This window comes from Hevea brasiliensis, unplaced genomic scaffold (genome assembly GCF_030052815.1).
Source record: "Hevea brasiliensis isolate MT/VB/25A 57/8 unplaced genomic scaffold, ASM3005281v1 Scaf1, whole genome shotgun sequence".
Lineage (NCBI taxonomy): Eukaryota > Viridiplantae > Streptophyta > Magnoliopsida > Malpighiales > Euphorbiaceae > Hevea > Hevea brasiliensis.
Genome location: NW_026614585.1, coordinates 8630625 through 8702167, shown reverse-complemented (window position 1 = coordinate 8702167; position 71543 = coordinate 8630625). Strand labels below are relative to the sequence as shown.

Sequence of the window (71543 nt, the reverse complement as noted above, 5' to 3'; positions counted from 1 at the left end):
CCGTAGTAAGCCTTAACTATTCATTAACCCAACTCTAAGGCCCATTTGGGCCCAATATCAAGAAAACAAACGGACAGAGTCCGGCCATAAAATGGACTTTCCAACGGGGAGTTTTCGACTCACCCGACCTGTAAACACAATAAACAATCCATTGGGGAGCTCAGCTCACCCTCCACATACTCATCAACACAATAATAAATGGGAGCTCAGCTTCCTCATCCAATCCATCAAACAGACTTAAAATATTAAGTTTACAGGTCCAACATGAATATAATATTACAGACCAATTTCAAATAATTACTGCTAACACATGCGGAAATTCTAGGAGTAATTAAAATTACACAATATTGATAAACAACCTGCGAGGTAAAAAGGCAGGTTAACCCAGAACAACATATCCTACTGTGGCCTGTAAAAATTTTTGAACAGGAGTGAGCGTTCGACTCAGAGAGTAAAATATCAATCTTAACTATAATCTCTATAACTATCTCAAACTAATGCAACTTTGTAGAGTGAAATGCAACATACACAACATTTTCACATCATAACATCAAAAGGTAATTTGGAGCACTCACACACCTGTAGTATCAATCATAACATATGGGAGCCGATCCCTATACACTCTCTTAAATCCAACACGTGCCCGAATTACTCAAGCTCGGACTTCCACTTAATAACCAAATCGAGGGTCCCAATTACTCAAGCCGTGACTACCCCTCGAAGGAACGTCCCAATGAATTACTCAAGCCGTGACTACCGTCCTATCCATAGTCCACACCACATCACACGCACGCCAACGCACGCACACCGCTGCTCCAAATTACCACAACAACATCCATGGTACATCAACGATTATGAATGCAACATAAATCGTGCCTAGAGTTTAACTACATAAATATATGCATATAAGTGATGCATGGGCATCTTGAACATATAATAATATCGAAATTATAATTAAAATTAATATTTTACTCACGGACTTGACGACAAATTACCGTGGGTGGCGGAGGAAGAAAGGCATCGCTCACCCGACAATCATATTACTTTTATTTAATACAATCGACTCAATACAAATAAAGAAAAGACCAATTACGTCCTAAGTCGTCAGAAAATCGTGAGTCTCCCCTATACCTATGACCTACCCAACCTGCAAAAGGGCTAAAAACGCACTTCTATGCTCACAATCCATACATCAACAGTTCAATCATATCACACAGCCCCTCCTGGGCCCATCAAATCAATCATCCATCACAATACGCAAAATTTCAATTTAGTCCTTATTATTGATCATTTTTGCAAAAACGCCCAAACAAGCTCTAAAAATTATAAAACTTTGCCGCGGTCCTTAGCAATATTACTAAGCTATTGCAAAAGAATCGTAATTTTCTAAGCTACCACGAATATTTTATGGATTTTTAATCCTATTTAAGCACTAGAAAATTACGTAAAAACTAGGTTGGGTTTACCTTTGCGATTCCGACTTGGGGCGCTCGGGGCGTCGACAATGGGGCTAGCCAAAACCTCGGCCCAATTCGGAGACTTTTCCGGTCACGCAGTGCATGCGGCGAAATTTGCGGACGGTCAATCGTCGAATTTCGCGAATCGATGATACCTACACGAAGCCCATAACACGGGGGTTAGCACATAAATTTTTCAGAATTTTCTAAGCTCATTTAATGCTCGAAATTACACTGCGAAGTTCCGTGGGACCCACCGAAAAACGGTGTCGGAAAAATTCGAAATTTATGTCGTTGCGAAGCTCTCGACGAATGGAGCGTCTTTGGTGGCCTCGGTTTCCTCGTGGGATTCACGGTTTTGAGAAATCTATCCCAAAAGTCGAAATGGGCTAAAATCTTCCCGAGCAAAAATCGGACAAACCGCTCGATGGTTTTCGGCTTTGTTGGTGTCTATGGAAAGCTCTCGAGTAGATGATTTTAGACACAAGAACCGGTCCTATCGTTGGCCGGATCGGCGGTTGGCGGAGAAACTGGAGCGGCAGCGCAGGGAGGAGGAGAGAAAAGAAAGAGAAAAGAGAGGGACGACGCGCGGGAGAAGAAAAAGGAAAGGGAGCCGGTTCGATTCGACCGGTCCGATCCGGTCCGGTTCGATTCGAAATACAAAATTTTGAATTTTTACTCTGCCTCGGGACCGAAAACGAGGTCCAAAAATTCCGAAAAAATTCCGTAAAACTCAGAAAAATACGTAGACTCCAAATATATTTTTAGTTTTGCCACGTGGTCTTTAAATTAATTTTTAAAAATCATCAAAGTTTATATTTTCAGAAAATCGAACCCGATTTTTAAAATCCGAAAAATCTCAAAAAAATTCCTAAAATTTAAATAAAATTAAAATATCAAAAATACTCATAAATAATAAAATTTGGGGTGTTACATTCTTCCCCCTTTACAGAAAATTCGTCCTCGAATTTTTACACAAGGCAGAATAAAACACATGATTATGCATTGAACAAGTAAGGGTACTTGCTACGCATGTCCCACTTTGACTCCCAGGTGCACTCTTCCACTGACTGACTCCTCCACAAAACCTTAACCATAGGGATCTGTTTGGATCTCAGCTGTCTCACTTGGTAGTCCACTATGGCTACAGGCTGCTCCTCAAATGTCAAGTTCTCTTTTAGCTCTATCACATCCGGCTGCAGTACATGAGAAGGATCAGGAATGTATTTCCTGAGCATGGAGATGTGAAACACGGGATGAACGTGAGAAAGGTTGGGTGGTAGCTCCAACCGTAGGCAATCGCTCCACTCTATCAAGAACCTCAAAAGGTCCGATATACCGAGGTGCCAACTTGCCCTTCTTTCCAAATCTCATGACTCCCTTCATTGGAGAAACCTTCAGAATACATAGTCGCCATCGCAAACTCCACATCCCTCCGTCTGGGTCCGCATAACTCTTACGCCTCTTGAAAGCCGCCTCGTCGTTCCACGATTAAAGGAACTACCTCAAGTGTCTTGCACTAGGTCTACATCATGCACTTTCGCTTCCCCATTTCTGTCCAACACAGAGGAGACCTACACTTTCTTCCATATAATGCCTTATAGGGTGCCATCCCTATCTTTGGAGTGGTAATCGTTGTTGTAGGCAAACTCCACCAAAGCTAGCCGCTCATCCCATTGACCTCCAAAATCCAAGACACTCATGCGAAGCATGTCTTCGATGTTTGGATTGTCCTTTCGACTGTCCCGTCTGCGAGGGTGGAAAGCCGTCAAGTTCAACTGTGTGCCAAGTGCCTCCGCAACTTTCTCCAAAATCGAGAAGTGAACTGGGGCCCTCTGTCCAATATTATGGAAGCCGGAACTCCATGCAATCTGACTATTTCTCGAATGTAGAGCCGGGCATACTGTGCCACAGAGTATGTAGTCTTCTGTAAGAAGTGAGCTGATTTGGTCAAGCGGTCTACAATTACCCATATCGAGTCATATCCTCGCGTGGTACGAGGCAACCCAAATCCACAAAATCCATAGTAATCATTTCCCACTTCCATTCTCGGGATAGGAGCTCTTGCAGCTTCCGACGGTCTCTAGTGTTCAAACTTCACCTTCTGACAAGTCAAGCACTTGGACACAAAGTCTGCTATGTCTCTCTTCATGCCATTCCACCAGTAGCTATCTTTCACATCATGGTACATCTTGGTGGAACCTGGGTGGATACTGTACAGTGTATAGTGTGCCTCTTGCATGATTTCATTCCTGAGGTTGTCCACATCGGGCACACATATCCTAGAACCTTGCACTAGGGCGCCATCATTGGCAAATCCAAACTCACCACCTTCACCTTGCTGTACTCTTTCTATAATCTTCATCAGTTGTTGGTCTCTATGCTGGGAAACTCTAACTCTGTCCCTCAAGTCTGGCCTCACTGAAAAATGAGCCAACAATACCCCCTCATCTGAAAGATCTAGGATTAAACCTTGATCCATCAACTCATGTACCTCTGAATCAACGCTCTTCTCTGCTGAAATGTGCGCCAAAGCGCGGAAGATTTTTCGCAAAGCATCTGCTACTACATTGGCCTTCCCAGGGTGGTACTGGATGGGGCAATCATAGTCTTCCAGAAGCTCCATCCATCTCCTCTGTCTCAAGTTTAAATCCCTCTGTTGGAAGATGTACTTCAAACTCTTATGGTCGGTGTATATCTCGCACACTTCACCATACAGGTAGTGTCTCCAGATTTTTAGTGCAAAGACTACAGCCGCCATTTCCAAATCATGGGTGGGATAGTTCGCTCATGCCTCTTGGTGCCTTGAAGCATAAGCCACTACTTTTCCATTCCGCATCAAAACACACCCTAGGCCAACTCTGAGGCGTCACCTGACGGTGTATCCTTCACCGCTCATAGGTCGTGTTAACACAAAGGGCGGTGGTTAGACACTCCTTATCCTCATCATTATAACCGACTCTATCGAGCTCTCTTCCTGTCCTTTGCATCTTATCCACTTCCCTTTTCCTATTTTTGGTATTGTTGGTATCATTTCAACTCTTTGTACTTATTACTTAATTTTAGTCCTATCTCATCCTTACACCTTTTCCTTCAAATATGTCTATCCCATCATCAACTTTAACTTTCTTTTTATTTCTTAGTATTATCTTGAATACTAGTTTCATTACTTCAAGAATTCTAACCCTATGATTTACTCCTACCACAACTTTCTTCACCTTATTTAACACTTATAATTACCCATAGAAAATTTTTTTTTCTTGTATCCCCTTTTTCCAACTTAACTATCGAACATTATCATTCCCTATCAGCCTTAGTAGGAAATTGCTTATCCCGGATGAATATGAGCCCCATAAACTATAAGTTCCATCCGAACTAACACATTGTAGGAAATATGTGTCATGCCTTAATTCCAAACAAGATACTTCACGTGTTCATTCTCCTTAATATAATCATATATCTGCTCATAGCTTTCTAAACTTCAACCTCAAATTACCCATCAAAGAACAATTTCATCTATTGAATCTCAACCATAAATAGTACTTCCTCCACTCATAGTTTAAAACAGGTTGCAAGCCTTAGTAGCTAACTCAATTTAACTCTGTCATTACTCTGCTTGTCCTTTCATACTTAATACTAGGTATGCACTTACTGTCATTCTCATATCAGAAATTATGTATGAATTTGTGCCTACTAAACTCTCAATAACTAGGTCTCCTTGACTCGGTTCTGTTCCTTATATAACCTTCTAGAACAAAAAGCACAAGCTAAACTTGAAAAGAAAGAAAGTATCCTCTTATATTCAACTATACCCGATTGTCATATTATAACGTTTCACCTAAGTTTCTTGGTCTTTCTCTCCAAATTTCATCATCTCCTAGCACAATTATGCTCTACCTATAAGGTATCATCTGCATGAACCCTTTACCGTACCATTTTCCTTCTTGACATAATATTTTATAATTTATTAACTTTACTTATACTCGACCTATGATTCATATCTATCATCGTTTTTATTGTGCCCTTAACTTTTGTTGATTCTGAAAGATTTCTCTCACTAATAAATTCTTCCAACACTAATTCCACCCTTATCTAGGGTCATTAATTTGATCCTTGAACTTTCTAGTGATTTATAACCATCCAGACTTGTCACTTTTCGTTCTACCCCTACTATTGTCCTGTCGTTATTGCTTCACTACAAAGTGATTCTGTTGATCACACTAAAAATGTTTGTCTGACATTCATAACGAACCTCTAACTACCTCGAGAACTGATTCTGCAGTAATTTTATTTATTATTATTTTTATTATTATTATTATTTTCCATGTTTACTCAATTCCAAAACTTAAGATTTCGAGCACCCAAACCCGTCATCCAATTCAAAGGATTTACATCCATCGTGATCGATTATATATGATTCCTATAATGGAACTTGTATCCTCTACAGTATACCCGAGACAACTACTCTCTACCACACTCTACAGTCCCATCTGGGACACTATTCCATAAGTCATTATTATCAGTAATAACCTTCGATCCATTCTGAAAAGATAGGACTATATCCTAACTTGCTGCAACAAAGGTACTACATCTACCACCTTGCCAGAACCATGTCAAGTTAATGACTCTTTTATCATATCATAGCTCTATAAATCATCAATTCATAGTTTCGACCTTCTCTAGGTAGTAGAGTTATACTTTATTCCATACTGATACACACAAGATATACTATTCTCACTCTATAAGTGTCACCTTTACTTTGCAACTAGTCCAAACCTGCAGTCCGATGGCAACTCTTGATGTAACTCTAGCTCATGTGGGTAATCGAGTCACCGACTCTAGTTATCACCCAACCGTGACCTTTCAATATTCTAACTCTAGACTCTTAGCCAGAGTTCCCAACTCCTCTGCAAATATAGAACTCGCTCGCATAAGCTGTACCAAAGCGAAGCCATCTCAAACACCCTCATTATGGAGCACCACGGGATGCACGCAGCTCTACACAATAATCTCATGTCGATGCATGTCTGCGACTTACAGAGCGGACATCGAGAACATTGTATAGTTACTACGATACGTCTGACGGACTAGGTCTCCTAATTTCTTATCTCTCTGAATATTCTATTATCACAAACTTATTACATTGGGTCATCTACCGATGTTGCCGGTGATGGTATCCTCATCCTTATCTAGGGCAACTGTACTTTTAAGACTCACTTTTATGTACTCGTGTCTTACGAAATGGGCATACCATTTAAACCCATCGACAAAAATATAACATTTCTTGGAGTACGTATCCTCATGATAGATCTCACATGTCTACTAACTCTATTTCACATTTCTGTGTACTCCACGAAAATCAAGACACTAACTGAGGTAATCTTATATTTCCCGAGGTATAACGTAGAATCTAGAAACAAAGAATTACAGGAAAAGACGAAACAGAATCCTATACTCCGCATGTGACTCCTAGTAGACTCTTCCCAACACTTAGATAATTTTTCCCTATGAATCTGGAGCCTAAGCTCTGATACCACATTTGTCACGACCCAACCTATGGGCCGGACCGGCACTAGGACCTGGGCCAGCCTAAAGCCCCCGAGGCCCGTAGTAAGCCTTAACTATTCATTAACCCAACTCTAAGGCCCATTTGGGCCCAATATCAAGAAAACAAACGGACAGAGTCCGGCCATAAAATGGACTTTCCAACGGGGAGTTTTCGACTCACCCGACCTGTAAACACAATAAACAATCCATTGGGGAGCTCAGCTCACCCTCCACATACTCATCAACATAATAATAAATGGGAGCTCAGCTCCCTCATCCAATCCATCAAACAGACTTAAAATATTAAGTTTACAGGTCCAACATGAATATAATATTACAGACCAATTTCAAATAATTACTGCTAACACATGCGGAAATTCTAGGAGTAATTAAAATTACACAATATTGATAAACAACCTGCGAGGTAAAAAGGCAGGTTAACCCAGAACAAAATATCCTCCTGTGGCCTGTAAAAATTTTTGAACAGGAGTGAGCGTTCGACTCAGAGAGTAAAATATCAATCTTAACTATAATCTCTATAACTATCTGAAACTAATGCAACTTTGTAGAGTGAAATGCAACATACACAACATTTTCACATCATAACATCAAAAGGTAATTTGGAGCACTCACACACCTGTAGTATCAATCATAACATATGGGGTGATCCCTATCTGACTCTCTTAAATCCAACACAGTGCGGTGAATTACTCAAGCTCGGACTTCCACTTAATAACCAAATCGAGGTCGGTGAATTACTCAAGCCGTGACTACCCCTCGAAGGAACGGGTCCCAGCGAATTACTCAAGCCGTGACTACCCCGTCCTATCCATAGTCCACACCACATCACACGCACGCCAACGCACGCACACTGCTCCAAATTACCACAACAACATCCATGGTACATCAACAATTATGAATGCAACATAAATCGTGCCTAGAGTTTAACTACATAAATATATGCATATAAGTGATTCATGGGCATCTTGAACATATAATAATATCGAAATTATAATTAAAATTAATATTTTACTCATGCACTTGACGACAAATTACTTGTGGCGGTGGGCGGAGGAAGAAGGCATCCGCTCACACGACAATCATATTACTTTTATTTAATACAATCGACTCAATACAAATAAAGAAAAGACCAATTACGTCCTAAGTCGTGCAGAAAATCGTGAGTCTCCCTATACCTAGGACCTACCCAACTCGCAAAGGGCTAAAACGCACTTCTATGCTCACAATCCATACATCAACAGTTCAATCATATCACACGACCCCTCCCGGGCCCATCAAATCAATCATCCATCACAATACGCAAAATTTCAATTTAGTCCTTATTATTGATCATTTTTGCAAAAGCGCCCAAACAAGCTCTAAAAATTATAAAACTTTGCCTTGGTCCTTAGCAATATTACTAAGCTATTGCAAAAAGAATCGTAATTTTTTAAGCTACCACGAATATTTTATGGATTTTTAATCCTATTTAAGCACTAGAAAATTACGTAAAAACTAGGTTCGGGTTTACCTTTGCCGATTCCGACTTGGGACGCTTCGACGTCGACAATGGGGGCTAGCCAAAACCTCGGCCCAATTCGAGACTTTTAGGTCACGCAGTGCGGCGAAATTTGCGGACCCGGTCAACTGTCGAATTTCCGCGAATCGATGATACCTACACGAAGCCCATAACACGGGGGTTAGCACATAAATTTTTCAGAATTTTCTAAGCTCATTTAATGCTCGAAATTACAACTGCGGTTCCGTGGGACCCACCGAAAAATGGTGTCGGAAAAATTCGAAATTTATGTCGTTGCGAAGCTCTCGACGAATGGAGCGTGCTGGTGGCCTCGGTTTCCTCGTGGGATTCACGGTTTTCGAGAAATCTAGCCCAAAAGTCGAAATGGGCTAAAATCTTCCCGAGTAAAAATCGGACAAACCGCTCGATGGATTTCGGCGTTCTTGGTGTCTATGGAAAGCTCTCGCCGAGTAGATGATTTTAGACACAAGACCCGGTCCAATCGGTGGCCGGATCGGCCGGATTTGGCGGAGCGAGCGGCAGCGCGGGGAGGAGGAGAGAGAAAAGAAAGAGAAAAGAGAGGGACGACGCGCGCGGGAGAAGAAAAAGGAAAGGGAGCCGGTTCGATTCGACCGGTCCGATCCGGTCCGGTTCGATTGGCCGGTTCGATTCGAAATACAAAATTTTGAATTTTTTACTCTGCCTCGGGACCGAAAACGAGGTCCAAAAATTTCGAAAAAAATTCCGTAAAACTCAGAAAAATACGTAGACTCCAAATATATTTTTAGTTTTGCCACGTGGTCTTTAAATTAATTTTTAAAAATCATCAAAGTTTATATTTTCAGAAAATCGAACCCGATTTTTAAAATCCGAAAAATCTCAAAAAAATTCCTAAAATTTAAATAAAATTAAAATATCAAAAATACTCATAAATAATAAAATTTGGGGTGTTACATTCTTCCCCCCTTACAGAAAATTCGTCCTCGAATTTTTACACAAGGCAGAATAAAACACATGATTATGCATTGAACAAGTAAGGGTACTTGCTACGCATGTCCCGCTCTGACTCCCAGGTGCACTCTTCCACTGACTGACTCCTCCACAAAACCTTAACCATAGGGATCTGTTTGGATCTCAGCTGTCTCACTTGGTAGTCCACTATGGCTACAGGCTGCTCCTCAAATGTCAAGTTCTCTTTTAGCTCTATCACATCCGGCTGCAGTACATGAGAAGGATCAGGAATGTATTTCCTGAGCATGGAGATGTGAAACACGGGATGAACGTGAGAAAGGTTGGGTGGTAGCTCCAACCGGTAGGCAACTGCTCCAGCTCTATCAGTAACCTCAAAAGGTCCGATATACCGAGGTGCCAACTTGCCCTTCTTTCCAAATCTCATGACTCCCTTCATTGGAGAAACCTTCAGGAATACATAGTCGCCCACTGCAAACTCCACATCCCTCCGTCTGGGGTCTGCATAACTCTTCTGCCTACTGAAAGCTGTCCTCAGTCGTTCCCTGATTAAAGGAACTACCTCTGAAGTGTACTGCACTAGGTCTACATCATGCACTTTCGCTTCCCCCATTTCTGTCCAACACAGAGGAGACCTACACTTTCTTCCATATAATGCCTCATAGGGTGCCATCCCTATGCTGGAGTGGTAACTGTTGTTGTAGGCAAACTCCACCAAAGCTAGCTGCTCATCCCATTGACCTCCAAAATCCAAGACACTCATGCGAAGCATGTCTTCCAGTGTTTGGATTGTCCTTTCAATTTGTCCGTCATGCGAGGTGGAAAGCCGTCTTGAAGTTCAACTGTGTGCCAAGTGCCTCCTGCAACTTTCTCCAAAATCGAGAAGTGAACTGGGGCCCTGTCAGATATTATGGTCGGAACTCCATGCAATCTGACTATTTCTCGAATGTAGAGCCGGGCATACTGTGCCACAGAGTATGTAGTCTTTACAGGTAAGAAGTGAGCTGATTTGGTCAAGCGGTCTACAATTACCCATATCGAGTCATATCCTCGCGTGGTACGAGGCAACCCAGTCACAAAATCCATAGTAATCATTTCCCACTTCCATTCTGGGATAGGGAGCTCTTGCAGCTTCACGACGGTCTCTAGTGTTCAAACTTCACCTTCGACAAGTCAAGCACTTGGACACAAAGTCTGCTATGTCTCTCTTCATGCCATTCCACGGTAGCTATCTTTCACATCATGGTACATCTTGGTGGAACACAGGTGGATCTTGTCTGATGTATAGTGTGCCTCTTGCATGATTTCATTCCTGAGGTTGTCCACATCGGGCACACATATCCTAGAACCTTGCACTAGGGCGCCATCATTGGCAAATCCAAACTCACCACCTTCACCTTGCTGTACTCTTTCTATAATCTTCATCAATTGTTGGTCTCTGTGCTGGGAAACTCTAACTCTGTCCCTCAAGTCTGGCCTCACTGAAAAGTGAGCCAACAATACCCCCTCATCTGAAAGATCTAGGATTAAACCTTGATCCATCAACTCATGTACCTCCTGAATCAACAGTCTCTTCTCTGCTGAAATGTGCGCCAAACTGCCAGAAGATTTTCTGCTTAAAGCATCTGCTACTACATTGGCCTTCCCAGGGTGGTACTGGATGGGGCAATCATAGTCTTCCAGAAGCTCCATCCATCTCCTCTGTCTCAAGTTTAAATCCCTCTGTTGGAAGATGTACTTCAAACTCTTATGGTCGGTGTATATCTCGCACACTTCACCATACAGGTAGTGTCTCCAGATTTTTAGTGCAAAGACTACAGCCGCCATTTCCAAATCATGGGTGGGATAGTTCTGCTCATGCCTCTTCAGCTGCCTTGAAGCATAAGCCACTACTTTTCCATTCCGCATCAAAACATACCCTAGGCCAACTCTGGAGGCGTCACAGTACACGGTGTATCCTTCACCGCTCATAGGTCGTGTTAACACAGGGGCAGTGGTTAGACACTCCTTATCCTCATCATTATAACTGACTCTATCGAGCTCTCTTCCTGTCCTTTGCATCTTATCCACTTCCCTTTTCCTATTTTTGGTATTGTTGGTATCATTTCAACTCTTTGTACTTATTCCTTAATTTTAGTCCTATCTCATCCTTACACCTTTTCCTTCAAAGATGTCTATCCCATCATCAACTTTAACTTTCTTTTTATTTCTTAGTCTTATCTTGAATACTAGTTTCATTACTTCAAGAATTCTAACCCTATGATTTACTCCTACCAGCACATTCTTCACCTTATGTAACACTTATAATTACCCATAGAAAAAAATTTTTTTTTTCTTGTATCCCCTTTTTTCCAACTTAACTATCAGAACATTATCATTCCCTATCAGCCTTAGTAGGAAATTGCTTATCCTGGATGAATATGAGCCCCATAAACTATAAGTTCCATCTGAACTAACACGATCAGAGGAAATATGTGTCATGCCTTAATTCCAAACAAGATACTTCACGTGTTCATTCTCCTTAATATAATCATATATACTGCTCATAGCTTTCTAAACTTCAACCTCAAATTACCCATCAGCAACAATTTCATCTATTGAATCTCAACCATAAATAGTACTTCCTCCAGCTCATAGTTTAAAACAGTTGCAAGCCTTAGTAGCTAACTCAATTTAACTCCTGTCATTCCTCTGTTTGTCCTTTCATACTTAATACTAGGTATGCACTTACTGTCATTCTCATATCAGGAAATTATGTATGAATTTGTGCCTACTAAAATCTCAATAACTATGTCTCCTTGACTCGGTTTACTCCTTATATAACCTTCTAGAACAAAAAGCACAAGCTAAACTTGAAAAGAAAGAAAGTATCCTCTTATATTCAACTATACCCGATTGTCATATTATAACGTTTCACCTAAGTTTCTTGGTCTTTCTCTCCAAATTTCATCATCTCCTAGCACAATTATGCTCTACCTATAAGGTATCATCTGCATGAACCCTTTCTAGTACCATTTTCCTTCTTGACATAATATTTTATAATTTATTAACTTTACTTATACTCGACCTATGATTCATATCTATCATCGTTTTTATTGTGCCCTTAACTTTTGTTGATTCCTGAAAGATTTCTCTCACTAATAAATTCTTCCAACACTAATTCCACCCTTATCTAGGGTCATTAATTTGATCCTTGAACTTTCTAGTGATTTATAACCATCGGACTTGTCACTTTTCGTTCTACCCCTAGTATTGTCCTGTCGTTATTGCTTCACTACAAAGTGATTCTGTTGATCACACTAAAAATGTTTGTCTGACATTCATAACGAACCTCTAACTACCTCGAGCTGATTCTCAAAGTAATTTTATTTATTATTATTTTTATTATTATTATTATTTTCCATGTTTACTCAATTCCAAAACTTAAGATTTGAGCACCCAAACCCGTCATCCAATTCAAAGGATTTACATCCATCGTGATCGATTATATATGATTCCTATAATGGAACTTGTATCCTCTCCGGATACCCGAGCCAACTACTCTCTACCACACTCTACGGTCCCATCCGGGACACTATTCCATAAGTCATTATTATCGGAATAACCTTGATCCATTCTCAAAAGATAGGACTATATCCTAACTTGCAACAAAGGTACTACATCTACCACCTTGCCGAACCATGTCAAGTTAATGACTCTTTTATCATATCATAGCTCTATAAATCATCAATTCATAGTTTCGACCTTCTCTAGGTAGTAGAGTTATACTTTATTCCATCTTGATACACACAAGATATACTATTCTCACTCTATAAGTGTCACCTTTACTTTGCAACTAGTCCAAACCTGCAGTCCGATGGCAACTCTTGATGTAACTCTAGCTCATCTTTGGGGTAATCTGAGTCACCGACTCTAGTTATCACCCAACCGTGACCTTTCAATATTCTAACTCTAGACTCTTAGCCAGAGTTCCCAACTCCTCTGCAAATATAGAACTCGTTGCGGCATAAGCTGTACCAAAGCGAAGCCATCTCAAACACCCTCATTATGGAGCACCACGGGGATGCACGCAGCTCTACACAATAATCTCATGTCGATCTTGTAATCTGCGACTACAGAGCGGACATCGAGAACATTGTATAGTTACTACGATACGTCCCGGACTAGGTCTCCTAATTTCTTATCTCTCCGAATCTTCTATTATCACAAACTTATTACATTGGGTCATCTACTGATGACTGCCAGTAGTGGTATCCTCATCCTTATCTAGGGCAACTGTACTTTTAAGACTCACTTTTATGTACTCGTGTCTTACACGAAATGGGCATACCATTTAAACCCATACTGACAAAAATATAACATTTCTTGGAGTACGTATCCTCATGATAGATCTCACATGTCTACTAACTCTATTTCACATTTACGTGTACTCACGAAAATCAAGACACTAATCGAGGTAATCTTATATTTCCAGGTATAACGTAGAATCTAGAAACAAAGAATTACAGGAAAAGACGAAACAGAATCCTATACTCCGCATGTGACTCCTAGTAGACTCTTCCCAACACTTAGATAATTTTTCCCTATGAATCTGGAGCCTAAGCTCTGATACCACATTTGTCACGACCCAACCTATGGGCCGGACCGGCACTAGGACCTGGGCCAGCCTAAAGCCCCCGAGGCCCGTAGTAAGCCTTAACTATTCATTAACCCAACTCTAAGGCCCATTTGGGCCCAATATCAAGAAAACAAACGGACAGAGTCCGGCCATAAATGAACTTTTCAACGGGGAGTTTTCGACTCACCCGACCTGTAAACACAATAAACAATCCATTGGGGAGCTCAGCTCACCCTCCACATACTCATCAACATAATAATAAATGGGAGCTCAGCTCCCTCATCCAATCCATCAAACAGACTTAAAATATTAAGTTTACAGGTCCAACATGAATATAATATTACAGACCAATTTCAAATAATTACTGCTAACACATGCGGAAATTCTAGGAGTAATTAAAATTACACAATATTGATAAACAACCTGCGAGGTAAAAAGGCAGGTTAACCCAGAACAAAATATCCTCCTGTGGCCTGTAAAAATTTTTGAACAGGAGTGAGCGTTCGACTCAGAGTAAAATATCAATCTTAACTATAATCTCTATAACTATCTGAAACTAATGCAACCTGTAGAGTGAAATGCAACATACACAACATTTTCACATCATAACATCAAAAAGGTAATTTGGAGCACTCACACACCCTGTAGTATCAATCATAACATATGGGGTGATCCCTATACGACTCTCTTAAATCCAACCGGTGCGGTGAATTACTCAAGCTCGGACTTCCACTTAATAACCAAATCGAGGGTCCCAGCAAATTACTCAAGCCGTGACTACCCCTCGAAGGAACGGGTCCCAGCGAATTACTCAAGCCGTGACTACCCCGTCCTATCCATAGTCCACACCACATCACACGCACGCCAACGCACGCACACTGCTCCAAATTACCACAACAACATCCATGGTACATCAACAGTTATGAATGCAACATAAATCGTGCCTAGAGTTTAACTACATAAATATATGCATATAAGTGATGCATGGGCATGCTGAACATATAATAATATCGAAATTATAATTAAAATTAATATTTTACTCACAGACTTGACGACAAATTACTGTGGCGGCTGGGCGGAGGAAGAAGGCTGTCCCGGCTCACCTGACAATCATATTACTTTTATTTAATACAATCTGACTCAATACAAATAAAGAAAAAGACCAATTACGTCCTAAGTCGTGCCGAAAATCCGGCAGAGTCTCCCCTATACCTAGGACCTACCCAACCTGCAAAAGGGCTAAAAACGCACTTCTATGCTCACAATCCATACATCAACAGTTCAATCATATCACACAGCCCCTCCTGGGCCCATCAAATCAATCATCCATCACAATACGCAAAATTTCAATTTAGTCCTTATTATTGATCATTTTTGCAAAAACTGCCCAAACAAGCTCTAAAAATTATAAAACTTTGCCCCGCGGTCCTTAGCAATATTACTAAGCTATTGCAAAAAGAATCGTAATTTTCTAAGCTACCACGAATATTTTATGGATTTTTAATCCTATTTAAGCACTAGAAAATTACGTAAAAACTAGGTTCGGGTTTACCTTTGCCGATTCCGACTTCGGGGACGTCTGACAATGGGGGGCTAGCCAAAACCTCGGCCCAATTCGGAGACTTTTCCGGTCCGAGTGCATCGGCGAAATTTGCAGACCCGGTCAACTGTCGAATTTCCGCTAATAGATTATAACTAAAAGAATACCATAACACGGGTGTTAGCACATAAATTTTTCATAATTTTGTAAGCTCATTTAATGCTCGAATTTACACTGCGAAGTTCGTGGGACCCACCAAAAACGTGTCGGAAAAATTCGAAATTTATGTCGTTGCGAAGCTCTCGACGAATGGAGCGTGCTGGTGGCCTCGGTTTCCTCGTGGGATTCACGGTTTTCGAGAAATCTAGCCCAAAAGTCGAAATGGGCTAAAATCTTCCCGAGCAAAAATCGGACAAACCGCTCGATGGATTTCGGCGTTCTTGGTGTCTATGGAAAGCTCTCGCCGAGTAGATGATTTTAGACACAAGACCCGGTCCAATCGGTGGCCGGATCGGCCGGATTTGGCCGGAGAAACTGGAGCGGCAGCGCACGCAGGAGGAGGAGGAGAGAGAAAAGAAAGAGAAAAGAGAGGGACGACGCGCGCGGGAGAATAAAAAGGAAAGGGAGCCGGTTCGATTCGACCGGTCAGATCCGGTCCGGTTCGATTCGGCCGGTTCGATTCGAAATACAAAATTTTGAATTTTTTACTCTGCCTCGGGACCGAAAACGAGGTCCAAAAATTCCGAAAAAAATTCCGTTAAACTCAGAAAAATACGTAGACTTCAAATATATTTTTAGTTTTGCCACGTGGTCTTTAAATTAATTTTTAAAAATCATCAAAGTTTATATTTTCGGAAAATCGAACCCGATTTTTAAAATCTGAAAAATCTCAAAAAAATTCCTAAAATTTAAATAAAATTAAAATATCAAAAATACTCATAAATAATAAAATTTGGGGTGTTACAGTGAGGGAGTATATTGTTTCACGTTAGTTTGGAATAAGGTAATTTGTACTATATGTAAGACTTGAGCATATCTCCTTCCATTGAATTAGCTTTTGGGATTGAAATATACTCGATTTATTTTTTGTACATATATCTATTGGAAAATATATTTTTCATAGTAGATTTTGAGTTATTTGTTTTCTTATTAGTAAGGAATTATTTTTATTTTGTCTTCATTTATAGAGTTGTTCATCTTAATTGGAGATTTTTTTGGTCTTATTTTACGTAGTGTTTAGATGTGCCATTTTGTTATCTAGATAGGAATGCCGGGAGCAATTTTTTTTTTTTAAGGCTCTCTTTGCTTTATGAAAATATTTTTTTAAAAAATATTTTTTGTATTTTCTAGTGTTTGGAGGTATTTAGAAAAATTGTTTAATGGAAAATGTTTTCCTAGTTAAAAGAAAACTAAGTTATTTTTAAGAAAAATAACTTTTATTTTCTAAAGAGAAAATTATTTTCTATTTTTATAATTTTAAAAATCTTATTTAAATGTGAATATACTTATAAATATATGAAATAAATAAATGTTATTAATTTTACATTACAACAAAACAATGAGAACATTTTTCATGAAAAATAAAAAATATTTTTTATAAAAAATATTTTTTATATATAAGTTATTTTTCGTTAAACAATCCGAGCCTTGGTATGAGATTAAAATTTGAAAAATTATTAGATTAGACTTGTAGAAAGATTATAGAATCAAATAGTGGCTATAAATTACTATCAAGTAGAGTGTGCTTTTGTCAACATGATCATATCTTTTAATTTAAGATAATAATAATTATTTTTTATATAAATTATTTATATTAAATTTTCTTATAAAAAAAATGTAGTGAGACAATGATTTTTTACTTAAATTTATATTTTATTTTTTTATTAATGAAATATATTTCTCTTAAAAAATTGAGTCTATAAATATTTTTGTCTATTATAATAAATTGATATGAATTTTGATATTACAATAAAATAATAATATGAGTTAACTTTTATGCATTATATTAGATTGATTAAAGTAGAGAATATATATTATGTATTAGCTATAATTTAGTATTATTATTATTATTATTATTATTTTTTTCAGTGGTTGTGAAATTTTAAATTAGAATCTAATTAAATTAAAATAAAAAATCATGTTATATTTATCTCATCTTATAAAAAATTATAAAAGCTAACAAGTAAAAACTTATATATTTTTTTTCTATTTAAAAGTTAATTATCACAAGTTCCTCTTAAGTCGAATAGGTTTGAAAATAATTTGAAAAATGTAAATTTATTTTAAAAAAGTTTTAAAGAAGAAATAAATTATTAAAGAAAAAGTTGAATGACCAATGAGTTTTAACTCAATGATACTGAGTTGTTTAGATTGTGAGGTTTAGAATTCAATTTTTAATAAAAATTAATTGTAAAAAAAAAGTTAAATGTTAATCATGTTGATCAATTATTAATTAAAGGTGTGTGATTTCAGTTCGGAGTTTAAGTAGGAATTAGAATTAAACTGAAATTTAAGTACGATTTCAATTCCTATTTGATTCTTTAATATTTTGGTTCTAGATCAGTTTGGTTATCAATTTTCGATTTTAGTTTAGGTTTGATTCGATTCTGCTCCAATTTGAATTTTGATTTTTGAAACATTTTTATATAATTTTTTTCATAAGAAATCATACTTGAATTAATATTTTAAAACTTTATAGTTGATTATTAACATACATTATGCCTTTTAGTTATTTTTAAATTATATAAATTTAATTATAAGGTTAATATATAATTTAGAATTAAACATATTATATATCATATTTAAAATTAAGCTTAATGGTTGTTGTATCAATATAGTAGTAATGTATATCATATAATATATCTTTTAACTATTTCTTAATTATATATGTATTTATATAATATTTAACTATAAAATACATATATAATGATGAATTAGCATATATATAATATAATATCTTTTATAATTAAGAATTATAAGATTATTTAATATACTTATTGCTAAAATTATTAAGAAAATGTTGAGAATATATATTACAATTTTAATTGTATATTTTATATAATACATCTAAAAAAATTAAAGAAAAATATATGTATAAAATTGATTATCGATTCAGATTCTCGATTCAGTTTCAATTTTGTATTGATTTCGATATGATTACAGTTTGATTCTTAGTGAAAAACTAAAATTAAACCAAATCATTAAAATAAGTTGAATTTGATTTAATTCTTATTAATTTAGTATAATTTTTCAATTTGATTTAAAACTCTAAGAACCGTACACAACCCTATACTAAATACTAAACAAACAATTCTTGTAATTGAGACAGAAACCCTACAAATAAATGATAAAAAAGGGACAAATTAAAGAACAAATGCAGTACAATGAAATTCCATTCCTGTAAAGAAGAAAAGAATAAAAAGAGAGTAATAGGAGACAACTAATCCGACAATACCCACTCGTAGTATCTCTTAGAATATATTTGGTGTCCAACATCTCACCCCCACACAAGTGGTTCTCCTTAATGCAAAAGCACATCACTTTCCATTCCTTATATTTTATCTTTAGACAACATTATAAACACACACAAAGAATTGAACACTATAGATGGTGGATTAATTGTTCCATAGATATGCATTGATTTCATGCATCAATCATCCATATTCGTGAATCTTGATCCATGCAATGCAAGACCTTGATTTTAATTTTCTTTAAAAGGAATCATTTTTCGAGTTTTCTTGTCGGCTATGTGTTGGATTGGCTAGCTTCCAACTATGGTTCTTAGTATTTATTCATATGTTATTAATACTCTCTCTCTCTCTCTCTATATATATATATATGATAAATTTCAATAACTGTCCCTGAACTTATATAATTATAACACTACAGTCCTTCAACTTTAAAATATAATATAAAACCCTTTAAACTTTTAAATTTTTCACAGTAAAATCCTTCTAACTTTCAATTACTGATTTTTCTGTTAGAAACTGATGTGAACAACTCCTGTATAGTGCTTAGTCAACATTTCTCTCTCATATCTTATGTAAGGTATAAAATTATTCTCTTTACATGTGAAAAGTTATTCTATCGACAGAGAGAAAAATAATTCAATTTACACATGGCTTAAGAGAGAAAAGAAAAATACTGACTAAACTCCATACTAGAACTGTTCAGGTTAGTGTCTAATTGAAAATCCGATAATTCGAGGTTAGAGGGATTTTATTGTGCAAAATTTAAAAGTTGATAGGGTTTTATATTATATTTTTAAGTTAAGGAACTGTAATGTAACAACTAGATAAGTTCAGGGACAGTTGTCAAAATTTATCTTATATATATATATATATATATATATATATATATATATATATATATATATATACTCTCTGTCTAATTTAGGATTATCATGTTCTTGTTCTTGTTCTTATATAGATTGAATGTTGCAATAGTTTGTATGTTAGGTGGAAAAGAAAGAGATCCCACATTGTTAACAAGAGGCAAGATTATTGATTAATAGCTATTCTATTTTGATTACTCAATCACTACCAATTTCATTATATATCCTATTATGTAAGGTTAAAATAGGCACATAAAACAATCATAGTAAAGAGAAAAGAAGAAAAATAAACACAAAATTTATATGATCCGACCATAATGTCTACATCTACAGCATGACATGAGAGGAAAAAAGTTTATTATGATGAAAAGAGTAAGATAACTCTTAAACCCTAATTATACTTTTGTAAGGTCTATTGGGATGTATCCATAATTGAAGCCATATAAATAACACATACATATTTGCTAGTTATTATAAGGAGGAATGCATTATAGAAAGGAAGAGATCAATTCACAAAGAATCTTTAATGCATGAACATGTTTGATATTTGATATGGAAGGTGAAATTAAATTTAGCAGACAAATTAAAGCCGGCTCCTTCCAAGAAAATTCACATTGAAACTGGGTGGGTGGGCCTTTGGCGACAAAATGCAGAAGCAAACATGTAGCCAACTTTGAACTTATTTTGGCATCCATTAGATTTAAAATTCTCCAACTCATCTTTTTTCTGAATTTGATGTGAAAGACAAGACATTTTCTCATTGTCCAAGCAGATGGTAGATATATACAAGTGAAATTTGTCCTCCATATTAATAACCCTTTGTTTCTTCAATTTAATTGATTTCTTATGTTTAATTTCCATTTCTTTATTTGGGTTGTTTACTATTGTATATATTCTTTTTGTTTTGTTGTGGAAGATTCTTGGAATGAAATTATACATAATAATTGAACACTTTTAAAAAGAATCCTTGTATATTTTATTTTATTATATATATATATATATAATATAATTAAATTCATTAATTGAACCTAATTAAAATTTTAAAATTAATAAATATAGGATTATATTTTAAAATATATATTTTTAATTATTAGCCTTTCTTTTTCCACTTGGCCTTCTCAAGTGTGAGAATGAGACAGGTATTTGTGGAGGAAATTAAAGAGCAGTTCATTTTGAACCAAGAGAAGAAAGAAAGGGAGCAATGGCCTAACTAAAGTTGGGTAGAGAGCATCGAAAGCCAAAGAGCTATTCATGTGCAGAGGTCATCTTTAGCTTATACTTTGTAGATTTGAATAAACACCTTCACAGGCTGGTCCTATAAAGACATGAGACAGATGCTTGGCTTTATTAAGTTAAACATACTTTCATGTGAGAACCCAAGTACATACTAACTGGTTCAACTATTTTTTTTTTTTCATTTCAATTCTCTCTCTCTACACACACACACACACACACACACACACACACACACACACACACATATATATATATATATATATATATATATTCTATTTCTCTGTGCAAGAATTCAGGAGTTCAAATTTGATATTTCTTTTCCATTTCAAAAAAAATTCTAATGTGAGAAAATAAATAAACTTAATTAAGATTTCATTTATTTCACAGAATTTCATGTTTTTTTATTACGTGGGAGAAAAAATAAAAAAAATAAAAAGAAAATAAATTTTCCAGTCATAGAAATGGTCTTTAAATTTGAGAAAATGACTTGCTGTTTTATGATTGGAAAGTCATTTTCCCTAATACTTACCGGATAATCATTAGTCTTTTTTTTTTAGGCCCACTTAAGGTTTTAGATCATCGAGACTAGTAATCAATTAGTGCCTTTAGTTTTTATTTTTAACTTAATTTTTGACGATAAATTTAATTATTTTCAATTGATTTTTAATGTCATCACAAACAACAGAAAATAATTTATTTTTTCAGAAAATATTGTTTACAGACAAGTTTATATATTCTTTTTATAGTCCAGACAAATAAGTCCCATTAACTAAAAAAAGAGAGATGAGAAGATGGGGATGGAATGAAGCCAACGTAGTAATGGTTGAAGATTTTTTTTTTTTTTTTCTGAGGAAATTGTATATGGTGTGGATTTTGTGGAACAGAAAATATTCTTCTGGGGCTAAGGGAATTGAAGAAACAGTTATATATGTATATAGAATAGCTGTGATAATTGTCAGGGCACTCTTTTGTGGCTGAAACATAAAGAAAACATACAATACATTAAAAGAAAAGATAGAAAGGACCAGCTAACCAGAGGCAGCCTTTGCACCACAAAGCTATGGTGGTCCTGTATGAAAAAGCAGTTTGCTCTTACATTTGATCCCATAAATGCTCATCAAACCAAATGGGTTTATAATAATTAGGGACTTAGGCTATGCTTGCAGAAAATCATATATAGAAGAAAAAAAAAAATAAGGCTTATCGTTGAGATGGGTATAGGCTGGGGAGGGACGATATATATCTTGTAGCTAGGGTTATATAGTTAATTAAGTATGGCCAAAGATCATACCCATGCATATTGCCCTATCCTTTTCACTTACAACCTTCATTATAATGGTACGTACCCCTCGATCGGACCCATTGTCCTCTTGGACCTAAACCCATTTCTCCCATTTACTTTTCAAATATATTTTCCCCACATTTTATCTTTGCTAAATTCGAAGTATAGGGCTTGAATGTGACAACTGCTTGTAAAAAATTGGCTTTTCTAGTGCAGAGAGTAGTTTGGTATATAGTGGTGTATGCATGGCAGTTGGAAGTAATGAATAATAATTAATAATTAAGAAGAGGTGATGATCGATGGACCACAAATATCATAGGAGGATAAGATAAGAGTGATTAATTATGGTCATGTGATTTGAATTTATATAGAGCATATGAAGACATTGAAGGGTATTGCTTGCTTAGCTATAGCTAGCTCTATACCCTTTCAGATATCTGTGGGTTGCAGACCCACTTCCATGATAATGAATAAATAATGAAAATTAATACATCATCACCAAAATAATAATAAATAGTTTTAGCATTCAAATAGGACTACGCTTGCAACTCCATATGAACATGTACATGTACATGCACATGCACATGCACATGCAGATGCAGTGGGTGCTATCTTCGCTTTATAACCTTTGAAAAGGAGAGGGACAGAAACCAAATAAAATAAAATAAATTTATATTTATTAAAAAATTCCCAAATATGTTCACAAACCAATATAGGAAAAAGAAAAAAAAAACTATAATAATATTTTTTTAATATATTTTAATAAAAAATTGGTTGAATAATAAATAACTTATTTATTTTAATTTAAAATTAATAATATATTTACATATTATTTATATTTATTCGATATTCTCATGAAAGAATAGTACTTGTGCATGCATTAAATAAAATTTCATGAAATTATTTGCCTTAATAGCTTTTTTTTTTTGGGTTGTGTTGGGTAAGTTAGTACCTTAATACTCGTACTCTGACAAGAAAAATTAATTAACGGACGAAAGCGGTTGAACCAGCGGTTGGAACTGTACATAGATCAAGTCCCTGAAGTGACCCACCCAACCTTTTTAAAGAAAAATTTTTTCTCTATCATTCCAACTCGAGATTTTACAGTTCATACGACTCCATAATTAAAAAGTTCATTATTTATTGCACTTTTGTAAACAAATTTTTGTTAATATTAAATTAGATGGTGTTTAAATTAGAGGTTTAGGATAATTAATAAAAGTTTTATGTATAACAATTACTCTAAATTTATTTGGTAAATATATCAAACAGTTGATGTTTAGTTGATACGCTCCTTAAACTGTTATATTTTAAAAAGTTATGAAATTAGAATCATTTTCCATCAGTAGTTGTTATTTCAAGATAAAAAAGATCACTTTATCCTTTTTCATAATATATTTCTATATCATTAAGAATCTATATTACTTATATTTTTTTATAATATTTAATTTTTATTTATGTATTTTAATAGTAAAATAAATATGATATAGTAAATAAAAAGTTAAGATATTTATTTGAATAATAAAATAAATAATATGATATAATAAACATTATAAGTTAGATAAAATTTTACTACATACTTAATATAAATCAGTTACAAAATAGTTATAAGCCATCAATTGTTTTTAATAGTTAAACTAAATAAACCTTCTAGCAACTAATTAATCATTTTAATCTAACTAAAAAAAATTAAGAAAATCCCATTTCACAAAGCTAGGGATCATACAGAACAAACCAAATTTTTTTTTAACTTATTAATAACTGGTATTATCAAAATTAGAAGTATTTAATCTAAATAGAATAAAATGTGGTGTCCATGAATGTACTTAATTGTTTTTTCAAAAGAAAAGGGTAAGTTGAAGATCCGTACATGCTTGTGTACCTCACATTCTCTGTCAAAACTATGGTGTAGGAGTGTGTCTGTAGATGGTTGCCTTTCTTTAAGGTCATGCATCTGCTACATGAGACTAAATATCATGCTTTGTTTAATCAAGCTTATTAGCGTAATTAAGATCCTTAATCCATTTTCATTCACCCAGAGAGAGAGAGAGAGAGAGAAAGAGAGATTTGTGAGGTTAAAAGAGGTACATAACCCTTACATTTCCTTAGAAACTTCTCTCACAGTGGTGTTACATTTGTTAACATCTGTGAGGAAAACCAAACTTTATACAAATCTATTAACCCATAACATTTTTGGTGGGTTTCTAGGTTAGTAATTAGACATCAAAACCCAAAAGGGTTTAAAAGATCCAATACGGATATAAAAAAAAAGAACTAATATGAAAAAAAACCAAGATCAAGAATCACAATGGAGAAGATGTTGAAAAAAAGACAAAACTAGCAGCAGCTGTAACTGTTGCAGTGGGCTGTGGGCTTCATCTTATAGAGAGCCATCTTCTCCAGGCAAAACAAGAAACCACCATAACCACCACCCTTTGTTCAAATTCTCATCTGAGTGATGATGTTAGAGAGCGAAAAACAACTTCTTCGCAAGGAATGGTAAGCCCCATTTCGTGATCAAACCCAAACTCTTCCTCTGCTTGTCGAAGTAGGCATTGGAATTCTGGGTGAGTCAACAAGGAGATAGGAACTACGTATCTGCTTCTGTTTTCACCAACATAAACAGCAAAGTGTCCTTTCGGCACGTCAAGAGGGAGGCCATCATCATCATAACCATGCTTCTTGCCTAAGCTTGAACATCTCTTGAGAATTTGCTTGAGGACTGCTGTTTGAGTTAGTTTGTTAGATTTCCTGATGGCCATTGAAGCAAGAAGGGGTAAAGAATAAGAAGCTGCTGACTGTAGAGAGGGAGAGATAAGAGAGAGAAGCAGAGAGCAGAAGTGGAGGTGATGGGAGGATAGAGGAGGGCGATGGGGATATTTATGAAGAAAGTTGAGGGAGATAGAGAGGGTCATGTGGAGTGTGGGGGCAAAGGACAAGCCACGGGTGTTTTGGGCTATGTGTATGTGAGGAAAGGACATGGTGGGAGCCAAACCCATTGGCTTGCACTTCTATGTTGGCCCTCCTAATGACAACATGGACCCCTCTCTCTCTCTCACATCATTAATTCCTCAGTTGAAGATTTTTTATTTTTCTGTTACCCGTCTCTCCCTTATGTAATTAACATGTTTAGGACTCAAATCTCCTGATTCCTCTGTTTTAGTTGGGTAGTTTGGCTTTTTAATTATGTTTCAAGATGTAATTAAGGTCTATCAATTACCTGAACCCCACATTGCAATTAATTTCAACTTTCAAACTCTTCCTGTTCTTTATTTCCATCTTTCACACTGTGTTTCAAGGTCAAAATTCATAAATCTGCCATGCATGCAGTTTCCAATTCAATCACTCTTGCAAGATCTAAAAAATCAATTTTGAAAGTCTCTCCAAATACCTAATCTTTCCTAGTCTTATTATTGTAATATATTTAAAACATAGATAACTTCATCTATGGGCAACTAGTCCAGTTTCCAGTGTCCATTATCTCTTGGTTTCATGTGTTCTTTGTTCACAAGAGGACAAGTGATATGTGTTGAGAACAGTGCCATTCAGTCTTTTACATTTAACAAAATGTAAAATATATCCCTGTAAATGTTTATCTAAGCTTGGTTTTCCCAGAAATAATCTCTCTCTCTCTCTCTACCGATAACTGAAATCACGGACCAAAAATTAAGCGTACTGGAGAGTACAACCCTGCAGACTGTGGGGTTTGTAGTGATTGTAGGGCTTGCGATTCTGAGGGCTCAGTGACAGATTCCTTACACAGTACATCCAAATATTTGCAAACCCATGTGTATGTTTCTGCCATTTTTGCAGGCTTTGACCTAAATGCTTTTATCTTCACATTGTCCCATTTACTGAGAACATCCTTGAGCCAAACCCTATAACTAAAACTTACCCTTGTATGTATACAACTACTTGATGTCCTAAAGTATCACAACTACATTTGTAGACTATACTGTAGGTATCCTACTTTCTTCCTAAATGCTCTAGTTTATTCTAGCTAATACCACCTTCAGCTTCAGGCATCAATACCAAATTAAAAGCTGTATTTGTCTCTCTTGGTCTCGTATATACCTCATGCCTAAGACCTTCTTTGGTTCAAATAGTCTACTTCTTAGAAAGTTACTCCTAGAAAATAGTTTTTAGGAAGTGAATGAATTGAGAGCCTTAACTTCCCAAGAAATCAAGGATTATAGACAATCAAACAAGCTAAATTTTAGCACTTCCTCTTAAGAACTTGAAGTTCCCAAGCTGAGTTGTCCCTAACCAAACAAGACATAAGATTTTGTACACAATCCAGCCTTAATCCAGATGTCAAATGTATTCTATCCAATTATGATTTTGTTAAATCAGCAAAGTCTATCTAATTACACAGCAGAGCAGTTTTTGCTACCAAGAAAAGTGTCTAAAAAATAAAGGGCTTCCTATTGGTCCAGCACAAACCATCACCACTAAAATAGAAGAATATATCACAATAATCAAATATAACTATACTTATAATGTGCACCACTGAAATCTTCAAGTATAGCCCATTGTTATCAAAGGCACGGCTCAGGCGCAAGGCGCGCAAGGAGAACCAGGCGCAGCCCCAGGCACCTCAGGACAGCTGAGGCGCACCACTTCACTGAGGCGCACCGAGGCGCGAGGTGCACCCCAATGAGGCAAGGCGCATGATAAAAGGGTAAGCTGCTAGGATTTCTTTTTTTTAAACTTGTCCAGCAGCCAGCAGCCAGCAAAAAGGAAAGAAGAAGAAGAAGAAGACGAAGAAGAAGAAGAGTGAAGGGAGAGATCAAACAAACCTGGTATGTATTTTTTCTTCTTCTTCTTCTTCTTCTTCTTCTTCTTCTCCTCTCACTCTCCTCTGCTCTCTTTTCCTGTGCTGCATTTTTTTCTTTTTTGTTTCAGTATTTCCTTTTTTTTTTTGCTGCCAATGCCATGCTTTCTCTTTCTCTCTCTCTCTCTCGCTCTCTCTCCCTTTCCTGTGCTGGGTATTCTTTTTCTGCTTCTCTTTTATTTATTTTTTTGGACTGTCATGCTCTCTCTCTCTCTTGTAGTGTTTCTGCACTGCACTTTCTATTTCTGCTTCTCTTTTTTTTTTTGGACTGCCATGCTCTCTCTCTCTCTCTCTCTCTCTCTCTCTTATAGTGTTTCTGCACTGCACTTTCTGTTTCTGCTTCTCTTTTTTTTTTTGGACTGCCATGCTCTCTCTCTCTCTCTCTCTCCTGCAGTGTTTCTGCAATGTACTTTCTTTTCTGCATTTTTTTTGGCTGCCATGTTCTCTTTCTCTCTTTCCTGCACTGTTTCTACACTACACTTTCTTCTTCTGCATTTTTTTTTTGCTGTCAATGCCATGCTCTCTCTGTTCTGGTTCTGCATTGTTACAGCAGCTGTAATTTTTCATGCTCTCTCCTTAGTCTTACCCTGCAATGTTTTTCTTTTCCTTTTCTTTTTTGTATAAATTTGTGATTTTGACATATTGTTTATTGTGAATATGTGAAAATATGTTGAGACTTGACCACTTGAGATGCTATTATGCTAATATGCTAATTCAATTACTCTTATTAGCTTTTAGTTTTATTATTGGATTAAAAAGGTTTCATGACTTTATTTTCTTATTGCTAATTGTTATTAGGTCTTCTTAGAAATTATTAGAAATATTGTAATTGAGTTTGTGTTATCATAAATTATTAATTTCTATTATTATAATTAGATTATGGTACTATAAATTGGTATGTATATTATTGTTGGCTTATTGTTACTTGTTAAATTATTAATTTTCTTATCTTTTTATTTTTATTTTTTCAAAGATGGAATTGGAAGCATCTACCGCTGCTAAAACTGACAATAGCAACAAAGATCCCGCATAGAAATATGTCCACTTGGTGAATCCAAACAATAGAAATGATGTTGCTTATAACTTTTGTAGCAAAGTTACAAAAGGAGGGATATTTCGAGCTAAACAGCATTTAGTTGGAGGATTTCAAAATGCTACAATGTGTAAGAAATGTTCAACACATGTGCGTGAAGAGCTACAAGAGTATATGCAGCAAAAGGCTTCAGCAAAGACCTTAGATAAATTGCCTGATCATGAGGATGTTGAAATTCTTGGAGATGATGAAGATGAAGATGATGTTGGGACAATTCTTAGAGGCTCAAAAGGAAATAGTAAGGTTCAAAAGAAGGCAAGGACAAAGGGTCCAATAGATTTATATTTTGCCAAAAGTGCTGCAAAGGCGGTACAAGATAGAAAAAATTCAAAGCCGAAGCAAACCACTATTAATGAGGCATGTAAAAAGGAATTGCGAAAAAAAGCATGTAAGGATATAGCTCGATGGATGTATGATGCGGCAATTCCTTTTAATGCTGTCAATTATCCAAGTTTTCAAGTTATGGTGGAGTCTATTGGACAATTTGGGATTGGTATGAAAGCACCTAGTTTTCATGAGGTGCGGGTTCCCTTATTGAATGAAGAAGTTGCTGAGGTGAAGAATTCATTAAAGTCCTATAAAGAAGAATGGGCAAAGTATGGTTGTTCTATAATGGCAGATGGTTGGACTGATAAAAAAAAAAGGACTTTGATTAATTTCTTGATGAATTCGCCAAAGGGAACTGTTTTCATGGAATCTGTTGATGCTTCAGAGTACTCAAAAACTGGTGATAAGATGTATGACCTGCTTAATAGATTTGTAGAGCGTGTTTGAGAGGCTAATGTGGTTCAAGTTGTGACAGATAATGATAGCAATTGTGTGCTTGCAGGTAATTAAGAGTTTTTATTCTTACTATTATTAGATAGTTTAATTTAATTGTAAGTAAATAATGTATTTAATATTTGTGCTACTTGCTACCATATTTGTTTTGTTTTTGGGGAAGTTGTTAGAAACAAAGTGCCCTCATTTGTATTGGACTCCTTGTGCTGCTCATTGCCTAGATTTGATGCTAGAAGATATTGGAAAAATTCCCAAAATTCATAACACAATTAAAAGGGCAGTGACATTGAATGGATATATTTACATTCGTCCGGGTGTGGTGAACATGTTGCGGCACTTTACTGGTGAAAGAGAGCTAATTAGGCCAGCTGTCACAAGATTTGCAACTGCTTTTCTCACCCTTCAACGTATACATAAGCACAAGGCAAATTTGAGAAAGATGTTTACCTCAAAGGAATGGACCAAAAGTAAGTGGGCAAAAGAACTGTCTGGTAAAAAAGTATACAGTATTGTCATGATGCCTACTTTTTGGACTAATATTGTTTATATCTTAAAGATATTTGGTCCATTAGTTCGTGTGCTTAGATTAGTTGATGGTGAGAAAATGCCTGCAATGGGATATATTTATGAGGCGATGGATAGGGCTAAAGAAGCAATTGCAAAGTCATTTGATGAAAATGAGGAAAAATACAGGATAATTTTTGAGATTATTGATAAATGATGGGAAAGCCAACTTCATCGACCTTTGCACGTAGCTGGATATTATTTGAATCCTGAATTTTTTTATTCAAATGAGAAAATTAATGAAGATGTTGAGGTTGTTACCGGTTTATACCAAGTTGTAGCAAGGTTGATTCCAAGCAAAGAAGAGCAAGACAAAATAATGGCACAATTAACTTTTTATCAAAATGCTGAAGGTATCTTTGGGATGGATATGGCAATTAGGAATCTAAAGAAAGTATCTCCAGGTAATATAATTTTATCCATAAGCATGTAATATCATATTGCAATATTTTTGAATAATAATTAATATGCATTATTTTTTCATTAGTTATATGGTGGCTAACTTATGGAGCAACAACTCCAAATTTGAGAAATTTTGCTGTTAAAGTGCTTAGCCTCACTTGTAGTGCATCTGGTTGTGAGCATAATTGGAGCATCTTTGAGCATGTGAGTGACAAAACATCTCCCTTTAGAATTATACCTTTCATTTGTTCTTTCAAAAATTATACTTATTAAAATTGTTATATTTTGCAGATTCACAGTAAAAAAAGAAATAGACTAGCTCAAAATCGCTTGAATGATTTAGAGTTTGTCAAGTACAATCGGTCATTAAAGCGTAGATATGATGCACGTGACCGCATTGACCCCATCTCATTGAAAGACATTGATGATAGTAATGAATGGTTGATGGGTCAAATGGAGGAAGAGATGGATAGAGATGAACTTGTTTTTGAAGATGATGATTTGACATGGAATGTGGTTGCTGCAGCTACTGGAGCTGAAGAGAATGCCTACAACACTAGATTAAGCAAAGGGAAAAATGTTGCATCTACATCACATCAAAAAAGAAAAGCATCATCCACTCGTACTTCTTCACTTCTTGAAGACGAGGAAGAAAATGATGATGATGAAGATGTTAATTTGGAAGATGAGTGTGAGGAGGATAATGAAGATGATGAAGAAGATGAAGAGGATTTTGATATTTCTATTGATGTGGATTGAACATTTAGTAGTTTACTAGTTTATTAAACTTTAATTTTTAATAGTTTATTTTTATCTCTTTTGGATTATAAACTAATTATTACTTGCATATTTGTTAGTTATTATTATATAGTTTTATGTTACTTGAGGTGTGATATCATAATTATAATTTTTTTATTTTTAATATATATTTTTTATTTTTATGCCTTGGCTCTCTCGGGCGCGCGCCTACGCCTTGCGCCTTGTGCCTAGGCTCCAAGACACCTTGGAGTCTCGGTGCGCCTTGAGCCTTTGATAACTATGGCCTAACTCCATTTCATAGAAGTTAATATCTACATGTTCTTAGGTTTAGAAAGTGATCCGCATAAACTAGATTTAATGCCTGATATGGCGATCTCTGGCATTTCTATCTTCTCCTTTTTCTTTTTGTCAAACCCTAAAATGTCCAAGACAATCTCTCTACGCCCACAAGCATAAATGTATATATACCCTCAGTTGTTGGCCGGCCTTTAATAGGTGTAAGAAATAGAATCTTGAAAGACATCAAGTGGTAACTCTAATTTAATTACCAAGTTGAACTTTATATGTTTCTTAGCTCAGCAGTGAGGCCCATCTGAATAATATGCTTTCAGACATGCATACATGTACACATGTATACTTGCATATCTATATGCATGCACGCATGCAAGCAAAATATTGTAAGAAAAATATTCTCAGAGTGAGATAAAACTTGTTTCACAGCCTCAACCCAAAGAAGAAGAAAACATATTACACTTGGGTAGCCGTCTTTGAGCGGAACTCCTTCATGTTCTATGAATCAGATTGATTGAAAGAATGGACAATAAAAATTGCAGACTGGAGAGGCCCACCAATCTCACCGAAATGCAGTGCCCCGCTGAGAGTCTAGAGAGAGCAAGGATTTTCTTTATAGTTGATGATGACCCTGCCTATTGTTCAGCACATGAAGGCCATGTTACTCTTGCCCCCAAAACTTCCTGTAAAGACAACATAGTAAGGTCTTGTAAGATCAATTCAGTTGCCTCAAATGGCCAATTTACTGGGCAAATCTTTGCAACCGTCTATTTGGATTCTTTTATATGCCCCCTTAAGTTTTTTAAATTACTTTCTCTTGGTCATTTTTTGTCCACTGCTAAAGGCACTAAGAGCATCCATGTGAAATAGCATTGTCCTTTTCTACATGTTATGGGCATGCATATAACCACATGAGTAGAAAACAATGCACTAGTGTCATCAGCATGCAAGAAAGGGAAACAATTCACACTCGTCTGGGTTGAAATAAAAGAAGCTGGTGTATCCTGAAAATGCATGATGGAACTTAATAATGATGCGAAGATAGATGGTCAGTTGAAATATTCTCAAGAGGTGGTGTCATATTTTTAGGTATACTCTACACTCAGGTAACAGATGGGGATGCCACAGAAATGTAAACAAGCAAAAACTAACACACTCACATGGGTTGTAAGGACATTAGTCAGAAGTAAAGGGCCCTAGAAAGCAGACTGGCATGTAAGATCAAACTAAGATTATCAATCAGGTATTCATTGTGAAATAGAGACTTCAAATATTCCATTACCAACTAAAAAGACAATTGAGCAACCATTAATAATTAGATTAGGACCTTGACCATAAAAAGCTTAGCCTAGATAGAGATGGACTTCAGCCAGTTGTGAGAAGAGAATAATATATTTAGCTGGGCCCACTTAAAAAAAATTAAGAAATTTTATGAGAAATAAGGATAGGTTGTACCTGGTATGTGCCAAACCGAGACAAACGTGACAAAGGAATTGAAATGACCATGACAGCACAAGTAGATCCCATCCAAATTTCAGAATAGATGACCCCATATGTATTTACCATCTATAAAGAGCATCATAAGGACTGATAGAAGTACTTGACCAGGGCGCTCATCTTTGTTGACACATAATTCATTGACGGAGCATTTCAATGTGAGAAAATGGTCTCTGCAAAAATATGATAACTAAAGCAGTTTGGAAGCCAAATTCAACTAAGGTCGTTGATGCATTTAGGGTTGTAATATCTAAAAACAACTTACTATACATATAATAATAATAAGAAAACAGTAATAGGCTAAATTAACATGCCCTCCCTTGCATTGTCCAAACCATTCTTATCGCCCACAAATTTGAATAGGTAGAAGTCATTCCAGTGTTACTTAAAAGCTCAAATATATCATGACCATATAAAAGTTAATCCACTGGCATAGCCATAATTTTATGCTCAGTGACATTTCTGAATTGAATAAACACAAAAATTTAATGCCTGTGACAAATGGGTGAATGTGGCTTGGAACTCATCAACACTGAGAGGATAATCTGATTTATTTATTTTCATTCTAACTCCTCTTTTGTTAAGCCAACTCTGGAAGGTAGCAGATCAGTTGATCAATGTATGCATATCAAATGCATTCTTCAGATGTAGACAGTTGAGTAAAATTTAACTTTTACTTGGAAATAATTGAAGTATACAAAAATTTCCTTTTGTTTATTGATACAGGGATACATTTTCATATATAAGCACTGAAAGGGGAGGAAAAAATGAATTTGAAAAGAAAGAGGCATAGGGACAAAACTCCAAACTGTTGAGACAATAATATTACTGTTACATGCCTATGCCATCATGTGCTGCTGCTACCAAAACAATGTGAAGTAGAAATCTCAAGAAATTGCAAGGTAGTCACTGGTCAGAGGGAGATTTCAACTGTTGATGCTGTCCATCTATCAAGCTTATCTGTCGTCTGAGTTTTGCAATATGAGCTTGCACCTATACATACAATGAATCTAAACTGTCAACATATTTCACTTACATGCTTGAGAAAAAAAAAATTGAGAACTATACTTCTCATGCAATTGGATAAATAGATGAACAGCAATTGTATCTGCACAAGCACAAAACTTATCTATCAATTGCAAAAGGTTCTTACTCAAACCATATTTCATTTCAATTTATTTCGAAATGAATATAAATAAAAAAATATCAAGGATTACCAAATGGGAGAATTTAAGTGTGAGAGTAATCTGCTCAAAAACCAATTTCTATGCCTCACCACTACCAGAAATGGTTTCCAGTTTCCAGAAATGAGTTATTGCTTGTCTATTTGATCATTGCCAATAAATAAAAAGGCTGTAGAGATAAATGAAGTGCAGCAGCTTTTTTATGCTTATTTATTAAAAGGTTCAAGAAAATATTAGAAATTGTAAGAATTATTGGGAAGTCCTCTATTATGGTCTGATGTCAAAAAGTACAAAGTGAAACCTGTCTCCCTAAAGCCTAAACATGTCAGATTTGCATGGTCCATTCTGAAAAATAGATATCTATGAGATGCAACTCAACTAAGTTTTCATCCCAAACTAGTTGAGGTTCACTACTTGGATCAATTTTCTCTGCTCCACCTAGTTTAGGACTACATCTTCAAAAAGATTTAGTGTGATTACATCTTACTTCCTCTTAATTCATTCTAGGTCTACCTCTTGCTTTCTTTTCTCCTGCAACTTAAATATGGTAAACTATCTATGATGGCGTATTTATTGGTCTATGATGCACATTTCCAAACTATCTTGATATCCCATTTCTCAACATTTCCTTTACAAATGCAATTTTTACTTTTCTATAAATGCATTTATTCTTTATCTGGCCCATTCTTATATTTCAAATTTTCAATATATCCTTTTTATTATTCTCATTTCTTCTATGCTAATATTGTTTACATGTTTAGTCATCTGGCCCATGAATCATAGTTGGTCAAATAGTGGTCCTATAAAACTTTCCCTTCAACTTGGTATTTTGTGATTACTTATGACTCCTGTGGCATTTCTCCAGTTCACCCAACTTGCTTTAATCCTATAGTTACCATTCTTTCCAATTCCACCATAACATAGCTCCGTTGATATGCAAACTAACAAAATTGTTCTGAGCACTTTCAGATAATGCTTTATAATGAAAAACACGAGGTACTTTCCTTAGCAACAAACAAAGTCAAAATAGAACTAAAACACAATTTTGCATCATCTAATATGATATAGGGGTGCCCAATCCTATCCAGCCCATGGCAAAGGAATATGTAATAGTTTTGAGATTTAGTCATGTTTTTCTAGCTATAATCTAATGGACTGACTCAATGCAAGCAATTGTGAATGATAATTTATGTTTTACAATTTGTTATTGCTCTAATAATTCCTTCTGACTACACTCAAAAGTGTTATCACGCACAAAGATTAGAACTTAGGATAATCCAATTGAAGAGAAATCCTTTAAAGCCCGCAACGTATAATTTCTTTTCTTTTCCTTTTTTGAAAGTAACTAAAACTTCATGCAACATATAATTTCAACAATTGATAAAAATGCACATCCATCAAATAGTTAAATGAATATTATACTTTTAAGTGTTTCAACAATTTTACAGCCCATTTGCCAAGTCACAATGTGTTCTTTTATTTATTTATTTTTTTAAATTTTCTTTTATTATCCTTGCCTGCTGATATTTCTAATGTTTTTCAAAAGTCACAGTAATATATCACTAAAAGGGAAAAAAATTATGTTAGAGATATCTTCAACTCTTGATGAAAAATATAAAGGAGTGTGCTTTATGGTTTTATCAAAGAACATTTCATCACTCGGGTGAATTTATCAGTTTGACAGTACAATTAAAGCCGTGCATTCCTTATCCTAGGAATGTAGATACATGTGATGGTAGACTGCAAGTGAATGGATATTTAAGTTCCGTGCTTATTGTGATGGTGAAAATATGAAGTCCATGCAGTTTGTAGATGTTAGCAGTTTGAGCTGGAAGGAAAGGCTTGGAAGTCCAAACTACTTCCATCTTAGCTATATATATCAAAGACATGAATGAAACAAGGAAGAACAACTCATCAACCTTCCATCAGGTGAAAGTGTGCACCCAGGTGATTCTTCATGAGTTAGCTTTATGGGTGAATCCAATATTACATCCATAAAGAAACATGGACCAAGTAGCAGAAGGTTGAACTGTTTCTCCTTTGAAAAATGTCCTAGAATTATGGAAGATTAACTAACTATTCTTATGTTTTATTGATCAATGTCATACATACATTGTTTCTCTCATAAAAGGGAGACTTTGTTCAAGCAAATCCTCTCTGCACACTCTCAAATCCAATTCCAAATTCTCTGACACTCTCTCAAAAGTGACAACACACATGCAGGCACACACTCACATTTGCATGTCCATGTGCAGGAACAAAGTTCAATAGCATCTATACTGAAAAAAAAAATTACTCAATTTTAGAAAAACATTAATTAGACAAAGGCACATCTAATTCATTAACAGTAAGTACTGCTTTGTATAATCCATGGTTACAACAAAGTCACAGTGGTCTAGGGTTAGATGATAAGCTCTCCTTATGCTTTGTCTTTATGCAGTCGCTGTTTCTATTTGAAAAATTTTTGGGTGAAAGGACAATGCGACATCAATGGCATGCAGTATGCTCTTAATTAATAGAATAGAGGCATTTTCAACATGTGATGTTGTCCAATAACAGGGAACATAGTGAACAATGAGATGACAGAAAATGAGTAAAGTGTTAACAAGGTGAACAGTGATGACAGAAAGGTACTAAAGGGGTACCCAATTATCCTTATAAGAGAAATATGAGAAGAGATAAGACAAAGAAGTATAATAGAGAAAGTAGTAAAGGTCAAAATGTCTCTTAGTCATTTAAGGTCTAACATGCAACAGGCCATGGAAAGCATATGCCTGTGTTCATGTGAGTTGAAGAAATGACAAGTATTTGGGTCCATCTTGGAGAAAGAAGGTTGGCCTCTCAACTTAAAGAAAAAAGGACAACATGTACATCAGAATGTGACAGTCCAGCTTTCTGTCTCCATGAAATTGGGGGACTATCTAACTAAGTTTCTAGGACAATGCTTGGCTGACATCTGAGCTTGCGTGCTTTCCATCACAAATTCTCAAAACTCTCCACAAGATATTTAAATTTTCACTGAAACAAGCACCTTCACCACAGAAATATATTCAGAGATATATAAACCACAAAAAGAGGAAGAAAAGAAAGGATGCTTCTATAGTATGCGCATAAGAAAGCATCTGAGCAAACATATGATAAAGGCTCTATAACTTATATAATGTTCATAAACTAATAAAGGAGATCTTTCTAGAAGGATTTTCTTGGAACAATATGAAATCTGCAAATAAGGAGGGCACAGGCAGAAAACTTGCAATCCATGGTAGTGGCTTGAAAAAAGAGATCCAAAGAACAGACATAATCTAGAGCCTTGTTTGTTTTGAAGGGAGTGAGCTTAGAAGTAGGACTGCTTAGGACTTATGTCAAATGGTCATGCTGGTGGTAAAGAAGTGTAAAGCCGAAAGGAACTTTCCTTTGACCACTCAACTTCTTCAATATGGAGAGAGAGAGAGAGAGAGAGAGAGAGAGAAGGGAGGGTGGGGTGGGGTGGGGGAGAAGGGGGAGCGGTGTCCACAAGTGTAACTTCCTTAGGGAAGTGGAAAAATATTATCTACTTTAACCTCAAAATAATTTCCTAAAATTGTAAGTTAAAGATATCTACGTTAATGAGTTATAGGTATTTTTGTATTTTATAGTATATGGCCTAAGAAGTTATTAGTGAACCAAACATAAAAACAAAATATTTTTGAAAAAAAAAATGCAAACTAAACAATAAAAAATAAAATTCCTAGGAAATGAGTACATTTGAAGTTTTGATCCAAACATGGCCGAGATGAATACGGACGGTAAGAATTACCAAGACTACAAAGATTGGAGACAGAATTAAATGCTATTATGAGTGAGAACAAGACAATGCAGTGACATATTCTGTGACTATATTTTAAAAAAGGGAATGCATAGCAATGAAAAGAAATTATGGAATTCTTTCTGACCTGCTGACGAGCTGCTGCAAGTTGTAACAGCTCATCCGCTTCAGAGAAATTCATGAACCACTGGCTTAGAGGATGATCTTTAGTGTCGCCTCTCTTCCTTTTACTTGCATCCTCAACTGGTACTATAAACACATAAAAGATATACTTATTTGTTTGGAAGTAATATGAAGAGCAAATAGCTACAGAAATACAATAATACATACCAGGAGGAGGTAAAGTAAAACCAGCAGGTAATCTGGGTAAGGTTACAGCAGGATGACTCTGCACACGAGCGAAGAAGCCCTCAGAAGGCTCAGGGAACACAATCTCATCATATGATTCCACAACAACAGGCTTCTTCGTTGACATAGGACCAGATTCATCCTCTGGGTACAATTTCAAATGATGATATCTGTGCATTATTTAAACCTTAAATAGGTCAATAATGAAGTTGCTCAATTTTGAATATTTTAGTACATCAGGCATATATGCCATTGCTTGGTAGAATGGTAAAAGTCTAGGCTTGCAACCGTAAAGATGCAGGTTTGTGATCTAAGAGCAGCCACTTCATGAAAAGAAAAATGAGGACTCAAGAACTGTCTTCAATACTCACTTCTAGGACTCCACTTTACAGGAACCATTACTCCTAAAAGTGTGTGTGTGCGTGTGTGTTTATATATATATATATAAAATAGACAAAACTTATGAGCAATGCACCTCCAATTACGTAAGTATCAGCAAAAGCTCTTTAAAATCTCTCAAGTCAAAACCCAAAAAGACTAGGAAAGCTATCTTGCTCTTGCCCCATAATAACTGCAATACTTATCTGGCACTCTTAAAGATATGACCAGTTGTCTCCAGTCAAGTACTCTAGGTAACAGAAAATACTAATAGATGGTAGAAGCTTTCAGCCTTTTTTCTGCAAATTGTGATGCTAAATCACTTCTTTGAATGCTAACCATTATGTAATCACCATTTTGACATTTAATTGTTAGGCCTGATGTTGTCTGATTCTTTTGCAATTATACGCTCACAAAATTATTCTCATCATGAACAAAAAGGCTTGATACACTTGGAACAAAGATCCATTTATCTCATCACACCCGACATGACACCCTAAATAAACATCCTGTCAAGGAAACCAACAGCACAAGTAAACAAAAATGGAAAAAGATGATTACTGTTCACATTATCTTAACCCTCTAAAATTGCAAACCAACATTTGGCATCATTAAAGTAAGAAAAGAACAATAGTGGGAGACAAATAACTATTATTCTAGTTTTTCTGCCTTACTTTGAAAACCCTTCTTATTATGACCTTTTCAAGAAATTGCAAGTAAGCATGATCTGCACACTCTGAAAATCCATCTTTACAACAATCTCTTCGGAAACTTAAAATTGCCAACAACCACTTGAGTAATCACTTTGCTCAAAATTGCCAAAATCCAACTTTCTCAAAATTGCCAACAATCATTTATTGGAAGCTCTTGACGCAAACGCCCACAGAAAACTTTGAAAAACCACCTCATACCAAGCAAATTAAAGGACAGGCTCTAATTTTTTTTTAAATGCAAGCATTTTTTTTCCTTCCAAATAATACTAAGACTCCAAAGAAGGCACAATTCCAAAAAACTCTAGCACTTTCCCACACTGAAACCCTCTACATTCTAAACCAACTTTCAAAATTTAACCTACCCAATGTTACTCTTTTTCTTTTTTCTTTTTTTTTTTTTTTTTCTGAAAGAACCTACCCAATGTTACTTAAAAATAAAAAAAAAAGACAATTCCAATTAGCCGAAGCCACCTCAAAATGCCAAAAAAAGAAAAAAAAAAAAGAAGTGAGAAGGATACTCACTACACATAAGACACCAATCAGGAGATAAGGCCTGATTAGGCCTTCTTTTTTGCAATAACAGATCATTAGTATTCACCTTTTAGAGAATTGCGAACCAAACAAAAGCCTTACCTTGAGCAGCACTTTAGTTTTCTAGTCTTGGCTAAGTGAAAATAATTATGAAGGGAAAAACAAGGTGGGAATAGAAGCATTTGGAAGAAAAATTATCGAAAGAAACTAAAGCGCGAATCCTTTATCTACCCTAGGAAGCAAATGAAAAGACTCCAACAAAGCAAGTGGTGAAGAAAATTCCATCATCTCCCTATTCTTGAGGTTTTTTAACCTTTAAGGAGCAAGGGTTACAACAGAGGAATTCATACGATTTGCCAAAAAGTTCCTGAAAAGTTTCAAGAAAATCATTCCTTGATAGTCTTTCAGGATTCCTCAACACTTTTGAGAAGTGATCAAGACTAGGTACCTTATCCTTGTCTGCTCCAAAAAGGCACCTATTTCTTCTTCCTCCTCAAAAGGCCTTTACCACTACCTAGAACTATCCTTGCAGACAATGTGCCATTGCTATTGAAATTGAACTAACACAGATCTATATTCCATTTTCAATCAAAATATCATTCTCAAGCAAAGAAGGATTAAATGCATAAAATGATTTTGATCATAAATATTTAAGTTAATTGATCAAGCATAATGCAAATTATTTGTATAGTGGAATAACCTTCTATGCTGCAACTTGATTTGCGGTTTGAAGATAATAGCTGTAACTTCCTGCAGACTATTAAACCATGTCCATTGTCCATTAGACAAGTACGACTTTAGTAGTTGCCTAAAAGTATATATCATTAAGTTTTCTATAGTTCACAGTACATATTTCTGCATGCTACTTCTGTGCTTCAAGAATACAAAGAAAAGCTGAACAGAAAATAAGTCGGCTGAGTCTATAATTTCTGAAAAACATTCCTACCAAAATCAATGCTGAGCATTGAGTGACCTATGAAATTCATATGACTGACTAGGAGTTATTACATTGTTTATATATTTATATCAATTCATACATAGATTTAATATTATTTACAGTAAATGCTTGTTCCGTATCATAAGAACAAAAAGAAAAAATTGAACACAAAATTAGTTGGCTAAATCTGTGATCTCCAAAATGTACCAGCTAAAATTAGCACTGATAGTAGATGAAGGAACTCACAAGTTCAAGGGTTTATCACAAACATCACTGTGGAAATACAGTGTTATTGCAATCTCGAATTCACCCCACCCTGCTTCTGATAACTCAAAAGGTGGTGATTCAACGACCCTTGTTGGATTATTGAAACTGGAATGCAACTGAAAAACAGCTCGTTTTATCACCACACCAAGATCCTCATTTGTGGCCCCACGTACATACACAGTCCATTTATGTGACTGATACCTGGTTAGTAAATCAGCCAAAAGTAAATAGCATTTAATGAATAAACAGAAAAGGACTATCTAAATAACAATTAACAATTTACTTACTCGTTAGCTTTTTTACCAAGCCAGAATGAGATGTTGCCGTAAACTATTGGAATGCTAATCTCAACATCTTTAAGCTTCTTATTTAGAATCTATAACAAAGTGATCCATAATAATGTCATTAAAAAAAAAAAGACCATAGTTGCATAGAAGTAATGCCACTTACAAAACAAAGCCTCATGTATTATATGTATGCAAAAGTTAATAGTGGTTCAAATGATGGATAAGGGCTTCAATGTTACTAGAAATCAGGCATCATTTTAAACAACAAAAAATTCGTAAAAATCAATGACGGATTACTAGCATGATTACATCTAAACTCAAAGGAGGGGAAAAAAAGTCTTTCAAGAAGCTTTAATTCCCGTGATACAGAAATATCAATTATAATGAGAACATAAATACACTTTCAGTCCAAGTTCTAGGCAAAACAATCCGACAAACGGCAACTAAGCAATATTTAAGAACAGAGATTTTCTTCCGTGTATCAAAAAATTGCATTCAAATAACAAGTTATTAAGTTTTTCGGTACCATTTTTTTATAGTGATTCCAGAACTGGGTAAGCAACAAATCAAAACTAAATCCAAATTTAAGTTCATGCTTTACACAAAGTCCGATATAAATCAAAGAAGCGATATCAAAACAGAGTCTTGGCATTAAGAGTAATATAAAATTCTTCCAAGAAACAGTCTTGTGCATCTGGGAAACAATATTTTGATGATCTAAGAGATGGGTAATCGTTAAAATCTGAAACAGATAGTTACCTTCTTTTCAGTGTCCTCGGGTTTGCTCATTTTCTCTTCTTTGATTTGGGTGTGGGTTCACTTATTTCAGGCTGATCTTGACCGTTTCTTTATGCTGATGAACTGTTTTTCATATCATATACACACACAGTCTTGTCAGATATGAGTATTGATTCAAAGAAATTAGGGTTTTCCTGTGCTGAATTACAGAACCTGGTTTAGGGTTTGAAGGAAAATTATTGCCTACTTCAAGGTTTAACGAATGCATTTTTAGTGGACCAATCAGACGATTCAGAGTTAAACAATGGAGGGGTTGTGACGTCAATGAGGTCCTTGTTGTTGGGTTAAATAACTAGAAAGCCCTTGGTTTCAGGACGTGGCAGTTTTTGCTTGATTTTGTGCAAGTGCAGGATAATGTACTCCCAACCGATTTCCTTTGCCGTTATTTTTAACTGCCGTTTCTGCTTTTCTGCGTCTTACGTGTTCTAAGCATCTCTAATTTTCGAAACCTTTGTTTGATTTATTAATTGTGCAATAAAAATTAAAAACTTATTTTCTATTTTATTATTATTATCTGCTTTGTTAACAAAATTTTCAAAAAAAACCACCAAAGCTGTGGTTATCCCTTTCCATTGAACTTTCCAGGACTGCATCTAGCAAATGATACACAACTCCATCAATTGAATGCTAAGTATCTTAACTAATTATATCTATTAAAGATAAGCATACTACTTATACAGATTCTGATTTCCATTTCAATCAGATTTTCCTCAATTCAATTCTAACAGAATTCTTAACACTTTTTTCTCATACTAGCTTATTAGACAATGATATTATTAACACTTTTTTTTCATATTAATTTATTAGACTCTGACTCATTTATTTTTTATTTTATAGATCAATACATGCGCATATTTTCTGATTTAGAAGCCCTTGATAACTTGCTAATTACCAAGATAAGTTTACACAAACAACCAGATAATGGTCAAGCCGTCTCAGTTCCCGAAAATTGAAATGGAAACTTGTCCCTACTGTCTCTGTTGGGGTTAATTAAAATTTATCATTGAAAACTTGTAGCCACAATCTAGCTGCTCTCAGCATTCCTTGTTTAATTATGTTGTCATCAACTACAACATCCTCAAAGTACCAAATGCTGAATATGAATATTTACACAACAATTCAAACATTTTGAAGTATCAACTGTAATACCTGTCTGACTAGCTAATGTTAATTCTAGCAGCATTTTTCATGAAGCTTCATAGCAATGGCTTTGAGAGGACCTAGTTTCCATTTCATCTACAGGGTGCCTCATAAGCTCAAGTGGCAAGTGGAAAACTCCTCAGGTTCATAACTCTGCAATTTGCCATTTCCCCTGCCGGTTGGAAGATTAAGAACTACTGATTATATTCTTTGTTTGACGACTCGTAAGTTCAGAATTTGAAACAGGTTAAGGGGGTCATCTTCCAATTTGGCATAGCATCTCTGACAACCATTCAAGATCAATACCACAACCGCGCCATGTTTGACGATAATAACACTCCAGTTAACTTGTGACTTCAATCCAACTACGTCCTACATCTTTCTTTAGCCCTCTTTCTTTCATTATTTCCCTCAGCTGGCTAATCTCATCCCACATACCAAACCTAGCATATAAATTTGACAACATAACATAGATCCCGACATTCTGAGGCTCCAAGTTAAGTGCCTCTTGAGCAGCTAATTTACCCATCTCAATATTCCCATGTTCCTCACAAGCACTAAGCAAAGCCCCCCACATGGAAATGCTGGGATTCTCATGCCCTTTAGTGATCATCTCATTCATCAGCTTCCAGGCTTTACCTAACTCACCAGCCCTACAAAGTAAATCAATTACACTACCATAGTGCTCTGTGCCGGGATTCAAATTAAAGTCCAGAGACATTGATTTGAAATACTCAATTCCAAGTTGCACTTGACCAGTGTGACCACAAGCAGAGATGACTGTAACATACGCCACCTCATCTGGTATGATCCCTTCTTTTAACATCTCCTTGAACAGTCCAATCACTTCGTTAAAATGCCCATTTCTACCATATACACCTAGCATTGAAGTCCACAAAACAATATCCCTATTTCTCTTTCCACCCAATCTATATCCTGCCAAGTTGAAGACCTGCAAAGCGTTCCCTACAAAACCACACTTGCCATACATTTCAATCAGTGAACTCTGCAAAAAAACATCATTTCCCAAATCATTAATTTTACGGTTTAAATAGCCATGCACTTGTCTTCCGAATTCAATAGCAGAAAGCCCCGTGCATGTCCGCAGCATTGCTGATAATGTGAAATGATCATAATCCAAACTCAAAAGGGGCATATTTCTTATCAATTTAATTCCCTGATCCCACAATTTAGCTTCAACATACCCTGATAAAAGAGCATTTGCACAAACTGTGTTCTTCACTGGAATTTCTTCAAACACCATTGCGGCATGACTAACAAAAGAAGATTTTGCATATAGGTCGATCAATGCACTGCCCACAAACACACTAGATAACCAACCTGATTTCGTCACATGGGCATGTATCTGCTTACCAAAGTTCACATTTTCCATAGAAGATGAAGCTGTTAAGGAACTACACAAAGCATAAGTATCTAAAGAAACACTGTTTACATGCATGAGAGAGCAGGTTTTTAGTGCTAATAAAGGGAACCCACTTCGGCAGAAATTAGAAAGTAGTATATTGAAGGGTAATGGGTTTACAGGGATTAGGAATTTGCAGCAATTGCTTAAGGCTTGGAGGTTGTTTTTGTGGAGGCATGTGGTGTAGGTGAAAATGAGTTTACAGTGAATATTAAGTGAGAAAAAGAGTAAGCCTGTCCTGAGCAGGCGAGCATGGAGCTTCTTAATGGCTATGGCATTCTTAGTTTGACATGAATGATCTAAGAATTGAATAACAGAATCAAGGGTTTGGCTGATATGGAAACTGAAAATATTGGACATACAAGATATAAGTTTTGAGCTTTTAAGTGTTTGATGAAGCAATTGTAAAATTCTTCAGCTATAATAGGCATCTTCTAACATTGCAAATCATCTCTCTCTCTCTCTCTCTCTTTTATATATTTTTTTTTCCTCCACAAACTCTAGGGTTAAAGGCTTAAAGTTGGCAGCTTCAATGTCACTTTCTTCTTCATCACTTAAGTGTGATCAATTGGAGTACTTCATATCAAGGTTTGTTCCTCCTTTTTTGCTGCTTCCATTTATTCCCTATCCATCACAATCTATTGTATCAGAAAGGAGCCAAGTAACTCAAGGGTCAATATAGCGAGATCCTTCATGTCTTGGATTTTCACCTCTTTTTGTCTTTACCTCTGTACCATGTACAGATTTACAGTCGTTGATGGGTGATGAGGTCCATCCTCAATGATACACCACAAGTCATTGTCCACGTATTACAGGAAAATCCTCATCCTATCCTTCCAGTAATTTTAGTTTCTGCCATTAAACTGTAGTAGCCTTTTGAGGGATAGCCCCTCATAAGGAGATGTGCCTATCCTTGCCTTGGTTTGGTTAATTCTAGTAGTAGTAAAGTCCAACCGACTTGGCCGAGTCGATCCAACATGTACAGTTTGATATGGATAAAAAAAAATTCTTTTAATATTTGACGGAAACAAGACATTAACTTATCTCAATTCTGTCAGACACATCAATTGAGAGAGACGAAGTTAGACACTACTTATCTCTTTGATGATTAATAATCTTAGTATAAAAAGAGGATACTTATAATGATGCGCATTAGTGTTCGCCGCCATTATCTGTCATCAGATTAATAAACCTGCTCTGTCTTTCTTGTCAAACCGCCCATTGGATGATCAAAACAATATAGCTCTCAAGTGGTCTTGCCTTTTGACTAATCAACAAAATGTAGAGTAGTGAGGATTTGTATCCATTGTGTCTTGTCTAGCAGCCTACCAAAGAGATAAGTCAATTGATGTGCTCCTAAAGATTGGACATAGGTCAGGGACAGACTTATAGTTAAGACAGAGATGCGACTAATACTTGAATTAGGTACATGCTAAGACAATTAGCTATGTTCTCAAATTGATTCTTCTGTAATTAATTAATGTTTTGTATTCAAATAAGGCAGAATACATAGTCATAGTCAAGTAAGGGAAAGTTAGCCAATCAAGAGTTGCATTACGAGGAAAAGAATATACTAAAATGTTCTTTGATAATGCAAGAAAAAAGAGAACTTCTATTCATATTTTCTCATATGGGGAAATTCTTTAAGCCTTCCCATAATTCTTTTCAGCTCAAAAAGAAAGAGAAAAATGTATTAACATTGAGTCGCAATTCCTCAAACAAAATTTTGCAATCTTCAGTGAATGGCTCTAAGAGCCGTCTCTTATGATCTATTCAAGCTTGAAGTGACTAGTCTAAAAGTTTCTTCCCTGCATGGAATTGTCAAGCCACCCATTGGATGATGAAAACCGAACTCCTCTTCAGCTTTAACTAGCAAATCCTGAAATGAAGGCTGGTTCAAGTAGGAGACTGGAACCAGAAATCGCTTCTTCTCACTCTCACCAACATAAATTGTTACAAAACCTTTCGGTACATCTAAAGACCTTGAAGCAGATTTGCTTGTTGACCAGCGGAGGCTTTGCTTAAGAAGAACTGCAGGAAAACGAATAACCATAGTAAAAGTTATTGATGAATCTTTGTGGAAGAAATTAAATCAAGTGGTTTGTTGTTCAAGGAATTGAAGTGGTTCCAATGGAGGATGTGAAAACTTGAGATGAGTCGGTTGTAACCAAAATATGTGAATATATATGGTTGGAAGGGTCATAAAAAATCTTGGGTTAGTGGCCAAGATTCGTTGGCTGGGGTATGCTTAAGACATAGCTCACATGGTCCTGTCCTCCAAGCAATGGGATTGCAGTAATTTTTTGCTTCATTATGTTCAAGGACAAAGGCCTACAAGCACAACTAGTGAGAAGAGCCAATGGAGGACCAGAAAAAGATTGGAAATAGACAGATGGATACTCTACATTTGGATGCAACAAAAAACAAGTAACCCTTGGATACTGGACATGCTTAAGACAGCACGATATGGGTATGCTTTCGAAAGAAGAGGAAGAGACAGGCAGGGAGTAGAGCCTAGCGTTCAAATAAATGGATTTTTTGTCTAAAGAAGCTGGTAATGCCTTTTTAGCGGCCAATACAGACTAGTTAAGAATTTGCTTAGAAAGCACCTGGCAAGTGAACTCATGTGGACTTCAGAAGTTAATCAAGAAGATCAACTTAGAATTTTTCTTGTTTATGGAAGAGTTGTAACTAGGGAATGTGAATTCGGAATGCCTGATTTGTTTGAGATCCATCACATGGGTATATAAGATATAATAATTTTGGAAAAAGGAAAATCCTTTGAAATCTGAATTACTTGTAGAAAAAGATTGTTTTCTGGGGTCTTCTTAGGACTTAGTTCATGAGGGCATCACATGGTCTGGTCTTCCAACCACTGAACTATTGGGGGCCAGAGGACGAGCAACAGAGATCCTACAGCTGCAGAGATAAACCAAAGGAGGACAAGCTAAAGATTGGAAATGAACAATAGATGCACAATTCTGTGACCCCAGCTGGATTTGGAACACCTTTTGTTGGTCAGGGGATGCTTGGGACATCTGATTCAGCTTCTATTGCATACATAATGAAGGGAATACTGGGAAGTATTTTATAATTTCAGAAGGAGAAAGAAACACAGTTTTCAGAACACTAGTAAGTTAGGAAACAAATGAAATCCTGAGATTTCAAGGACTAGCACTTCGTATCAAAGCTGCTAGACGGTTCAAGTTCCTAGGACTAGACCTTATTATAGTTTTTTTCCCTTGAAATTGGCCTTCAACCCCACATGCCCTTTTGTACCTGTTAAATCTCAGAAATTCAAGTTGTTTTCAGCGATGAAAAATTTGGAATGTCAGTGCCAAGACACCGTTTGTTCTTTTAGTCAGAGAGGGCAAGACTGATGCCGCCTGAGAAGGTACCAACACAAGTAGCCAAATAAACCAGGTATGAATACTATAAAACAGCAAGCCCAAATATACTAATGAACTATGCATTAGAGGACATGATTTAGTCATATAAGAAAGGCAGTGTTGGCCGGATGATTTTTAGCTATTAATCAGTCAATTTTATCATTATGGGTATATGATGCAAAAAAGATATTGAAATGACTGTCAAAGCTAAGTACCAAACATATAGGAGGAAAAAAGTAAAGAAGAGAGAGGCATTGATTGTGTAGGAAGAACGGCTAGAATCTAAAAAATGTAATGATTTTTCTCATTTGAAAAAAAATGTACTCTATAATGAAAAGCTATTTACAGAACTGGCGATTCACATCTTCTTGTCGATATGTCTTTGTAGAGTAGCACTAGGAAATTCATCTTTAAGATTGGTTGTTGTACAAACAGAGAAGCTGTATTTGAGTAGGTTGTGAAGCAAGCACTGTATGGATGAAAATGGTGTGCTGAAGTCCCCTAAAATCTGGAGTTTGATTCTATCGAGTCCCTTAACGAGTAACTTTACACAAAAAAAAAAAAAAAGTGAAAAGGAAAGGAAAAAAGAAAAATAATGCCATGTCTGAATATGGTTTGCAAATGAGTTAATTTAACATGCGAAAAACAGAGTTAGCAGCATGTGGTTGCATTTCCAGGCCAGGGCAGGGCAGCCTACAGAGTTCACTAATGAGTCTTAACTTCATAAAGATTGCACCGAGTCAAACCATCCTATCTACACATGCCTTTGAGTTTCAGGATACAATTAATTGAGTCATAATGACATATTAGATATGAGGATGTTCATGCTTGGAAAGTTTAATTTGACTAAGATATATTTGCAAATGAATTGATAATTTCTAGAGAAATCAGTCAATTACTCATGATGTGATAATCAGATTCAATGAGAATTAGTTTTGACAAGAGAAAGGAACTGCAAAAATTGAGTGTGCAGTAAGAAAGTAACAATTTGTATCGAATAATTTTTCTCATTAGGCAAAATTGTTTAATCTTGTAAACTACACTTATTTACAATTGAATTTGGCATTCCCAGAATTCAAGTGCCTTCTCTTATGATCTACTCAATTTGGAAATGACAGCATTGAAAGTATCCTCTCTGCAGGGAATTGTCAAACCACCCATTGGATGATCGAAACCGAACTCCTCTTCAGCCAGGCTAAGCAAATCTTGAAATGAAGGATGATTCAAGTAGGATATGGGCACCAAAAATCTTTTCTTTTTGGCCTTCCCAACATAAACTACTATGAATCCTTTTGGAACATCTAATGAACTTGAAGATGCCTTTCTTGCAGGCAATAAAGACTGGCGGAAGATTTGCTTAGCAAGAACTCCAGGCAAACTAACACCCATTATATGTTTTCTTGATTTATTTTTGCTGAGAAGTGAATAAGAAAAAAAATAGCTTAGAAGATTTTTTTTTTTGGAGGAAATGCTATCACCAGGGAATGTGAATGTTTGAGTTGTTTGAGATCAGTTAGTAGGTATATATAGAAGTGATTACTGTGGGCTATCCTGCAAAATATGAATCCCTGGCTGAGAACCATTTGCTTGTGTATGCTGGGGCTCCTAGCTTATGAAGGCACATCACATGGTTTTGTCTTCCAACCACTCATTTAGGGCCCAGATGATTGATATCTTTCATATTGTCTACAACTGCTGGGATAAGCCAAGGGGGACCGCCTAATAAGCATTGAAAATGGAAGGTTGAGTAGTGTTGGTATAGAAGCATAACTAAGAGTTCCCTGGATTAGGAATATGCTTGACTATATGATCTGTAACATCCCACCGACTTCCATATCGGTGGGATATGGATTTGTTAAGCAATTTATGCTAGCCAACCTAACTACAAATAACTTGGTTAATCATTTTAGATTTGGGATCTAAAGGTTACTTGGGTGTTACAATTGCTATTAGAGCCGATTTTGGATCAAAACCCCCAAACGTGGGCCAGTTGAGGCTGATGAAAAACAGACAAGCAGGATGTAGAATCATATGCTTTAAATTAATGCTAGTTGGAGAAGGAAATGTAGTGAAAAGAGAGGGGAATCACAAATTATGTAATACATTAATCAATACACATATTCCCAATCCAGAAGGTGGATGCTATGGCATTTTGTTTGCTTTACTAGGAGGGCAAATAAATTAGAATATCAAATCCAATTAAAATGAGGCCAGCCATTTCCATAAGAACAACCTACAGGGGACCACTTGCAACTAATGAGATGTAGAAAAGGTAGAATGCTTATTTATGTGGCCGAAAGTTAAAATTGAGGAGCACACTCTTGTTTCTATGGGAATTCCATATCAATTTAATCAAACCATTCTTGGATAAACACCTAATAGAAGTTCACATCAATAGGGAAATCTAGAATCTGTACAATGCTTACCAATGTTGGATAAGCACCTATTATTCATGAGTATAAAATCATAGCTGAATTACTTGAGGCACAAATTACATTCTCAAGATTGAACTGAAAAAGACCAGCATGTTCTGTTTCTTGAATGTATCTTCTATTCAAGACAAACCCCAATCGGAGTTCACGTGAAGCGTTCCATATGACAACAGATCCTATTTGAGGCTGTTGGAAGATGCCTCAATTGCTGCAAATAACAAGTTAGAAGAAGAAAGTTTATCTCCAAACTAACAACTTCTATCACGTTTTTTGAATTTTCTGTTATTTTTTGAATTTGTAATCTTCAGCAACAATTATATTATAAAAATGCAGAAGCAATCAAATATAAGTGTGACAATTTTTCAGACCCAAAAAGAAAACTTTCTTGTTCTTTTTCTTTGTAAACCAGTTTTGTCAGGGAAGTTGTTGTTTATAACCATACATGTTAAGAGAAGGGACAGTAAAACCTTTTTCTTTTGTTCTGCATTTTCACATTGGCATTTTCTATGCTAGCCTCTTGAAGCCTCAAGAATATCCTACATATTGTCAGAATTTTGCATATTCAAATACATAAATAATCCTTTTATTAGAATGTATTAAACAAATATTGCTCAGATAAACCACAACTTTCAATTTAGGAAAATGATGCTTAACCATAAATGAAAAAGGGTAAGAATGAAAGAGGAAAAAAAAGGTCCAACACAACATATATGTGTGTGGCACTTGGAATTGAATCACAAATATGATCAAAAGACAATTACATAAATCTTCAAATTGAAATCTCTTCTCACAGTTTTCAGTTGCTTAGAGAAATTTACTTTCTAGTACTAAAACTCATATCCAGCAGTGATTAATTGGCCATGACAGAGAGCAGAATGAGAAGGGATACAATAAAATACTTATAATCTCAAGTAACTGGATGATCAAAGCCGAACTCTTCTTCAGCTTTTTCAGTAGAGCTTTATTGTAGGTTGATTCAGATAGGTTACTGGCATCATGAATCTCTTTTTCAAACTTATTTGCAGTTAAGACAGACTGGCACAGGACTTGCTTGTGCTACAGGTTCGTTTAATCTGTTAACTAGTCCAAGAATTATGGATCTTAACCATTAGGTTGATATGTTTATTTGTAGAAATTACTGCAAATAAATCAGAGAAAAGCTATCCTGGCTGAAGAAATGATCATAGGGTAACATGCACTTTTGAGTGAAACAAGGACTATATTTGTCTTTAGATATCATTGGAAAAGAACAAAAAGATGTGCAGAGAATGTACAAAATTGTCTTTGATTTTACATATCATGATCAATTCAAACGTAAAGCAAGTCCATGAAGATGTCTTCTCTGCAGGGAATTGTGATACCACCCATTGGATGATTGAATCCAAACTCTTCCTCAGCCTTTCTTAGCAATTCTTGAAATGAAGGCTTATTCAAAAATGATACTGGAATTATGAATCTCTTCTTTTGGCCTTCTCCAACATATACTGCTATGTGGCCTTTTGGAACATCTGTAAAATTAGAAGAAGATTGATTTGGAAGCAAATTTGATCGGCGAAGAATCTGCTTAGCGTGTGTAATAGCAGGAAAACGAATAGCCATTATGATTAATTCTCTGGAAGCTGAGATTTTCAGAAATGATACAGAAGAAGGGAAAATTTTGCTTTGCAAGTAGAGAATGTGATGCTTGAGGACTTGAGTTGGCTGTGGGGTGATGCATGAGTATATATAGATGAGAGGGTATGTGAGAAAATCTACTGTAAGCATAGGCGAGTGGTGAAGAGTCCTCTTGGTGGGTTTTTCTAGGCGACATAGGTAACCCAAGGAGCACATGGTACTGTCTAGCAACTCCTTGTAAGGAAAATTAAGGAGAAGTTGACAGGACAATCTTGTTATTTCCTGAATTTTTTTTTATAAAGCTCTAGGCTGGAAATCATTTATTGCTCTTGGACATGAACTTGGAAGACAAACCACAATGAAGAGTGCGTGAATGATGTCCTACCAGGCCACCAGCACTTCCCATCAAAACCAGCCACAGATTGGCATAGTAAATAGTGAAGGACTATTATTGTTAGCCATTTATAATCAGAATGGTGGGTACCAACTACCAACCCGCCACATTGTTTCTCTGTTTCCAGAATGAAAGTTCCAGGACACGTTCCAGCCAGCAATAGGCCTTTCATGGGTCCTTCATGTCTACGTAGAAAAATTAATCTTTAAACATTGCATTTTTTATTATACGAATTGCAATTTTTTTTACATAACAAACATCTCAAGGCTTAATTTAGATGCTATAGCTGCCTCGGCTTCAATTCAAAATGATAAAAGTAGATTCATTAATTCAAGAATCAAGACTCACATGAGACCCATCATGATCAATGATTGTAATACAATTGTTATGTGATTTATGATTATATTCTAAAATTTCTCGACAAATGGATAATATAAAAGAATACTATAACTATGTGGAATTCTGGATATATAGAAAAGATTTTTTTTATTCTCATCTCTTCTTCCATCAAAAGGAAAATTTAAAAAAAAATCTACAAGATTTACAAAATTGCTTCTGTTCCTTCTTTCTAATGCAGCTTACAATCTAGTCAAGTGGCAAATTAAGTCAATGAAGATGTCTTCACTGCATGAAATTGTGAGTCCACCCATTGGATGGTTGAAGCCGAATTCTTCTTCTGCCTTGCTTAGTAATTCTTGAAATGAAGGCTGCTTCAAGAGATATACTGGAATTACATATCTCTTCATTTCCTCTTCTCCTACATAAACTGCAAAGTAGCCTTTAGGAACACCTTTGGACAATGAATTTGATCGACGAAGAATCTGAGTAGCTTGCTTAATACCAGGCAAACGAATAGCCATGGCTCTATGTAATTGTTTAGATGATGAAAACTGCAAATTGCAAATGATCAAAAGGGCAGATTTTCTTTTCTTATTTGGGACTTGATATGGTTGTGCAGCTAGTAATCCATGTATATGTACATATAGTTGTTTGGGATGTGAGAAAATCTATGAAAATCTGGATGAGTAGAGAAGAGGGCATTTTGTGTAGTGTGTGATCACTTATCAGAGACGGAGGCACTTGAAGTACACATGGCCTTGTCTTCCAACTCATCATAAAAAAACTTGGTACTTGTTTAGAGACTCTATAGAACCCCAATTCATATGAAGTATATATATGGATGAGAAAGCTTGTACTGCTCTAATTGGCTGATATCATAGAAGACAAGTTTCAGACATGCAAGCCATTTCTTGGAAAAGCCAAGCTGTTGGGGACCTCTGCTTTCTTTATATGATGATATTCCATTTAAATGGATATCATGCATTGATCTTTTTAGTTGTCTAAGTAAGAATAGCCAATTCTTTCAAATTTTCCACTAAAAAAGACAAGTCCACTATTGAGTGGAAGTAAAAAATTGAAAAAAAAAGAAGAGCATTTGCAACTTGAGCATTTGAGTGATCAACAACAATTATGCAATTTTCTGGAGGTCCTTGTTTAGGGAGATCAGCATTTTTAACTACAAGATCCACATGCATACAAATTCAACTCAACTAAGCCTTAATCTGTTTTCTTCATTCCATCTGGTTTGAGAATATGTCTTAATTAAGAAAAATCTAAAGTTGCTAAGTCTCTTATTCCCTACCACCTCAGTGTGCTCAACCTTTCATGCAGAGATATATGCAATGTTGTCCAAAATGCTAAAATTGAATTGAAGTGTCAAAACTTGTGTTCCTGAGCAGTCAAGTCAAGGTAAGATAAACCTAGCTGCATTGGCCCAAGGCTACTTTTTGAAGCAAATGCCAAAGATGTATTTGTTAATACCTTGTTTTTATCCATACAATTGAGAAACATTATCAGTGAAAGTGTAGAACATAATCTATTATAAAACTGCAGAGTCTGAAGAAACAAAAATATTTGATTAATGCTCCTGCTTTTTGCGTACATTTTACTTGTAACTATTCTTTACAAAATTGTGTTCAATGTTCAGAGTCTCATGAACGATTTAAGCAAGAAATGACATCGATGAAGATGTTTTCGCTACAGGGAATTGTAAGACCACCCATTGGATGATCATATCCAAATTCTTCTTCAGCTAGGATTAGTAAGTCTTGAAATGAAGGATTGTTCAAGTATGATATGGGAATTACAAATCGCTTCGTTTGCTTTTCTCCAACGTGGACTACAAGGTAGCCCTTTGGCACGTCCATGGCTGCTGAAGCCGTTTGGTTTGCTGTTGGAGACCTCTGAAGAATTTGCTTAGCACGAAGAACAGCCGGCAAACGGAAACCCATAATTTGGTATGGATGAACAACAGAAAGATCAATAAGAACTTCCAAAAGAAAGGAGCTTTGGATGCTTGAGAATGCAAGGTTGCTTTTCAAACTAAATGTTTGTGCATATATATACACACATTAAAGGGTGTAGTGGAAATCCTGTAACGTAAGCTAGTAAGTGGTTTGGACCAGGTCTACTAATGCTCATGAAGGATCACATGATTCTGTCTTCAACCTAATTATCAATAATAAGGAATATGGCTCACCAATTTTCATTTCTCTGAAACATCATGACCTACCACTTCCAGGGAGGACTAAAATTTGACAGGTTCCTACCAATTATTTAAGCAAAATAATGACTTTTCAATCTTTTCTCTTTACAGGAGGGACATGCCTCAAGCATCCAGTGGTGATGGGACTCTGAAGGTAGGGAATCCCTCATGTGAACTTCACAGCAGCTTGTTTGGCTAGTTGATGAACTAAAAGTTACAAAATATAGTGGGATGTTTCACTTGTTCGTCTTACTTTCCTGAAGCAGTTCATATACATTTGATGATAAGGTTCTTTAAATCCTTTCTTCAAAAGAAAACCTATATATATTCAATGAAATTACACTCATGAATGAGTGAGATATCCCATCTTTTGTAACTTTAATGCATCAACTTTTCTGACAAGACCCCTGAAGTTCACATGAGCTATCACTTACCGTCAGGTCCCCATCACCAGCCCACTAATTTTGCCTAACCATAGTACTTCTATTTGAAAGAGGGACTAGAACAAGTTTTGCATCATATCCTGCTTTTTCCGTATAGTAGTTTAGATATCCCATGGATATATATCTCCTGTGAATTCAACCATTGCACATAAATTATTGACAATTTAAATGTAAAAACAAATACTACGACATGGCCACAGTACAATTCAGAACCGGAATCGAAACCAAACTGAAAGTGGCCTAAACTGACTTTGAATTTTATCGGAATCAACTGATCTAGTTATGAGTCAAAATTGAATTGTTCTTTTTAAAAAAATAAAAATTTCAATTTTTAGATTTGATTAAAATTAAATCGAGACCGAATCAAAATTAAAACTGAAATTGGGACATGAGGACTCTTTGGTTCGATTCTAATCTCTTTGAGTTACGGATCAGAATCACTGATTCCGTCCTGGACCGAATCTACTACAACCTATCTTTGTTGTTGTTTCTTTTTGATTCCTCACCTTTTGATAAAATATAAACGCTAATATTGTTGAATGCTGCTGATGAAGACTGTGACACTAAGTGTTGTGATGTTGGCAACTATTATGAAGATTTTTTGTATTAGTTCAAGTTAAAATCCAATATCATTTTCCATAACTTTTGATTGTTGAATGAATATATGTTGGAGCTTCAGTTAAGGTCAAGACAAGGTGTTGAAGATATCTCAACTGCTGCAGACAAGAAGTTGAAAGAAGATAAAGATTATCTCCAATAAAATTGAAAAGATGTTGCCAATAACTTTTATCATGTTTTTAAATTTTCTGTTATGTTTTTAAATTTTACATTCATAATCTTCAATAGATTATTGGATTGAAATTGATTTTGTATAATCATGATATACACTTTATGCTAACAATAAAAGAAAAAATATATTTACTTCCATTTCTAAATCCAAGATTGGTAGATAGGTTAGTAAGTTAGAGCAAACTAGTCCTATAGGATGATAATCAATTCATATCATCTCTGACTCTGATGATGCCTACAAACTGAAAATGAGATCAGTGAAGGCTTGCTCACAGCATGGAATTGTAAGACCACCCAGTGGATGATTAAATCCAAACTCTTCTTCAGCTTGACTCAGCAAGTTCTGAAAGGAAGGATGCTTCAAGTATGATATTGGAACAGTGAATCTCTTCTTTTGATTTCCTCCAACATAGACAGCAAAGTGGCCTTTTGGAACATTAGCAGTACTTTCCTGTGACAAGAGAATCCTCCTTACAATTTGTTTAGCATTCACGATCCTTGGCAAGCGAATACCCATTATCAAATTCTTGATCAAGAACTCCTTGGGATGTTTGAATTTGGAAGACTGGAAATCAAAGCAAGTTTGGCTCTGGGTTGCTATCCTTGCTACTCATACATATACATGGCAAAAACTTTCACCATACCGTCGATTGGATTGGGTGGAAATTGCAATGTGGTCCCCTGAAAGACACATTTCATAAACAATCACATGGTTTGCCTCCCAACTAATTTGAAGATCAAGAAGAGATTCAAGAAATTTCTCTCTCTGCTATAATTCATCTTGGCCTACTACTTAGCAATTGAAAGCATTGTATCATGACTTGCTTATGGTGACATATACATGGCAGTCTATTCAAATTAAAGAACAAATAATAAAACAACTAATATGTGGATCAAATTCTAAACATCACCATGATACATGTTAGTGGAAGTCTATGATCAGGTGAAAACATTGACCTCCAGCATTCAGCACCGACACTATGTCTTTAGATCCCTTATACTAACAGACACAAAAAAGATAAACTAGTTATTAGTTCATATGATGACCATACGAGGCATAAGGTACTATTAGTTTCTCAATCTGTTCAAAGAGATGCCAATCTCATCAGAAAGTACTAGCTACTTGTGTTACAGCTGGAAAGACTAATACATAACGTACCTGATATCTGACCTTTCCAAAACTTGATCCATCAGTGTTTTAGATAAGCTACCATAAAGTTCACATGATTTGTTCCCTACTATCAGTCTCCGTCACTTGAAATCTTAAAATACCATTTTCCAAGATGCTTCAATGGCAGCATCTTGAGAGAAGCAATCATTCCTGGGAGTTCATTTTTCACAGTATCATAGTAAACAAAGTAAGTTCATGTCTGCCAGTTTTTTTACTTCATTAATGCCCACTGATAGGATTAATATCTGTAACTAAAAGATTTGGGGGTAAATTTAATGGCTTTGTCATTGCTCGATGAAAAAAGAATCTATGGTTTTAACTTCCCACTTTCTGCAAATCCAATTCATCAACTTAGCCAAAGCGAATATTCAAATGAATGCTATTCCACTTTTGGTCTCCATCACCACTTGCCTTGCAGCACTATCGTACAAGTGACCCTAACCATGAAAAGAACATGACCTCATTGGCTGAGACAACAAATTCGATCGAAAAGTAATAATTATCAGGGACCCCCTGAAAAGAGTACTGTAGATGCTCAACCTCAGCAAAGTTTCACATATACCTGCATTTACAAACTTCTGACTACTAGCTTTAGTTTCCAATATGGTTAAAGCAATTTGGCTGAATGAAAAAATTTCCATCTGCAAATTAACCAGAAAGATTCATCTCAATTACTTGTTTTAAATGGGTACACCAGAAAACTTGAAAACATTCAAGAATTCAAGAAGAAGAGAATTGGGCTCAAGATTAACTTTCCATAAATATATGATGATTAAAGGATGTAAACAATAAATAATTCAAACATATTTACTTTCATTTGTCAATCCAAAATTGATACATAGATTAGTATTGTTAGATAGCGAATATCTTCTACACTATATTATATCCTCATTATGTAACATCCTTTACAGCATTTCTTGATAAGGTCTACAAACTGAAAATCATATCAGCGAAGACTTGTTCACTACATGGGATAGTGAGGCCACCCATAGGATGATGAAACCCAAACTCTTCTTCAGCTTGACTTAGCAGGTTCTGAAATGAAGCATGCTTCAAATATGATATTGGAACAGCAAATCTCTTCTGATTTTCTCCAACATAAACAGCAAAGTGGCCTTTAGGCACATCAGTTGTCTCTTGTGACAAAAGAATCCGTCGTAGAATTTGCTTAGCACTAACAATCCTGGGCAAGCGAATCCCCATGTTTGAATTCTTTGCAAAGTGTTTGATTGAATTGAATAAGTATAAGAACTTGAAATTGAAGTAAAGAAGATCTCTGGCACTGGGTGGCTAGGTATGCCCTTGATGAAGGCATATATAAATGAAAAGCTTTCTTACAGTGCTCTCGACCAGGGTCCCAGCAGAAAGGCATATTTCACAAGGGATATCACATGGATATGCCTATCGTTGCCAGCAAGTTGCAAGACATTATCTTGCTTTTGGACGACAAAAATTTAGCAAACGTTGAAGTAATGGCCTAGTTGTAATTGACAGTTCCTTAATCATCAGTCCGCTCGAATCAAATTTTTTAAAGAATTAATATCTTGATCAAATTCTTGCATAAAGTTTAGTCAATCTAATCCATCAAAATGCAACTTGTTTCTTGATCAAATTGAATGAAAAAAAAATACCGTTTGAACTGCTTTTGCTTTAAGGATCAGTGGATCAGCACACACAGAAATGTGGGACATGGTTAATATGAGAGCTAGGTCCTTTTTCTGCAGTTCCACGGATATTCCAAAGATGTCCTATTAATGATGTATTAGCTGTTAGCTTTCAGTACTAGGGGAGCTCTTTACGGATAAGAAATCAGTATGATTCTAACCCATTGAAACCCATCTAGAAGTTCAAACTAATTATACAGCCGATATAATTAAACACATAAAATCATCAGAAATATCATCACATTTTTATCTTTTTCCATCGACAACTCCATATGTAGGTGTGATCAGCTATAATATGCCGTGGTATGGAGCCAGATTTACCGACTTTGACACCCAGCTTTTCATCATTTAAGTATTCTATCCGTTATTGCACGTGAAATAACTCATAATTATCTTATTTAGGATGTGATATAAATATTAAAAATTAATTATTTAAATTAAAATATTAATTTTAATGTTAATTTAGCTAATTCTATAAATAAAAAATATATCGATTTAGGAATTATTAGATCTTTAATTATTATATTTTTATGAAGGCTATATATTATAATTAATGTAATTAAAATAAAAAATATGATATAATATTAATTCCTTAATTAAAAAGTAATATTATTTGAAAGTTAAAATAACAAATCAATATTTTACGTGTAGGAAAAAAAATACTAATAAAAGAAGTATTTTATTGAATGAATAATGAACACTATGTCCATGATATTTTTTGGGCTTAGCAGAAAGGAAGTTGGGGATAAATAAATAATTTATTCTTCAAAACTAATTCATTTTTAGCCAAAGTGAATATAGAAAGGGCTTTTGTAGGATAACAAGAAAATAACTACTATTATCAATAAGTATTGATACAGTGGTAAGATTCACAGCAATCTAAAGGAAATAGCCTAGATTCGATCCTTAAAAAAAATATTGTTAGAAAAAACAGTTATAAATATAAAAAGATTAGTTTCCTGTAAACTATAAAATAGATATGGAGAAATACTCTTATAATAATAATAAAAAAAAAAGGTTACTACCCAGTATTGTCAACTACAAAGCAAGTGGCCTCTCCCTTCAAAGGATGAGCAGGGAGGGTTAGGCCCAGGAAGAGAAGGGCTATTATTTGGAAAACCAAGCCCATTTGAAAAATTTTTTAAGGAGGAAGGAAAATAAAGATGAAAAATGAGGAGATGAAACATTGAGAAAAATAAAATTTTTATTTTAAGATGATAAAGGACAAAGAAAGTTTTTTTTATAAATAGTAAAATTTCTATTGCATGCTTTTTATTTTTTGAGTAAAGTAAAAAACTTTTAGGGATAAAAATATAATTTATCAATTTTTCTCTCACTCTCTCTAAATTGAAGAGAAAATAAATGGTCCCACTTTCCATCCTTACTCTCTTTTTTCCTCAATTTTTCTCTCTTCCAAACGAGATAAAGATGGAAAATGCTTGTAATTTACTTTCCCCTCTTATTTTTCACCATTTAATTTTAAGGTTTATTCATTTTGACTATCTAGATCATGTCAGTTGCCTCCACCGCTCTATGATCTTAAACAAGCTCCAAGTGCATGATTCCACTAGCTAAGCAATTATTATGCAAGCTTGGTGATGTACACATTTTATATAGGTATTTTAAGGTCATTTTGTATTTATTTTGCCTTTTATTTTAGTACTTTATAGCATTTTTAATTTAGTTAAATTGTTAATTTTAGTATTTTATATTCAATTTTTGGATTTTTTTTTTTATGTTTTCAATAGGTTTTGAGATGATTCAAAGATGAAAAGGAGCAATTGGGAATAATTTGATGTTATTTGAAGACTTAAAGTGATGAAGAAATTGAAGAAAGTTGCAGAGTGATCGAAATTTTCCTGAGCCTCAACATGAGGCATGTTACTTCATCAGTCACAGCAAGGCAGAAAATTTGTTGAGGTAGCTATTTTCAGACAGGGCGACATGCCCTGTGTGATTTCATTAGTAATTCAACACTGGGCACGTTAAAATTCAACATTGGGTAGTATTGCTTGACAGATTTTTATGCTGATTAGAATTATTTTCTCTACTTTACCAATCATTGTATCTTTTGTCTTTTCTTTCCACTAGGCATTTGATACATGCATTTTATATAGTCATTTAAGTTAGATTTCATAGTCATTTTATTGATTTGTTAGTTATTTTTAGTTAATTTTATTAGTCATTTAGTTAATTTTTCATAATTGCTAATTTGTGGATTAATTTGTAATTTTGCTTTTGTTTTGTAGATAAAATGGTATTTTTGAGGAACTAAAAAGTAATTGTATAGATGAGGAGTGATTTCTAGGTCCAAAAGTACTAAAATGAAGATTGGAAATTGAAGAATGTGAAGTTATCGAAATCTACACAACTTATTATACAGGCTGTACAGCTTTTGCATAGAAATCAGAAGTAACTGGGAACTTGCTGAAATCTGCACAACGTGCTACACAACTTATTGCACAACTTATGCAGACTCCCTATGCAGCTTCACGGAAAACACCTCAATTGGCCGAAACTTGTACAACATGTTGCATAGCTAGTGCAATTTGGTTGTTCACTTTCTTAGAAGACTTCAAAACATGTAGAAACTTGCACAAGCAACCTGCACAGCTTGTGTAACTTCATGGGAAGCCTCTGGAAACTGTCAGATATGCACAAGATCTTACATAGCTTGTGCATAATTTTGTTAATGGGCTGGAAGGAAGATCTTCTCACGTGAATCATTACCTCACACATACCATTTTTAGGGCTTTTGTCAGAGAATATATATAAGGACTCTTGCCTCATTTTGGCTATAAGAAGTAAGGGAGAAGACACAGAAAATGAAGGAAAGGGAAGCAGCAGCCGACATTCTTCCATTTCTGGATCAGATTTGGAATATTCTTCTTTTCTTCACCATTTCCTACATTTCTTTTACTGGGTTTCTTAGTTCTTAGTTTATTTTTCAGACTCATTTCCTAATTTGCTTAGAATCCTTTGTATTAAATATGGATTTTGAGTAGTTTCTTTTGATTCTGGAGTTAAGGATGTAATATTTGAGTTATTTTTATGGATTTGAACTAGGTTAGTCTCAATTTACTAAAATTTATGAGGTTTAATCCATTTCTTGTGTGCTTATTCACATGCTCAATGAAGGGCTGCCCTATTAAGATATGTTCTTAATCCTTAGTTGAAGCACCGAAAGGAGAAGATCAAATGATAGATAATCAAGAAATTGGACTTAATTAGCTTATATCTAGAAATAGACTAAGGATTAAAAGGGATTAATAGATTGATTAAAGAACCTAATGGGTCTTAGTTAATTTTAACTCTACGAAAGTAGGATTAAGTTAATTTAAGCACTCTTTGTCTCACTCGAAAGAGATTTCAAAGGATTTTGAAATTGGTCTCATTTAAACCCATAGATTGGTTTAGCTAGGAAAATTCAAAATTGACTTAAATATGAATCCTTAACTCCGGAATCGTCTTTTATCAATTATTGCTTGGAATTTTACTTTTGAGTGTTTAGTTTAATCTCATTTTATTAATTTTCATTATTAATATTCTCAATTTCTTTATTTTGCTAATTAATAATTAGTCATTATTTGAATTGAATTTTGCATTTTCATACCTTAAGCTTCAAATTTTCAAATTTCTTTTATTTGTTTGATTAAAATATAATTTTAACATAGTTTATTTTACATAAAAAATTCAATTGAAAATACAACTCTCTGTGAGAATGATATCTTTTTCTATACTACTTGAATGACCTGTGCACTTATGATAGTCCACATCAAGTTTTTGGCACCATTGTCGGAGAGTTATTTATTTAAGATTAAATTTTTGGTTGTTTTTGTTATTCTAGAATTTTATTTTTATATTATCTTTTCACCTTATGTTTGTTTGTTCTTTTTAAGTGCTTTTTGATCTTTTATGAGAAGAGCTAAAAGCACAAGTGATACATTTTTATTGTTCAATCCTAAAATTGAGAAGTTTTATAGAGCCAATAAGAAAGAGACCAGAAGAAGAAAAGAAGCTTTGAGAGTAGCTGAAATTGAACAAAAAATGGCTGAAGAAAAAGTTAGAATTGGTGGTGGTAATAATGCAAACAATCTGAACAATGCAAATGAAGCTCAAGGAGAAGAAGTAGTAAATGCTAATGTGCCTAGGGGAAGTATGATGGATCATGCATTCCCTCATCTTGATGACTTGAGAGAGCGTAGCAAGACCAAAGATTGATGTAAATAGTTATAAGATGGATTTCGGGGTACTTCAAATGATTTAGAATTCTCAATTTAGGGGTCATTCTTTAGAAAACCCACACACCCATCTTAAGAAGTTTGTTATGATCTGTGACATGTAAAAGCAACCAGGAGTGTCTGATGATGCAATAAGACTAAAATTATTTTCTTTCTCTTTGAATGATAGAGCATTGGATTGGCTTGATTCTTTACCTTACAACTCAATTACAAATTGGGAGCAGCTCACTGATGCATTTCTTGCCCAATACTTTTCACTTGGAAAAACTCAAGAGTTGAGGAATCAAATGATTGCTTTTCGACCAAGAAAAGATGAGACTCTTTATGAGTCATGGATGAGATGGAAGGAGTTGGAGAGACAATGTCCACATCATGCCATTTCTAAATGGATGATAAACCAGAATTTTAACACAAATGTCACTCCTGCTATCAGAGGAATCATTGATGCTCAAACTGGAAGGGAATTCATCATTAAGCATGAAGATGAAGCTTATGAGTTATTAGAGAAAATTGCAAAGAACACTCATCTTTGGAGTAGTCCAATAGGGCCAGCTCCAACTCAAAAGAGGCAAGCTTCTGGAATGTATGAGCTTGATCTATTCAACATAATAAATGCCAAATTTGATGCACTCACTAATGACCTGGCTAAGAAAATGGAGGATCTAAGTATGCTAGTCAATTCATCATCATCTTCTGAAAGTTCTCAACAAGTTGCTTATGCAGAAGGAACAATAAGTTGTGGAGTGGATTATCCTTCACCTGCTTGGATGAATCATCCTAATTTTTCATAGGAAAATCAGTAAAATCAAGCTTCAGCACAGAACTTTCCACCACAATAGCAAGGGAATCAATATCAGCAACATGGGCAACCACCACCTAGTTTTCAATAAAGGAATACAAATCTTGCACCTTTACCAAGACAGCAAGAACAAAGTTCTACCACAGAGACTTTATTACAATAAATTCTTACTAATCAAACTAAGCATGATGAAGAGATGAGAGAGATAAAGGCAAGGATGGAACAAATGCAGACATACAATAAGATGCTAGAAAATTAGATTGCACAACAAGCAAGCTCTTCAGGTACCAAATTAATGGGGAAACTTCCTAATTAGACAGAAAACCCAAGGAAGTACACTGAGAAGTGGTAAAATAGTGCATAATGAGAAGAGTGTAAAAAGTGAGAAGAAAGAAAATGAGGAAGATGTTGAGGAAAATGAAAGAAATGAGAGTGAAAAGAAAGAGAGTACAAGAAAAGGCAAAGAGAAGAGTGAAAAAAAAGAAGATAAATACATATCTCCAAAGCCTTATAAGCCACAATTTCCTTTTTCACAAAGGTTTCAAAAAGTTAGGTTGGACAAACAATTTGGGAAGTTTCTAGAAGTTTTTAAGAAGCTATACATCAATGTGCCTTTCATTGATGCTCTTTCCCAAATGCCCTCTTATGCGAAGTTTCTAAAAGAAATCCTCTCAAATAAAGTAAGACTTGTAGATCATGAGACTGTAGCCTTAACAGAAGAGTACAGTGCCATACTCCAAAGGAAACTTCCTCCAAAACTCAAAGATATAGGGAGTTTTTCAATTCCATGCCACATTGAGAAATCATGTTTTACAAAACCTTTATGTGATTTAGGGGCTGGCGTAAGCCTTATGCCCCTCTCCATATATGAAAAGCTCAACATGGGAGATCTTAAGCCAGCCCACATTTCTCTTCAATTAGCAGACAGATCAATTAAGTATCCAGAAAGGATCTTAGAGAATGTCCCACTCAAGGTTGGAAAATTCTATATCTCAGTTAACTTTGTCATTCTGGACATGGAAGATGATTCTCATATGCCAATCATTTTAGGAAGGCCTTTCTTAGCTACAGCATGAGCATTGATTGATGTCAAAGGCTAAAAGCTCATTCTTAGAGTTAGAGAGGATGAATTACTTTTCAACATTGGCAATGCCAAGAAGAAGCAACATAAAGATGTAGACTCATGATTGGGAATTGATATAGCTGATGAGTTAGTGGAAGAGTACTTTAGAAAGAGCTGTCCGAAAGCTTCTCTTGAAAATTGTCTTGTCCATAAAAGAAGTATTAATGATGAAAAACCAAAAGTGATAGCCTTTGCACAATATTTGAAGAGTAATCCACTTTTTCCAATGGCACCAATTTTTCAAATTAAGCAAGTGCAAAAAATTGAAGTTAAGCAACCATTTCTAACAGAAAAAGGTGCACCAAAGATTTTCAAGAAAGAAATGGTTAGATTTTTAAACGAAGCGACATGGATTTTCTCATGCAATGGAAAGAAGATGAAGTATAGATTTATTGAAGCACCTGTTAGGAATAGAGGCAACAAATTCCAATTCCAGCCACAATGAAATATGATAAGGGTCAAGCTAATGACCTTAACTTAATTCTCTAGGGAGGCACCCCAAGTTCTTTTTATTTTGTTTTGGTTAATTTTATTTTATTTGTTTTTTTTTTCCTAGTTTTCAATCACCCTTAGATTCAATTTTTGACAATTGTCCAATTTTGCTTTGTACATATACTTGTTAGTTGGAAGATGAGAAAATGCAGATTGAGGGAGTTTTCTATTCTTTTAATATGTGCTTATTAGGTTACATAATTGATTTGGCTCTAAATTTGATTTGTGCTTATTATACAACATATTTTATCAAATTGGCAAGAAGGAGAGTAATTGTCAAAAGCTTGAATTGTGCAAAAGGCACCATTTAAAGGAGTTCATCTCTTGCTTTTCTCATTATGATAAGTGGTTGAGGTGATGTAATGAATTTATTTTTATGATATTGATATTTGATGTGAGAGGGTGCATTTGGATTAAAGAGTTGAATGATTCATTTATTTATGGAATTGAGAATTGAGTCGGTGTGTATATTTTGATTTAATGTGTTGATTTTAAATCCAGATTTTTGAGATGGATATTTCTTGTAGCAAATACTAATTTGATTAAATTTTGAGCTTTGAAATGTGTATTATTTGAATGAGAATGAGTTGGCATTGTTTGAGATGGTTTTTAATATTTTAACGTTGCTTAGTAAGTGCGAAAATTGAGATTTCTGCAGAATTTGCTGTTCATAGGGCAAATTCTACAAAATTTATTATTCATAGAGCAATTCAGTAGAAATTGGTACTATTCACATATATATATTTGTCCAAAAATTACTGTTCACAACATAATTTGATGCTTTTACTTTGCAAAAACAACGCATTTATTCATGTTTGGTCCTAATTTTAATGTTAATGGATTTTATGCAGCTTATATTTTTCATTTCAATTGAGTTTTAGGCTCCAGCAGCTATATTGGAATGCATTTTTAAGTTTATAGCACTGTTCATGCTCTTTTGTTCATTTTGCTGAAAACTACACAACTTGGTGAACGGCTTATCCAGTTTTATTGCTACTTAGCTAATTGTACAGAAAATACTATTCGTAGTGCACATTTTTGTGGAATTTACTATTTATAATAGTTTTTGCACAGCCCATGCACTAACCTATGTAGCACTATTTTCTAAGAAATCCATTCACTTTAATGGCATTATTGAGGGACTTTTTAACCTTAATTATTTCTAAATTGCCAATTCTTCATTTAAGATAAATTCTTCTCACTTTCTGTAGCATGCTTTATATTCTTGTCATTACAAGTAAGTTTATTCTCTTCATTGATTGAAATTTGAATCGAACTATTTTAGCACTTACTTGTAATTCATCAATATTTTACGTCTTGTTGAGCCTTTTGAATTTCTTCATTCATTAAATCTTTTTTGTTCCATCTTGGCATTTATTTTGATATTGAGGATAATGTCCATTTTGAGTTTAAGGGTGTATATAAAATTTTTACTTATTTTTGCTTAAATTTTTTTTTTTTAGCATTTTAGTCCAAGTGCATTTCATTTCATACAATACATACATCATATATTCATATTATAAATATTTTACACACACACACACACACACACACATACATACATACATACATAAATACTTCATATAGCAACCATATAGAAAATTTGCATATAAATTTCTAATATTTAGTTAATGCATTTTTCATTTTTAGGAACCATGCATTCATGAAATAAAATTTTTGCTAAGTCCTTTGAGTTATGAGAAGTTGCTTATAAAAGTGATTTAGCTTACCTTTGGTTGGATTTGTGGATTGAAAGTTTCTTAAGAGGTGCAAAGTTTTGAAGCGTTTATGTTTTGCCTATATCTTTTTAGCCAAAAAGTCACCATACTGGTTATTGAGAAATTAGAGTTTTAGAGAGAGCTATAGGATAAAAGATAGTCAAGTGATGTCTCACCAATCCTATAATAAATTTTCTAAACCTTTCAAGGCAAAATATCAGCTGGCACTTGAAAGAGAGATGATTAGGCATTCTTTGACTTAAACATTCTCATTTCAAACCTTTTACCTTTTTCCCCAATTAAAATTAACCCTTGTAAACCCCTTTGAGCCTACATACACCTAAATTTTTCTTAAAACCATTATTGCTACCTAGCCAATGAATCAAACACTATCACCCTTTTCATGAGAATAATCATGCATAATATTTGGTACACAATTATAAAAAAAAAGAGTAAAAAATAAAATATATAAAAGGGAGAAGAGATGCCTATCTTATGCAAAAGTGCTAGTATATGAACTTTTCATTATTATTATTCAAATTGAAAGAAATACACCCAAAGTAATTAAAGAAAATGAGTTTGGAGGTGGTATTTTTAGGGACAATCATCAAGAGAAGATACAAGATACAAACTTAAAGTATTCAAGTAGTCCCTTCATTCTATGCACTTTGTAAAATTTGCTAACACTTAAAAATTCTCATTGTGTATTTTTCTTCTCTTTAAAAAAAAGGTTAAAAAAAAGGAAAGAAAAAAAAAAGTATACCTTATGTTTTCATGATTGAAAATATTTTCACGCTTTGCATTGAATTCTTTTTACCCCTTTTCTTGTTAGCCTTATTTTGAGCCCCATAGCCCCATTACATCCCTAAAAAGACCTTTGATCTCTTGATAGTATTTGTTACATTAGTGGAGATGGGGCTAGGAAGTTTGCTTATGGGATTGAAAATTATTCATACATTCATTAAATTCCACCATTCTATATAAAGACACTTTGATTATTGATTATTCTAGAATTCTTTTTGAGTATGACTTTCTCCTATGATTGGTTGGTTTGGAAATTTAGAATAATAATTGACTTGATGGCTAAGCAGTGAACGCTTGGGTGAGTATTAGATTCTTTGCATCTTGAAGGATGGTTATATAGATTGATGGTATGGCTAAAGGTGTGTTAAGTTGCTCTAGTAGGTGATTTTCATAACTCCATGGATAAGGCACCCCAAAATTGTGTTATATTTTAAAGTTTTCTTGAGGATAAGCAAATATTTAAGTTTGGGCGTATTTGATACATGCATTTTATATAGTCATTTAAGTTAGATTTTATAGTCATTTTTTTGATTTGTTAGTTATTTTTAGTTAATTTTATTAGTCATTTAGTTAATTTTTTATAATTATTAATTTTTAGACTAATTTATAAATTTGCTTTCATTTTATAAATAAAATGGTATTTTTGAGAAACTAAAAAGTAATTATGCAAGTAAAGAGTGATTTCTAAGTCCAAAAGTGCTAAAATAAGGCTTTGAAATTGAAGAATGTGAAGTTGTTGAAATCTGCACAACGTGTTGCACAGGCTGTGCAGCTTTTGCATAGAAATCAGAAGTAACCTTGAACCTGTCAAAATCTGCACAACGTGCCACATAGCTTGTGCACTTATGCCTTCTCTTGTGCAACTTCATGGAAGGAATTTTTAAATAACTGAAACTTACATAACTTACTGCATAGCTTCTGCAGACTCCCTATGCAGCTTCACGGAAAACACCTCAATTGGTCAAAACTTGCACAACATGCTACATAGCTTGTGTAGTTTAGTTGTGTACTTTCATGGAAGACTTCAAAACATGTAAAAACTTGCATAGGCAACCTGCATAGCTTGTGCAACTTCATGGGAAGCCTCTGGAAACTGTCAGATATGCACAAGATCTTGCATAGCTTGTGCATAATTTCATTAATGGGCTGGAAGGAAGATCTTCTCACGTGAATCATTACCTCACACATACCATTTTTAGGGCTTTTGTTAGAGAATATATATAAGGACTCTTACCTCATTTTGGCTATAAGAAGTAAGGGGGAAGACACAGAAAAGGAAGGAAAAAGAAGCAGCGGCTGACATTCTTCCATTTTTGGATCAGATTTGAAATCTTCTTCTTTTCTTCACCATTTTCTACATTTCTTTTATTGATTTGTTTCCTAATTTACTTAGAATCCTTTGTATTAAATATGGATTGTGAGTAGTTTCTTTTAATTCTGGAGTTAAGGATGTAATATTTGAGTTATTTTTGTGGATTTGAACTGGGTTAGTCCCAATTTACTAAAATTTATGAGGTTTAATTCATTTCTTATGTGTTTATTCACAGGCTCAATGAAGGGCCCTATTAAGATGTGTTCTTAATCCTTAGTTGAAGCACCGAAAAGAGAAGACTAAGTGATAGATAATCAAGAAATTGAAATTAATTAGCTTAGATCTAGAAATAGACTAAGGATTAAGAGGGATTAATAGATTGATTAAAGAACTTAATGAGTTTTGGTTAATTTTAACTCCACGAAAGTAGGATTAAGTTAATTCAGGTATGCTTTGTCTCACTCGAAAGAGATTTCAAAGGATTTTGGAATTGGTCTCCTTTAAACCCATAGATTTCATAGATTGGTCTAGCTAGAAAAATCCAATATTGACTTAAATATAAATCTTTAACTCCGGAATCGTCTTTTATCAAATATTGCTTGGAATTTTATTTTTGAGTGTTTAGTTTAATATCATTTTATTAATTTTCATTATTAATATTCTCAAATTCTTTGTTTTGCTAATTATTAAATTAGTCATTATTTGAATTGAATTTTGTATTTTCATACCTTAAGCTTCAAATTCTCAAATTTCTTTTATTTGTTTGATTAAAATACAATTTTAACATAATTTATTTTACATTAAAAATTTAATTGAAATACAACTCTCTGTGGAAATAATATCTTTTTCTATACTACTTAAATGACCCGTGTACTTGCAGTAGTCCACATCAGTATTTTAGGGTAAAAATATGACATATATATATATATATATATATACACACATCTTTTTCTCAACCTTTTTACAAGAAGTAAGAGAGAGAAAGCCAAACTAAAGGAAAGGAAGAAGAAATGATATTTTTGGGAAGGAAATCTGACCTAAAGAGTGATGTCTTCAACTGACATTTTCAGAGATTTGAACTTCTTTTCCTCTGGGTTCTTTAATTTTTAGTCTATTTTCATGTTTTTCTACCTTATTCCTATTTCTTTCTTATAAAAACAACTATGAGTAAGTAGATTTCTTAGATTTTAGAATTGGGTATAATGATTTGAGTTTTATTTTGTGGATTTGGACTAGTTTTAACCAGATTTTGAAATATATAAATTTTGATTCATATCTTGTGTGCTTATTTTACATACCCATTGTTGGTATCCTTTGGGTTGTATTCTTAATCTTAGATTGAAAGACTGAAAGGTGAAAATCTTTGATAGATAATTAAGATATTGAACTTAATCACCTAGTGTTAGAGATAAACTAGTGGGTTAAGAGGAAATTTTATAATTTATTAAAGTGCTTAAAGGGTTTTGGGTAGAATGAACATTGTATGAGAATGGAGTTTGGTTTTCTTTAAAACACTCTTTAATTTGCTTGAAAGGAAATTAAAGAAGCTCAGAATCAAATTCCTTCAAATTTGTATTTCCCTTAAAATTGGTTTTACCTATCCAAATCTCAACAAAATTCATTTCATGAAGCCTATTTCTGGAATCACCTTTGCAATCAAGTAATTCTAGTTTTATATACCCATTGCTAATTTAGTTATTTTACTTTTAGTTTATAGGTTTATTTACATTATCCATCGCTTAATTTCTTTATATTTCCATTTAATTGGTGCATTTACTTTCTTTAGTTTGGATACACTTTATTGGTAGCCCAAATAATCGTGACTTTTATAGTTTGATACTCAAACATCAAATCTCTATGGGATGATATATTTTCTTTACTACTTGAACAATTTGTATACTTGCGGAAAGTGTGGAAAGTATGCATCAAGTTTTTGGCATCGTTCTAGGGATTTTGATTTTGTTTGATATTAGACGATTAATTGTTTGGTTAATTTGAGTATTTTATTTTTTATTTTTTATTTTTCTTTACAACTTTACTTTGAGAGTTTGTTTGACTTGTTTTTCAGGTACTTATCTATT

At 34.9% G+C, this 71543-nt stretch overlaps 10 protein-coding genes and 1 non-coding gene across 11 annotated transcripts; 1 reads left to right on the top strand and 10 right to left on the bottom strand.

Annotated features, from left to right (window-relative positions):
- Positions 1-24567: 24567 nt before the first annotated feature.
- LOC110635473 (protein SMALL AUXIN UP-REGULATED RNA 12) lies at positions 24568-25369 on the bottom strand. The gene has a single exon (XM_021784826.2). It carries the CDS (start codon positions 25261-25263, stop codon positions 24949-24951), a length of 315 nt encoding a protein of 104 aa, XP_021640518.1. The 5' UTR covers positions 25264-25369; the 3' UTR covers positions 24568-24948.
- A 4722-nt stretch (positions 25370-30091) lies between these two features.
- Positions 30092-30933, top strand: LOC110635456 (uncharacterized). The gene is made up of 3 exons (XM_058141461.1): positions 30092-30176; positions 30260-30378; positions 30466-30933. Exons 1-3 carry the CDS (start codon positions 30092-30094, stop codon positions 30931-30933), a joined length of 672 nt encoding a protein of 223 aa, XP_057997444.1.
- A 2443-nt stretch (positions 30934-33376) lies between these two features.
- LOC110635472 (transcription initiation factor TFIID subunit 14b) lies at positions 33377-42180 on the bottom strand. The gene is made up of 6 exons (XM_021784825.2): positions 41931-42180; positions 41172-41260; positions 40864-41085; positions 38041-38228; positions 37838-37959; positions 33377-33714 (listed from the first exon to the last, which is right to left on the bottom strand). The coding sequence occupies exons 1-6, from the start codon at positions 41958-41960 to the stop codon at positions 33628-33630; spliced, it is 738 nt and encodes a 245-aa protein (XP_021640517.1). The 5' UTR covers positions 41961-42180; the 3' UTR covers positions 33377-33627.
- Positions 42181-42918: 738 nt separating this feature from the next.
- On the bottom strand, positions 42919-45237 carry LOC110635471 (putative pentatricopeptide repeat-containing protein At3g23330). The gene has a single exon (XM_021784824.2). The coding sequence runs from the start codon at positions 44890-44892 to the stop codon at positions 43453-43455; it is 1440 nt and encodes a 479-aa protein (XP_021640516.2). The 5' UTR covers positions 44893-45237; the 3' UTR covers positions 42919-43452.
- A 3671-nt stretch (positions 45238-48908) lies between these two features.
- LOC110635475 (auxin-induced protein X10A) lies at positions 48909-49402 on the bottom strand. Its single transcript, XM_021784828.2, has one exon. It carries the CDS (start codon positions 49308-49310, stop codon positions 49011-49013), a length of 300 nt encoding a protein of 99 aa, XP_021640520.2. The 5' UTR covers positions 49311-49402; the 3' UTR covers positions 48909-49010.
- Positions 49403-51502: 2100 nt separating this feature from the next.
- On the bottom strand, positions 51503-52335 carry LOC110635474 (uncharacterized). The gene has a single exon (XM_021784827.2). It carries the CDS (start codon positions 52181-52183, stop codon positions 51662-51664), a length of 522 nt encoding a protein of 173 aa, XP_021640519.2. The 5' UTR covers positions 52184-52335; the 3' UTR covers positions 51503-51661.
- Positions 52336-52702: 367 nt separating this feature from the next.
- LOC110635453 (auxin-induced protein 15A) lies at positions 52703-54132 on the bottom strand. Its single transcript, XM_021784786.2, has one exon. It carries the CDS (start codon positions 53219-53221, stop codon positions 52940-52942), a length of 282 nt encoding a protein of 93 aa, XP_021640478.2. The 5' UTR covers positions 53222-54132; the 3' UTR covers positions 52703-52939.
- A 126-nt stretch (positions 54133-54258) lies between these two features.
- On the bottom strand, positions 54259-54840 carry LOC110635452 (auxin-induced protein 15A). The gene has a single exon (XM_021784785.2). It carries the CDS (start codon positions 54650-54652, stop codon positions 54353-54355), a length of 300 nt encoding a protein of 99 aa, XP_021640477.2. The 5' UTR covers positions 54653-54840; the 3' UTR covers positions 54259-54352.
- A 1404-nt stretch (positions 54841-56244) lies between these two features.
- LOC131176336 (auxin-responsive protein SAUR21-like) lies at positions 56245-56978 on the bottom strand. Its single transcript, XM_058141405.1, has one exon. It carries the CDS (start codon positions 56653-56655, stop codon positions 56374-56376), a length of 282 nt encoding a protein of 93 aa, XP_057997388.1. The 5' UTR covers positions 56656-56978; the 3' UTR covers positions 56245-56373.
- A 1124-nt stretch (positions 56979-58102) lies between these two features.
- LOC110635454 (auxin-induced protein 15A) lies at positions 58103-58660 on the bottom strand. The gene has a single exon (XM_021784787.2). It carries the CDS (start codon positions 58510-58512, stop codon positions 58237-58239), a length of 276 nt encoding a protein of 91 aa, XP_021640479.2. The 5' UTR covers positions 58513-58660; the 3' UTR covers positions 58103-58236.
- A 4825-nt stretch (positions 58661-63485) lies between these two features.
- On the bottom strand, positions 63486-63593 carry LOC131176383 (small nucleolar RNA R71). The gene has a single exon (XR_009146475.1). It is a non-coding gene; the product is annotated as a small nucleolar RNA R71 (small nucleolar RNA).
- Positions 63594-71543: the final 7950 nt, after the last annotated feature.

Excerpts from the sequence above, each read along its gene's own strand:
- LOC110635473 (XM_021784826.2), bottom strand. The coding sequence starts at position 25,263 with ATGGCCATCAGGAAATCTAACAAACTAACTCAAACAGCAGTCCTCAAG.
- LOC110635456 (XM_058141461.1), top strand. The coding sequence starts at position 30,092 with ATGGCACAATTAACTTTTTATCAAAATGCTGAAGGTATCTTTGGGATG. Across the intron at positions 30,177-30,259 it reads TCTAAAGAAAGTATCTCCAG|TTATATGGTGGCTAACTTAT; the intron begins GTAATATAATTT and ends TTTTTTCATTAG. Across the intron at positions 30,379-30,465 it reads ATTGGAGCATCTTTGAGCAT|ATTCACAGTAAAAAAAGAAA; the intron begins GTGAGTGACAAA and ends TATATTTTGCAG.
- LOC110635472 (XM_021784825.2), bottom strand. The coding sequence starts at position 41,960 with ATGAGCAAACCCGAGGACACTGAAAAGAAG. Across the intron at positions 41,086-41,171 it reads CTTGGTAAAAAAGCTAACGA|GTATCAGTCACATAAATGGA; the intron begins GTAAGTAAATTG and ends TTTACTAACCAG. Across the intron at positions 33,715-37,837 it reads TTGCAGCAGCTCGTCAGCAG|GTGCAAGCTCATATTGCAAA; the intron begins GTCAGAAAGAAT and ends TTGTATGTATAG.
- LOC110635471 (XM_021784824.2), bottom strand. The coding sequence starts at position 44,892 with ATGTCCAATATTTTCAGTTTCCATATCAGCCAAACCCTTGATTCTGTT.
- LOC110635475 (XM_021784828.2), bottom strand. The coding sequence starts at position 49,310 with ATGGGTGTTAGTTTGCCTGGAGTTCTTGCTAAGCAAATCTTCCGCCAG.
- LOC110635474 (XM_021784827.2), bottom strand. The coding sequence starts at position 52,183 with ATGTGCTCCTTGGGTTACCTATGTCGCCTAGAAAAACCCACCAAGAGG.
- LOC110635453 (XM_021784786.2), bottom strand. The coding sequence starts at position 53,221 with ATGGCTATTCGTTTGCCTGGTATTAAGCAAGCTACTCAGATTCTTCGT.
- LOC110635452 (XM_021784785.2), bottom strand. The coding sequence starts at position 54,652 with ATGGGTTTCCGTTTGCCGGCTGTTCTTCGTGCTAAGCAAATTCTTCAG.
- LOC131176336 (XM_058141405.1), bottom strand. The coding sequence starts at position 56,655 with ATGGGTATTCGCTTGCCAAGGATCGTGAATGCTAAACAAATTGTAAGG.
- LOC110635454 (XM_021784787.2), bottom strand. The coding sequence starts at position 58,512 with ATGGGGATTCGCTTGCCCAGGATTGTTAGTGCTAAGCAAATTCTACGA.